The sequence below is a fragment of the Myripristis murdjan genome, chromosome 1 (assembly GCF_902150065.1).
Source record: "Myripristis murdjan chromosome 1, fMyrMur1.1, whole genome shotgun sequence".
In the NCBI taxonomy this organism is placed as follows: domain Eukaryota; kingdom Metazoa; phylum Chordata; class Actinopteri; order Holocentriformes; family Holocentridae; genus Myripristis; species Myripristis murdjan.
In genome coordinates, this window is record NC_043980.1 from 1,310,682 (window position 1) to 1,381,519 (window position 70,838).

Below are 70,838 nucleotides of genomic sequence, written 5' to 3' on the forward strand. Positions count from 1 at the left end.
ACAACCCTGAGTTAATGTCCTAAAACAACAAGCAGAACACAGGAACAACTGGAGAATAGAAAAAAACAAAACAAAACAAAACAAACAAAAAAAAAACAGAAAAGACATCTGGAGCATAAATAAATGAAGAATAAATAAATGGGATGTTGGGGGCGTGTTGACCAAAGTGACGCTCGTCCCGGCAGCACCGGGCGCGGGAGGCGGTGGAGTGGCGGAGCTTCCAGGAGGAGCAGGAGAAGCTGCAGGAGGAGCAGCGGGCGGTGGAGGCCAAGCAGCAGCAGCACCAGGAGGCCTACAGGAGGGAGCGCGAGCCCCTCGCCCACCTCAGCTGGCGCCAGAGGAAGGCGGCGCTCTACCGAGCCAACCGGCAGAAAGCCGCCGTGAGGCCGAGCGAGAGGCAGGAGAGCCGGCAGCTCGCCCTGCCGCTCATCATCAAAGGTGAGCAGACGGACAGGTCTCAGGTAGACAGACAGACAGGCAGCAGGTCGTCCTGACGCCGCAGGCTCGGCTTACATCACCATCAGCTCAAACTCACATGGAAAAGAGTTCAGACTCTCACAGAACTATTTAAGAAGCCGATTACAGAAACACAGTATATACAGCTGTCCCTCGCTATAACGTGGTTCACCTTTCGTGGCCTCGCAGTTTCGCGGATTTTTTTAGTGCAATTTTGCATGCTTTTTTTTTTTTTTTTTTTTTTTACAGCGCATTGTGTTCTGCGTCCTGATTGGCTAAGGGACTGTAGTCCATTGTCAATCAGTCTCCTCCGTGCCGTGTCTCCTGTACAGTACAGAATGCCTTCATTCTATAATACTGGACTTATTTTTCTACAAAGGTTTGAACTTTGAGAGTTTAAACAAGAGAGAAAAGTGAGAAAATGTTAATGCCTGTCTGAGAAAAGTGTATAAAGTGTGTAGTGAGGGGTTTTACAGCCTTAAAACATCTAGAATAATTGTAAAAAATAAAGCTGACTACTTCGCGGATTTCGCCTATTGCCGGTTATTTTTGGAACGTAACCCCCGCGATAAACGAGGGACCACTGTATTAATATATTTAAAAAGATCTGTATTCATAGTTAAAACAGGATATTAACAATAGAATTTAAAATGGTCTAAATTGTTAGATAAGATGTTAGATATTAGTTATGTACAATAGTTCATACAAACAATGAAAACAATGAAACAGTCTTTATTGTATATATTTTTGCATTTATATTATTTAATTTAATTTTATGTTTCCATTGCTGCTGTAACACAATAAGTTCCCAGTTTGGGATCAATAAAGGACATCTTTCTATCTATCTATCTATCTATCTATCTATCTAACATACAAAATGGACAGTTATGGTTGAAAATAGTTTCAGCAGCTGGAACAAAAAATATTTCTGTTCAGGAAATCGCACATCGCTGAATCTCTGATCCCAGATCCAAGCAGTGTGTATGTGGATTAAAATAAGAGGCACAAATCCAAATCTTTATTGTCCATCAAGCAGAAAATGTCCTTTGGTCTGACGAGTTAAAAGACACAGACGGACAGGAGGACAGGAGACAGTTATCAGAGCCGATATTCACAGTTTATCAATAATCAGTGTTTTCATTTTGATCGGTGCACGAAGCTGCACACTGTCTCGAAATTCACAAACTCTGAAATTTGGTTGAGAAATGAAAAGAAAGGTTGCATTCTTTTATTCTTTTCCAAAATAAAAGAATGCATTTCTTAGCAAAGTATGTTATGATGAGTAATAGTCTGCATTTTTTTTTTTTTTTTGAGTCTGAATAAAACCCGTGCATGTCGTGTAGTAAATAAAGGCGGTGATTTAAATCAAATTCTCTTTTCAAAACTGATTTAGTGAAAGAATGAATCAGGCTCCGGAAATCCCCGCAGCAGGGAGGCTCCGCCTTCAGGCTGCAAATTTTATGCAGCTTTACTGGAGTTTGATAAAGTCTGTGCCTCTCCCTGACTGTGTGTGTGTCCTGACCTCTGACGTCTGACCCCTGACCCCTGACCTCCGGGGCCGCCAGGCGACGTGGACGGCTCGGTCGAGACCATCCTCAACATCCTGGACAGCTACGACGCTCACGAGCAGTGCCAGCTGGAGCTCGTCCACTTCGGCATCGGAGACGTTTCCGAGAACGACGTCAGCCTGGCGGAAACCTTCTCAGGTGAGACGCCGCCTCGCACAAGCTCGGTTCATCTTTCTGTTTATTATCGTTTTTGTTATTGTCGTCGTGTGGTCGCTTAATTTGTACGACGGCATCTCAGGGCCCCTGCAGGGAGGGGAAAAAAAATATGGAGCCAGGGAGGGTTAGGGTTAATGTTCTCTGAGAAAAAACTTGGAGATTGAAGTCATGAATTTACCGGAAAAAAGTCAAATTTGAAAAAACAAAAGTTGAAACTTCCGCGAGTTTTAGACAGTTTTTTCATTTTTGTTTTCTTGGAAATTTCTCAGATTCTTAGAATTTTCTTGTAAATTTTTGACTTTATTGTCTCTATCAGTTTTTTCTCGGCATATAGAAAAAAAAAAAAATCCTGCTACTGTGGCCGTCAATCGCCGTCATAAATTTCAATTTCTGTCCTGTTTCTCTTGGATTTTTTTTACGGTAGCTTGTGTGTTTTGTGTAATGACTGAAGAAAACACTGCCTCCCTGCAGAGTTGAGCTTAATAAAACAGAAAACCAGATGGAGATGTTTTCCCAGTTGAATCAGGGAAACATGGGAGGGAAATGTTCACCTCCTGGGGTTCGGTTGGTTTTAGTTCTGGAAACACCCGGAGGAGTCGTGGAACTCCTCGTCTTCCTCTCGTCCCTCCAGGCTCCATCTACGGCTTCAACGTGTCCGCCAGCAAGGCCCTGCAGCAGCTGGCGTCCAGGAAGAACGTCCCGCTGCGGCTGCACACCGTCATCTACAAGCTGATCGACGAGCTGAAGGCCGAGCTGAGTGCCAAGCTGCCGCCGGCCGTCACCGAGAACATCGTCGGTGAGTCAGCTGACCCGCCGCCGTCCGTCTGTCCGTCCACGTCTCAGCTGCCTCTCTGAAACCTGAGCAAACTGGCTCCATGTCAGAAACCTGCAGGGAAAAGGCAGTGAGCGACAAGAGATGACCTAAAAACTTATAAGAAATTAACAAAAGAAGAAAATGACTCAAATTTAGCTCCAAAGGTAAAGAAAATAAAATAAAAAGAAGACAAAATGACATGAAAATTGGAAAAAAAAAATCAAGGGGAAAAATTCCAGAAAACAATATTTATAATTATTATAATTATATATTTAAAATGATGTTCTTTGGCTAATTCAGCTCATTTTCTTTCATTTTTATTTTCAAGGTTCTTTTTGTTTGCTTCATATCAGGTCATTCCCATTCCAATTGTTTTTTTATTTGTCTAAATCTGATGTCATTTTCTGGTACCTTTTTGCTGACGTCCTGCCTTTTCCCCATGTTGCTGACGCTGATGCTCGGGCTGTAAAGGGTCAAAGGTCAAAGCTGAGCGTGGACGGAGACAGCTGGACTTGGTTTGAAAACCGAGAGCGAGCTCCTTCATGAGTTTTGGTTTTGGTGTGCGCAGGCGAGGCGTCGGTGCTCGCCATGTTCGAGGTGACGGCGGGGAAGAAGAAGGTTCCGGTGGCGGGCTGCAGGGTGCAGAAAGGCCAGCTGGACCGACGGCTCAAGTTCAGGCTGACCCGCGGCCGAGAAACCGTCTGGGAGGGTGAGCTCACCTCACACTGTGATGATGTAATGCTCACCTCACACTGTGATGATGTAATGCTCACCTCACACTGTGATGATGTAATGCTCACCTCACACTGTGATGATGTAACGATGCTAAGATCAGCAGCTTCAACATCTGCTGCTCGGCCTGCAGGCACAGCTGACGCAAGGAGCAGGGCCACAGGTTAGGGTTAGGGTTAGGGTTAAGGTCAGCAGAGATCAGTAGATTAAGGTCAGCAGGGGTCAGCAGATTAAGGTCAGTGGAGGTCAGCAGATTGATGTCAGTAGAGGTCAGTAGAGGTCAGTAGATTGAGGTCAGTAGATGTCAGCAGATTGAGGTCAGTAGATTAAGGTCAGTAGAGGTCGTTAGATTAAGGTCAGCAGAGGTCAGTAGAGGTCAGCAGATTAAAGTCAGTAGAGGTCAGCAGATTGAGGTCAGTAGAGGTCAGCAGATTGAGGTCAGTAGAGGTCAGCAGATTGAGGTCATTAGAGGTCAGTAGATTGAGGTCAGTAGAGTTCAGTAGATTGAGGTCAGTAGAGGTCAGTAGAGGTCAGCAGATTGAGGTCAGTAGAGGTCAGCAGATTGAGGTCAGTAGTGGTCGTGAGCCGTCATTAGAGGCTGTTCCAGGCCATCAGAAGTCAGTAGAGGCCATCATGAGTCATTAGCAGTCAGTTAATTAGGGACTTCAGAGGTCATTAGAGGCTGTTGAAAGGTCGTTAGCAGTCACTACAGCTTGTTAGAGATCATTAGAGCTCACGACACTTCATTAGAGGTCATTAGAGCTCACGACACTTCGTTAGAGCTCATTAGAGCTCTCGACACTTGATTAGAGATCATTAGAGCTCACGACACTTGATTAGAGATCATTAGAGCTCACGACACTTGATTAGAGATCATTAGAGCTCTCGACACTTGATTAGAGCTCATTAGAGCTCACGACACTTCGCCGTCAGAGTTCGATAGGGGTCGTTAGAAGTCGTTAGCTGATGTTGGGGTTCATTACAGTTCATCAGATGTTAAAGGTCATTAGAGGCCAAAAACTTCATTAGAGGTCGTCAGATCTTGTTATAGGTCATTAGAGACCATTATAGGTCGTTAGGGGTCATCAGAGTAGCTGTCGTCAGAGGTCAGAGGTCAGAGGTCATCAGAGTCTCCTGTCCCGTCCTGTCAGGCTCTCTGTCGGCGCTGAGGCACCATAAGGACGACGTGCAGGCGGTGAAGGTCGGGATGGAGTGCGGCCTGTCTGTCGACGCCGCCGTCGACTTCAGGGTCGGTGATGTCATCGTCTGCTACGAGGAGCTGGAGGCTCCGCAAGCCACCGCCTGGGACCCCGGCTTCTAATGCACATTACCCATGATGCTCTGCTGCTGTGAGGCCACAGCCGGATGGGAACGCCGCAGGGTCGTGGGTTCGATTCCCATGAGATCAAAAGTAAAACTGTAATAAGTTAAGACGTCTTTTCCCTGCTGCGTTTTCATATAAATGTCACATCTCATCTTGGTTTGAAACGTCAGGACTCACAGGAGGCGGCAGGTGAGCTCCGCCCCCTCGCAGCGGCAGGTGAGCTCCGCCCCCTCGCAGCGGCAGATTCACACCAGGGATCAGATTCAGGGCATCTCCACACCTGTCTGCCTCCAGCTGAACTGAACTCTGGGTAGTTTGTTCAGGTGTGACACCAGCGGCCTCACCTGAGACCCCAGACCCTGCAGAGTCCGTCTAGAAACCGTTTGAACTGTAAATATGTGAAGAGCAGGTGTGTGTGTGTGTGTGTGTGTGTGTGTGTGTGTGTGTGTGTGTGTGTGTGTGCGCTCTGGTCACATGATGACTGCAGTATCTGCCTGATGGAAATAAAACAACACAATGTGTTTCAGAGTCAGACACTGAATTTACTTGTTTTCTGTTTACCTGGCAACCCTGCTGGCACCAGACACGTGTTCAAGGGCTTTAGGGGCTGGATTCACCTTGATCATCAGCTGGGCCGCCCTGAACGAAAAGCAACGAAAAGCTTTTTTCTTTTCTTTTCTGTTCTTTTTTCTTTCTTTTTTTCACGAAACGTTGTACTAACTGAATAAATACCACACACAGCAACACAAAACTGCTCAATCATGTTGTAACTAGAATATCCGCCGGAAAAAATATTTTTTTCATGGACTGATAGTTATACTTCTGCCGACTTCTCAGTCATTTTTAATCGAACAGTTGCCGTGACAACGACTCACCAACACAGTTGATTTTTATCTACAACCAACTTATATTAACAGTTATATTTAAATACAGGCTACTGCTTTCCAGTGTCAGCCACAACAAACATCTGTCTTTTCATAAACTCACCGGCAGATGTTTTATTTCAGCTGGGGGTGTGTCACTCCAATTTAACGTCAGCTCTGATTAATGTGGCTAAGCAGCAAAAGTAAGGACAGTAAGCAGTCACATTAAGGCTGAACAGAGTTATAGAATCACCTTTTGAGGCTGTTATCAATTTACCTCTGAAATAAAGACCACAGTTTTCACAGATGTGCTGATTTATTAAATGTTCATTTCAATGTACAGATGCAAACAAATTGACAAATTAATTAAATCAATGGCCTAGGAAACTCATAAAGACTAAACAAATTAATAACGATTAATAGGCTAATTAATAACTGATAACATTAACACATTAATAACAAGAACAAAGTTACAGCCGCACATCTTTGTGGAAAATCTGACCGGTACTGTCCGTGGTGCTGAATCTGCCTCAGCAGGTACTGTCTGTGGTGCTGAATCTGCCTCAGCAGGTACTGTCCCTGGTGCTGAATCTGCTGAGGCATTTCATTCTCTTTATTATAGAAATTAAAGCTCCATAAAATTCACGGAGGATCTTGTTCAGCTCTTCTTTCCTTACAGGTGAGAAATCAGCTGTTTGCCCGGTGTTTGTCAGGTAGTCTTGTAGACATTTGACGGCCCAAGACGTTGACCGGGCCGTACCGGCTTCATTTCCTGACCTCTCCAGCTGATCCAGCTCTTCACTCGTCACTCTCGCGTATCTCTCCTTTTTCTCTTCTGTCTTGTCTTCCTCGTTCAGCCGTTTATCCAAACTTAGGTCGCCAAATAAATCAAAATTGAGAAAACGGTCCATCATGCAGGCGAACAAAGTTGACAGCAGCTTTTTTGTATTTTTCATTTGAGCACAGCTAGCCTTGCTGTCATGCTCATTTGAGCACATTCGATTTGATCCATGCCAAGGATCCCACCACACGTTACTGTCCGTCTGTCTGTACACACAGACAGACGGATAAATGGATAGACGGATAGATGTTAAAAACACAGAGGTAGGTGTGGTGAAAACGTAGAAAAACAATAAGAAATGAGATATCCCTCTCAATCTGGCTGAAAAAATGGCTTAAAATTTTTTCGCCGGCGTGAGCACTGCCTCCTCTGGGATCTTTAGGGCCCCCTGTCATTTCTTTCTGGATACGGGTCTGACTGTCTCCCCTGCTTTAATTTGACACTGATCTGGGTTTTAAAGGGTTAAATGAGCTTTAAAAATACTGTGTGTGAGAGCGAGGGGACCATCATCATCATCATCATCACCGACTGAACAAGTTCCATCGGTAAGTCGTCAAACATACAGGTGTGTGTGTGTGTGTGTGAGTTCTGGCATCTCAGTGAAGTGAGTGTATTTGAATGGGATTTTAAACCCTTTGCTGTGAACAATGTTTTCTCTCTGGACTGATATTAATAATATATATTAATAGATCTATATCTATCTGTTTATCTATCTATATAAATATAGATATAGATATGTATATGATTGGAAGCTGTCAGAGCTGCTGTTCACATTCACATTCAACCCATATATAATCATTTGGATCAGAAACTCTAATTTAATTACATATTTTTACTACCACGACTACTACTACTAATAATCTTTATTTCTACAGCAGCTTTAAAAACAGCTGACTGTTTTGACACAGCAGATTCAGCAGAATCAGAAAATAAAATAACAGAAAGACAAAGTCCTTATGGCAACATGAAGGAAAAACCCAGATTTAAAGTTAAAGCAGGAAAATAAAAGATAATAATAATGAAATACTATAACTAGTACTACTACTAATAATAGTAATAGTAACAATGGTAATAAGTAAAAAATAAATAAATAAAAAATAAAAGCAATACTCCAAAAATAAAAGCAATAATGAATATATAAATGAATAAAATAAAAATAGGGTTAATAAAATAAAATGGGTTTTACAAAGCGATAAAAAGGAATTCAGGAATTTTGGAGGGCTGTACTGTACATACAGATTGTGATGATGAAAAATATTTAAAAAGATGGGAAAAGTTTATTGAAGCGGAAGGCTGGTAATGAGATTTGTACAGTAGGGCTTGGGGACTGATTCATTCTAGTAGAGGGGGAAAAAAATTGAAAAAAAAAGGTGGATGTTGGATTATTATAATTTCCTATTGGGCTGTGTGTGTGTGTGTGTGTGTTCGTGTTGGTTTATCCTATGTCCTTTGTTTTGTTGTGTTGTTGTGTATATTTGTTTAAATTAATAATTAAAATTTAAAACAAAGTGATAAAAAGGAAGTCGCTGATCCTGTGAGTCTGGTCTCCTCAGGCGGGACGTCCCAGAGCCGGATCGACTGGATCTCCACTGATCAGCAGCTGGAGGCAGTGACCCTGCTTCACCAGCAGGGGGCAGCTGGAGGCCACAGCTGCACCTGCAGTGACGTCAATATTACACACACACACTGATAACTTATCAAACAATATGGGATCAATACGGAACCAAACCTTATCATTCATGATTAGCTTTTGATTTTGACTCGTTTAGAAATCAATAATCAGTAAATCTTTTTTTCTGATTGTTTTATTCGTCTCAGTGCTCATTTGACCTGGTTGATGTTTGATCCAGCTGTTGTCCTCTGTCTCTGATATTTGACCTTCGTTGGGTTTGTGGTTTGGACATTTTGGGCTTCAGGGGGAAATAAATACACTGATGATGACGACTGAAAGAAATATTTCAAATACAACCAGTTTATGTTTATTTATTTTGATTTATTTGGACCCCGTTAGCTCCCGGGGTCCACACAAATAAACATGACATGACAGGAGTCACCGCTCCGCCGCGGATCAATGAAACTGATCAGAGGCTAAAACAACGACAAACAGGAAAGTGACTGTGTTGAAGCTGCTGCTCCAGTCGGAACAGACATGTTTGTTTGTTTGTTTGTTTGTTTGTTTGTTTGTTTGTGTTTACTGCCACTGTGTCACCGAGCCCACAGGGAACTTTGCAAACCCACTTCAGAATTTTTTATTGGACTGAACTCCAAAACAACCAAACTGCAAGAGCTTCCCGTGCGCTGCTGGTTTCAAAAGAAATACTGAGCCATAATCCAAAAAGCTTCACTGAAATTACAAAAATGAACCAATGATCTGACTCTGCGTTTTGATTTGAATAAATAATGCCAGGAAACAGAATGTGTTGCTGACAGACATAAAGACGGTGACCTGCTGACCTGCTGGCATCAGCTTGTGAACCTCCAGGAAATTATTATAATAAAACCTGAAATCCCACTGAATCCCCCCACCCCCACCCCCACCCCCACCCCGCCCAGCCCTCATGTTGTTGTTAATAAAGTTATTGAATAATGTGTGAGACCCGGCTCCTCCCAGCAGCAGCGACTTCTATCTGGATCCAGATCAGGAGCCACGGGCCAACTGTCACAGTTCGTCACTGAACGCTGAACGGCTGTTGCCGTGGCAACAGGAACCACCCAGAACCCTTCTCTGACCGGACAAAAGCCCCACGCCGGTTCCACCCGGTTCCATTTCTGTGCATCAGACTGACGAGCTGAAGACAAATCAAACAGACTCACAGAGAGAAACAGACAACACGCGTGGGTTTCTGCAATGTTAAACTGGTTGCTGGTTTGAATCCCTGGCGTGACGTGTGTCCCGGCAGGGCAGTCTGCCCTCGAGCAAGGCAGCAGGGAGCGGTTGGGGTCGCCGCTCGGTGACTTCCTGCGGGCGGCTCAGCGGCGCAGGCGCAGGAAGAAGGCGTGGCGGCACTCGCTGCTGTCCACGGGGTAGTACTTATCGTAGAAGTCCAGGATGTACTCCTCCGTCTTGAAGCCAAACTTCTGGTAGAGCAGCATGGCCGGGTTGCTGGCCGACACGTGCAGCGTCACGTCCTTCCCCATGCACGTCTGGGACAAACAAACCTCAGCTCAGACTCAGCACTCAGGAAAACTTAATGAAATGGGTTCAAATAAAATAAATAAATGGGATTTTATTTTGATTTCAGTGGGATAAAACACATGAATGAGTGAATTTGTTATCTCAGGCCGGGCGGGCGGTGGGACTCACCTGGATCAGGTGGTAGATCATGAAGGTGGCGATGCCGGCCCTCCTCCAGTCTGGGTGCACCAGCAGGAAGGAGATGTACGCCTCGTTGTACTTCACATCAGGAACCATGAAGCCGAAGCCCACCACCACTTTCTTATAGAGAACCACCACGCTGAAGTCCGGGTACTGCAGGCACTCAGACAGGTCCACGCCTGCAGACAGACAGGCAGACAGAGAGACAGGCAGACAGACAGACAGAGACAGAGAGAGAGAGGCAGACAGACACACAGACAGACAGACAGAGACAGGCAGACAGACAGACAGAGAGAGAGAGAGAGAGAGAGAGAGAGAGAGAGAGAGACAGGCAGACAGGCAGGCAGACAGAGAGAGAGAGACAGGCATGTTGGTTTTGCTAGAGGCTGGTGGAGACATTGTACTGACTTACATTCATTCTCTGCAGCCTTTCCTGATCAGAGCCAGAAATAAATTATGCCTAACCCTTACCTTAACCTTAACCTAAGCCTTATCCCAACCTTAACCTAAGTCTTATCCTAACCTTAACCTAAGCCTTATCCCAACCTTAACCTAAGTCTTATCCTAACCTTAACCTTAACCTAAGCCTTATCCCAACCTTAACCTAAGTCTTATCCTAACCTTAACCTAAGCCTTATCCCAACCTTAACCTAACCCTTATCCTAACCTTAACCTTAACCTAAGCCTTATCCCAACCTTAACCTAAGTCTTATCCTAACCTTAACCTAAGCCTTATCCCAACCTTAACCTAACCCTTATCCTAACCTTAACCTTAACCTAAGCCTTATCCTAACCTTAACGTAAGCCTTATCCCAACCTTAACCTAACCCTTATCCTAACCTTAACCTTAACTTAAGCCTTGTCCTAAGCTTAACCTTAACCTAACCCTTATCCTAAGCTTAACCTTAACCTAACCCTTATCCCAACCTTAACCTAACCTTAACCTTAACCTAAGCCTTATCCTAACCTTAACCTTAACCTAAGCCTTATCCTAAGCTTAACCTTAACCTAAGCCTTATCCTAACCTTAACCTTAACCTAAGCCTTATCCTAACCTTAACCTAAGCCTTATCCCAACCTTAACCTAACCCTTATCCTAACCTTAACCTTAACTTAAGCCTTATCCTAAGCTTAACCTTAACCTAACCCTTATCCTAAGCTTAACCTTAACCTAACCCTTATCCCAACCTTAACCTAACCTTAACCTTAACCTAAGCCTTATCCTAACCTTAACCTTAACCTAAGCCTTATCCTAAGCTTAACCCTAACCTAACCGTTATCCCAACCTTAACCTAACCTTAACCTAAGCCTTATCCTAACCCTAACCCTTACCTTAACCTAACCCTTATCCCAACCTTAACCTAGGCCTTATCCTAACCTTAACCTAAGCCTTATCCTAACCTTAACCTAACCTTTATCCCAACCTTAACCTAAGCCTTATCCTGACCTTAACCTAACCTTAACCTTAACCTAAGCCTTATGCTAATATTAACCTTAACCTAAGCCTTATCCTAACCTTATCCTTAACCTAAGCCTTATCCAAACCTTAACCTAAGCCTAATTCTAATCTTAACCTTAACCTAAGCCTTATCCTAACCTTAACGTAAGCCTTATCCCAACCTTAACCTAACCCTTATCCTAACCTTAACCTTAACTTAAGCCTTATCCTAAGCTTAACCTTAACCTAACCCTTATCCTAAGCTTAACCTTAACCTAACCCTTATCCCAACCTTAACCTTAACCTAAGCCTTATCCTAACCTTAACCTTAACCTAAGCCTTATCCTAAGCTTAACCTTAACCTAAGCCTTATCCTAACCTTAACCTTAACCTAAGCCTTATCCTAACCTTAACCTAAGCCTTATCCCAACCTTAACCTAAGCCTTATCCTGACCTTAACCTAACCTTAACCTTAACCTAAGCCTTATGCTAATATTAACCTTAACCTAAGCCTTATCCTAACCTTATCCTTAACCTAAGCCTTATCCAAACCTTAACCTAAGCCTAATTCTAATCTTAACCCTAACCTTGACCAATAATCAGTTTTTTGTTTTGTGAGGACCACCCAAAATGTCCCCACACGAACAGTGGCTTCTCTACAGTTGGTAGTAAAACACGCACGCACGCACGCACGCACGCACGCACGCACGCACACACACACACACAGCTCAGTGTTTGGAGTAGGAATCGACCAATCTTGATTTTTCAGAGCCGACACTGGTTATTAGTGATCCAGAACGCTGCTAACTGCTACTTCAGGCCGAGATTCATTTGCCAGAGATGCCAACACAAGCCTTGTTTTGAATTAAAAGATGATTAAATAGCACATTACATTACCAAAAAGACAGCAAAAAAATTAAAAGATACTAATTATGCTACAAGAAAGTTACCACAAAATTTAAAAAAATGGAAAATTATCCAAAAATAATCAAATTTAAAAAAAAAAAAAGAAAATTACAGTTCTAATGGTTAAAGTAATATATTTAAAAGTCTGATCAGTGACTTCACAAACATTTAAATCCAGTAAAACTAAAATGAAAACTGGGGCCCATGTTCATTTCAGGTTTCAATACTGCAGCTTCAAAAAATTGACAGTTCACTAACACAAACCCTGCTTTGAATTAACAAATGTATCTGGGGCAAAAAAAAAAAATGAACGTTGGCAAAAATAAATCCATTAAATCCGTAAAAGATAATTATATTTCGAGTTATTGAAGTGACATATTTCACAAGCATATAAATGACCATATTGATTACTGAAAAAATCCGATCATCGGCCCTGATGACTGGTCGATCCCCCATCTGGAGCAGCACCTGGGGCGGTGTGTGAGGCGGTGTATGGAGAGGTGTGTGAGGTGGTGTGTGAGGCGGTGTGTGAGGCAGTGTATGGAGAGGTGTGTGAGGTGGTGTGTGAGGCGGTGTGTGAGGTGGTGTGTGAGGCGGTGTGTGAGGCGGTGTATGGAGAGGTGTGTGAGGTGGTGTGTGAGGCGGTGTGTGAGGCGGTGTATGGAGAGGTGTGTGAGGTGGTGTGTGAGGCGGTGTGTGAGGTGGTGTGTGAGGCGGTGTGTGAGATGGTGTATGGAGCGGTGTGTGAGGCAGTGTGTGAGGCAGTGTGTGAGGCGGTGTGTGGGGCGGTGTATGGAGAGGTGTGTGAGGTGGTGTGTGAGGCGGTGTGTGAGGCGGTGTGTGAGATGGTGTATGGAGCGGTGTGTGAGGCAGTGTGTGAGGCAGTGTGTGAGGCGGTGTGTGGGGCGGTGTGTGGGGCGGTGTATGGAGAGGTGTGTGAGGTGGTGTGTGAGGCGGTGTGTGAGGCGGTGTGTGAGGCGGTGTATGGAGAGGTGTGTGAGGTGGTGTGTGAGGCGGTGTGTGAGGTGGTGTGTGAGGCGGTGTATGGAGAGGTGTGTGAGGTGGTGTGTGAGGCGGTGTGTGAGGCGGTGTATGGAGAGGTGTGTGAGGTGGTGTGTGAGGTGGTGTGTGAGGCGGTGTGTGAGGTGGTGTGTGAGGCGGTGTATGGAGAGGTGTGTGAGGTGGTGTGTGAGGCGGTGTGTGAGGCGGTGTATGGAGAGGTGTGTGAGGCGGTGTGTGAGATGGTGTATGGAGCGGTGTGTGAGGCAGTGTGTGAGGCAGTGTGTGAGGCGGTGTGTGGGGCGGTGTGTGGGGCGGTGTATGGAGAGGTGTGTGAGGTGGTGTGTGAGGCGGTGTGTGAGGCGGTGTGTGAGATGGTGTATGGAGCGGTGTGTGAGGCAGTGTGTGAGGCAGTGTGTGAGGCGGTGTGTGGGGCGGTGTGTGGGGCGGTGTATGGAGAGGTGTGTGAGGTGGTGTGTGAGGCGGTGTGTGAGGCGGTGTGTGAGGCGGTGTATGGAGAGGTGTGTGAGGTGGTGTGTGAGGCGGTGTGTGAGGTGGTGTGTGAGGCGGTGTATGGAGAGGTGTGTGAGGTGGTGTGTGAGGCGGTGTGTGAGGCGGTGTATGGAGAGGTGTGTGAGGTGGTGTGTGAGGTGGTGTGTGAGGCGGTGTGTGAGGTGGTGTGTGAGGCGGTGTATGGAGAGGTGTGTGAGGTGGTGTGTGAGGCGGTGTGTGAGGCGGTGTATGGAGAGGTGTGTGAGGCGGTGTGTGGGGCGGTGTATGGAGAGGTGTGTGAGGCGGTGTGTGGGGCGGTGTGTGGGGCGGTGTATGGAGAGGTGTGTGAGGTGGTGTGTGGGGCGGTGTGTGGGGCGGTGTATGGGGCGGTGTGTGGGGCGGTGTATGGAGAGGTGTGTGAGGCGGTGTGTGAGGTGGTGTATGGAGAGGTGTGTGAGGTGGTGTGTGAGGTGGTGTGTGTGTGGAGAGGTGTGTGAGGAGGTGTGTGAGGTGGTGTGTGAGGTGGTGTGTGGGGCGGCATCGGCGGCGTTACCTGGCCAGAAGCTGTCGTGGCACATGGCGTTGACAGAGGGGATGTGATTGGGCCGTACGTAGCAGTAGTCGATGGGGGCGTCGGCCTCAGGCGTCCAGCCGGGCTCGTTCCTGTGAGGATACGCTCGAATCTCTGCCAGGAGGCGGAGCTTCAGAGGACGGCTCTCATAGTCCCGCCTGACAACACAACACAGTACTCAGAGTACTACTCACAGTACTACAAGAGACACGACTAATGATACTACAGTGAGTGCTGCTACTTCTGATTCTAGTACTGCAGTACCACTGATACTCCTGCTGGACTAACAGCCAGGTACTGGAGTCCTCTGAGGACCGCCTGGACTATCATCATTTTTTAAATTATTTTCTCTTCTTTCGTTCTTGTTTCTCAGGTTAAAGTATCTGGATCTCCAAAGCTGGGGTAGTCGGGCTGCTGTAGGAGCAAAGAGGTCAGACACACCTGAGGCCTGTACCTGCAGCTGGTTTGGGCTTAGTGAGGTCACTTCAGGTTAACCCTGCTGGATTTTCTGTACCATGAAGGTGCTTTACTTTTTATCAGCCTACATTGCCATGGTAACATACGCTGAACACCTCACCTGCTCCGGAGCAGGTGAAGTTCAGGATAAGAGCTCAGCAGGTAGAAAAGCCCCACCTACTGACCAATCAGCTCTCTGGGAAAATGGCCTGCCCATTGGCTGAGAACCCAGAGGATCAAGGTTCACAACTTGTGCTCCTTTTTTTCCAAGTTAGGCCGAGGATTTTTTTCCCCTTTCTTCTTCTTCTTTTATAAAATTAATAAATTTTTTAGACTTTTTATTTTAATTCTGTTTGCTTTTCTCACATTTTTTCAAGTTTGAAGAGAAGAAGACGAAGGAATTCTTCTTGTTTTGTTTTTGTTTTTTTACTCATGACTCTACACTGTCCAACCAAAAATTGATCTGGTAGACTGATGTAGTGATTAGAGGCGAAAACGCAGTTATTGCCAGCTACCCGTCGTATTCGTGGTCGGAACGAACGACGACTACGTTCAGCTTTACGTTTATAGCGTTCACTGTTCCCGTTTGGGTCTGTAACCCCGCCCACCAATGACGTGGTGGGTCGCGTCATCGGTTCTTTCTCTGGCTCCTGTTTAGCCCCTGCTCGAAGTTGGTGCTTGCCTGGAACCAGTTTGGAGCCGGTTTGGAACCAGTTTGGCCGGTGCTTGGGCGGTGGGAAAACATAGAACTGGTGCTGAGTCAGGCACCGGCTCTGAACCAGCCCTGAAACCTCTTTGGTGGAAAAGGGGGTATTAAAGTGCCAATGTAAAGTGCTTGTAAACCTATTAGGTTATAATGTAAAGTGCCAATGCAAAACACTAAAGTCATGAAAGTTATTGATATCATCAGATATTTAAAATAGCAGCCATGGAAATTCTGAGCTATGGAGTTACAATGATTTAATACAATGTTAATGAACAAGTAGAAGATGGTTCACTGATAACAGCTCAGTGTAAAAACCAAGTCAGACAGCACCGAGCGTTCGCACCTCTGATTTTGGTTAGTGTTATTTACTGGTTAGTATTTTGGTTAGTGTGACCCCTGCAGTACTGTTGGTGCTGCAGGTCACATGACGTGCACCGGCAGTACCTGATGTAGGGCTTGAGGCAGCGGGAAGTGTACGGGCTCCTGATGCTCTGCTCCAAACTGCCGTCTGCTCCCATCAGACGGTGCCAGAACGACACAGACGACTGCAGGACGTCCCGCCTGCTGCACAGGCCCGTCTGCACACACACACACACACACACACACACACACACACACACACACACACACACACACACACACACACACACAGCAGAAGAGACATGTTTTCACTTTGTTCAGGTCATGTGACCCTGCAGCAGCTTGACCCCACCTGGCCTCTGCTGTTACCTGGAAGCGGTCGAGGATGCGGAGGTCCTGGCTGTTGGTGCAGTATTTTCCCGGGACGGCGCCTCCGCTCGGCCTCACCACCTCCTGGGCGCCGTAGATCCCGCCCACCAAGCTGAGCGTGGCGCTGACGGCGCGGTCGATGTCCAGCAGGGGGAGCCCTCTCTGCCTCTTGGCCTGGCGGACCAGCAGCTTCCTGTGGAGGCGTTTGGCCTGCGGGGTGATGGCCAGCGCCAGCGGGCAGGCGTCCAGCCGCCGCAGCAGCATCCTCTCCTCGTACAGGCTGAGCGGGGCGTAGCGGGGGGCCTGCGAGACGCCGCCGGCTCCGTCCGCCTTCTCGGGATGAGCCGTCCTCCTGCGGTCGGGCCCCAGGGCGCCGCCGCGTCCCCCGGCGGACAGAGACGGACCTTCTTGTCCCAGCGGCTCCTCGAAGTCGTCGTCGCGCTCGCGGCCCTCGTCGTCTTCGCTGTCCAGTTCACGCTTGATGTGCGGCGGAGCGGGGCGGAGCTTCTTTCGGGCAGCGTGGGCGAGCGCGGCGCTGGGAGGAGGAACGTATTCCATCCCCGGGTCGATCATCCCCTCCGCCTCCAGCTCCTCGTCGTCTGTGGAGCCACAGAGGAAGATCAGTCAGAACGTGACAGGACGAAACTAAAAACCTCAAAACAGAAGAACTACAGATCTCACTTTCTGAGACACTTTGACGCTGTGAAATGTCTCGACAAAATTATCATTCTTAACAGGCAGCAGCGCAAAAACGTATTAGATCAACATCTTAAATATTCAAGTGAAGCAGCATCTGCTCTCAGGTGAGAAGAGGTTGTTCTGAGGAGGAGGTGAAGCTGAGCTCACCGTGAAACAGCGCCTGTGGCGGCATGACGTCGGGGATGAGGTCGGCCTCCGACAGCAGGCTGGGCGTGGCCGAGTGCGAGGCCGGCGTGCCGGGGGCGGAGAAGTCCGGCGAGGGAGAGGGCGACGGGCTGGTCAGCGGCGTTCTGTCGGAGGAGCTGAGCGAGGAGAAGTCGATCACCTCTCCTTTCTCCAGGACGAGGTCGGGCCGCCGCCCGCCGCCGCCGCCGCGACCGCCGCCCAGCTTGACGGGCGTGGAGGAGGCGCTGCGGTCCGTGTAGCCGCCCGCCGCCTCTTTCTGAGCCCGCCGGATGTCCTTGGCCTCCTGAGTGCGGGAGCGCTTCTCCTTCAGCTGCATGGCGTTCTCCACGGGGTTCCTCGCTCCTCGCTTCCTCAAACCCTCCACCGTGATGATGGGCTCGACCGACGGCTTCAAGGCTGCAGGAGAGGAACCACGAGGGGTCGGTCTGATGCACTCACAGGAACAGAGCGACGGTACAAGGCGAGCTGTTACGGGTGGAGATGCTGTTTCGTTACCTTTGGTCTTGGCGGTGGACTTGTCGGCTTCGGGCCGCAGGGTTGGCGGTCGGTTCTGGACCAGCTTCCACCAGCCGGGCTCCCCGAACTCCTGCGCTCCCGAGCGGAAGAAGGTGGGGCTGCCGACCGACAGGCATCCGGCCACCGTGCTCCACCAGGTGGACGTCTTCTTCCTGCAGGGGGAGGGGCCTCGTCAGAACGCACTCAGAGAATATATCTGAATGTTCAACATGTACAAACAAAAGTTGTGGCACCGCCATCCTAAAATGTCGGCGGCCCTCCCACAGCGTGAACAGGGGCTGACCTCGTTCCCAGCAGGAAGGTCCAGTGTCGGCCGATGAAGGCGCAGATGTCTTCCTTCCACCTGAAGTAACCCTGGCGACCGGTTCCCTCCAGAGACAGGTTGTACATGGCCAGCATCACCACCTGGAGACAGACGACCACGTCTGAAACAACAACACCTGAACGCAGAGACCGCCACCTGACCCCAGATCAGACTGGGGAGTAAAAGCTTATATACTGGAACTACCAAACTGATACGCCATCTGCCAGGTGAGCCCAGTCCTGTCTATCTGCTGCCAGGTGAGCCCGGTCCTGTCTACCTGCTGCCAGGTGAGCCCGGTCCTGTCTACCTGCTGCCAGGTGAGCCCGGTCCTGTCTACCTGCTGCCAGGTGAGCCTGATCCTGTTTACCTGCTGCCAGGTGAGCCTGATCCTGTCTACCTGCTGTCAGGTGAGCCCGGTCCTGTCTACCTGCTGCCTGATCCTGTCTACCTGCTGCCAGGTGAGCCCAGTCCTGTCTACCTGCTGTCAGGTGAGCCTGATCCTGTCTACCTGCTGCCAGGTGAGCCCGGTCCTGTCTACCTGCTGCCAGGTGAGCCCGGTCCTGTCTACCTGCTGCCAGGTGAGCCCAGTCCTGTCTACCTGCTGCCAGGTGAGCCTGATCCTGTCTACCTGCTGCCAGGTGAGCCCGGTCCTGTCTACCTGCTGCCAGGTGAGCCCGGTCCTGTCTACCTGCTGCCAGGTGAGTCCGGTCCTGTCTACCTGCTGCCAGGTGAGCCTCATCCTCTCGAAGCTCTCCTTGCCGTCCTCAGAACAGTCGTAGCAGATGAACTTGAAGAAGTTGTCTCCTTTCAGGTAGCTGGGCTGCTCACCGTGAAGCTGAGCTGAGGACACACACACACACACACACACACACACACACACACACACACACAGATTCATTAAAGTATCCTGTGTGTGAAAATGACCCAGTTTGTCATGAAGTTGGAAGAAGCTGAACTTTCTGTGGATCACAGGTAAACTGACCACTGACTGCAGGGCTGTGACTGTCAGCTCATACACTGATGTTTATTTTCCATTCATTAATGAATTATTATTATTATTATTGTTGTTGTTATGTTATTAGTATAAGTTTGAAAGTTTGAGCCCGAAGTGATTCTTCAAATGTCTCCTTCAGTCTGACCAGTAGACAAAAACAAACAAACAAAAACAAAAAAAAATAAACACACACAAATGGGAGAGTCTTCTCGCTGAAGATGGCATCAGACTGTGGTTGGTGTTTGGGTTCAACAGATGAATGATTTTTCAGGACCAACACTGATCATGTTCATTTGTAGTAAATTGGAATATTACAGAGTCAAACTTTATAGCGCACCAACACAAATTCTGCTTTGAATTAAAATGTTTAATGTCAATCAAATGACCATACAGATTATTGAAAAATACTGAATATTGCTTCCGATTATCAAACGTGACGAGGCGGCTTGCACACCCCCCGACACCTGACACACAGGTGTGGGCTTGTCCATCAGCTATGGAAGGTGAGGCACGCCCTCTTCTGGTCAGCAGGTCAAAACAGGGTCATCACATCAGTGCAACAGCCTATGCATTATCGCCCTCTTGTGGTTAAAGATAGAAATGAATTGCCCACAGACTGAAAGTCAATAATTAGATAGAATAATAATATTTTTATTATTTGACAGTTTAATGAAGGGTTGGAGCAGCAGTGTGGGATCCCGGTCGGGGGCAGGGATCCACACTGAAGCGAGGGCTGCTGCGTCTCTCACCGGCGGGGATCCACTTGTGGCAGCGCTCGCAGTAGAAGGCCATGTCGTCGCAGGCCCAGCCGCCCTCCGCCTCCTCGCCCACGTCGCTGGTCAGCGAGTCTCCGCTCTGGTCGTGGGACAGATCCACCGAGCCCTGGTCCTCCGACTCCACGATCAGCAGCGTCTCGCCCTCCACCTCGCCCTCCTCCAGGCCCTCCGACGCCGACGTGCACGCCGCCTCGTCCTCCGCCGCGCACAGCTGCTCGCCGCTGCTGTCCATGGCGGCTCCGCTCACCTGGACAGGTAAGCGCTCGGGGTCACGACACAGTGACAAATTATGTGCGTGTGGCTTCACTTCGCCAACAATAACAGCAAAAATATTAACGACAGAAATATTCATACTTGGTCCTTTACAAGCGGCGTCACGTTTTATCAAATTAACACCAGCCCCTAAACAGAAACCGCTTTACACCCAACATTCAAAGAAATACTCGATACTTGATATCCTCATTTTTCTAATAATGTATTTGATGATTTTTTTTCTAGTTTTTGCAGAGCAGAAGCAAACAGACGCAGGTCCTGAACACAGGCCAGCTGCTTCTGATGACTGAACGAACAACAGCCCGGCCTGCTGCAAGTTTTATGGGGTGTAAAAAAGATTATGTACAATTAAATTAACTGAAACACAAAAAAGTAAAATACAAAACATGAAAAAGAAAACGAGACCAGAAACTGAAATAAAAAAGGTTGGATGTCACTTTAAATATTTTTTATAACTTATCAATATTTTCTACAGTAGGAGACCTTCAGGGAAAATGAGTATTTTACTTGTTTCAGCGGCGCTGAATGAGCAGCTCCTCCCTCAGCTCCTCTGCTCCTCCTGCCTCCTCTCCTGCTCCCTCTGGGCCTCCAGCTGCCTGGTCAGGCTCCTCTGCTCCTCCAGCAGCCTCAGGTTCTCCTGCTTCCTGTGCAGACGCTCCAGGTCCCGCACCACGCCCTCGTGGAGCCGCTGGAACAGCAAAACAACACAGGGGGCGTCACTCCTTACACGGCACACGTGACTCCTCAGACGGGACAACAACAACAACAAGAGGAGGAGGAGGAGGAGTGCTAATTAGTTTGATCTGTGAAGGCACCGTCACTCCAGGCTGCACTTTGCTGACATAGCTGATCTGTTGTTGCACATATGTATATACATTTGTACATACAACTGTCATGCTCTTCTGCATAATTCATATTTCTTGTATACTGTATTTTTTTTTCCTACTATTATTATTGTAGGGCAGCAAAGTAAGAATTTCACTGGGCAGGGAACTTGTTTCCTCTGTGCACATGACAATAAAATACTTTGACTTTGACTTAACAAGCAGCTCCACGTTTTTCAGGGCGAAGAACTCAAACTGAGCTGGGCTCCGTCCTGGTCGGCAGCACCGACGACAAATAAACTTATATCTACTTACGTATAAAACATATTTATTCATCCAGATGACTGGAGTGGTTGGCCAAATAAATACAAACTGAAACGCCTGGGGGTGAAATTCACCGACCGATTCACATGTGCATTTTTGGAGTGCCTGAACACTGGGGGGGTGGACTTGTCCACGCCCCCAGTGTATATGGACGTCTGGTCCCTGCAGCATCCAAGTGGCAGCAGCTGCATTTCACTAATAACCAGCTGCTGGATTCAAAACGTCTTTATAACCTGCGGGCCAAACGCACCTATCCACTGTGGGTGAATCCTGATGAAAATACTTCCACCTCAGTTATTTTTGCTGTTAACTTCAATGTAACGCCAGATAATCTGAATGACGGGATGTATTTTTTTTAATCTGCACATTTTCACACGTTAATAATCTGCGGGGCGGACGGGAGGTTCGGGAGCCGCGGGATGTCAGCCATCAGTCGGACACCAACGCAGGGCTACCAGTGTTAAACCAGTGTTAATCTCTGGGATTAAATTACTGTCGCCAAAAACTGAAACCCAGTAAACCTCACATGTATCTCCTCTGACTGTTTCACTTGTTTTTATTTTTCCACGTTTTGTCGCGGCGGAGCGATGACAGCTGCGTTTCATATTCACGGCTGAGACACAATGAAATGCAGCCTGACAGTAAAAACTAACCTACAGGAAACGGACTTCAGTGTTTTAGTGAAAAATGTTTCTGAAAACAGAAGGAAAACCGCGCGGGAAGGACTTTCATCTCGTCGCAAAGCTTAAGACCTTTATTGTGGAAAAACACACGCCGGAAGTTGTTTGTTGCAAAAGCGTCCCGAGCCTTTAACCTTTAGCTTCAGCACACAGCCAATGAGTGTGTGTGTGTGTGTGTGTGTGAGAGAGAGTGTGTGTGTGTTCTGCAGATGGACACCAGAGAGATTCGCTGTTTGTTCTGATAAAGACACATTTCGTTCACTTTCTGACCTGCCGCTAGCCTGTTAGCCCGTTAGCCGGTTAGCCCGCTAGCCTGTTAGCCCGTTAGCCTCACCCGCACGCCCCGCACGCCGGGGCCGTGCGGTCACGCAGCGGGTCACGGGGTCGCTCGCTCCGTACCTGTCGGTCCCAGGTCTGTTTGAGGTGCACACCGGCCACCGTGCTCAGAGTCAGAGCCACAGAAACTCCCAGAACCACCTTAGAGGCTGTGGACATCACTGTTAGCCACGCCGCTAGCTGCTGCTCCAGCTAGCCTAGCACACACACACACACACAGGGAGGCGGCCTCTTCTTCTTCTGCCGCTGCTGCTTCGTCTTCTTCTACTGCGGTGTTATCCAGTCTATCGGTGCACTACCGCCACCTTCAGCCCGGAGTGTTGAACGGGGATAACAGTTTAGTGCTAAATTAAACCGTTTTGTGCAGAATTACAGTAACTTTACTAACTTAGCATGTTTTATGAACAACTGAACACGTGAAGCTGCCTTTCGCCAACTATCAGGCGACGATCAACAAACACTTTGATATCGCAGAGAGGCTGAGACGAGGGAGTTTGACCTGCTTGACTCGCTGGCTGTCAATAAAGCCATGATCCGATGCTGCATCTCAAACCTTTATTGATAAAAACTGTGAACCAAACAATATTTAAAATCACTGGCAATGCGGTCAGCAAAATGTGAGCTTCCCCCGCTCCCCCCCTCTCTCCAGCTCATTCAAAAAAAAAAAAAAAAAAAACCCGCTCTCAAACAGCTGATTTCACTACTGAGGTGAGTCCGTCCCTGCGTTCCAAATCGCATACTTATACTTTTTACTTTTAGTATGTACTGCAGCTGCCCTTACAAAGTATGTAGTTTAGTATTGGGACATACTAATTATTTTTTTCCCTACTAAATAGTATGGTAGTATGGGTATTGGAACGCAGGGCGTGACTCCCACGCCATGTGACTTGTGCTCCCCATTCATAAAGTGACTATCAATAATAAACCTGGCACCAACACCAACTAGCCTCTTATATCCGTTCTCTCTCTGCTACTAGAATTTGAGCCACCGGTCCTGCTAAATAATGGCGAATTTGGCGAACTTTTTTCCCCTCTCCTTTTTTTTTTTTTTTTTTTTCGGGCTGTCGCGCCTAAAGTTCAGCTAATTAGTAGGGTTAGGGTTAGGGCCTCGAGCTGGCCTAGTCGGGCCCGGTTAGGGTAGGGTCTTAATTTTCAGGCCCGCTGAGAACTCTATCTGTAGATACCTCCAGAACAGCGATGTCCCCCCTATGAAATATTTTTTTCAGTTCCCTCTAACCAGAGCAGAGCGTTTTTGGTTGGAAAAAGTGGTAAAACAGCACTGTGCCATCAGTGTCTGGTTTATTAAACTTTGTAACTGAAAAACATCTTCCATTTTTAAACATTTGAAAAGAAAATGATTTTAAACATTTAAAATCTTAAAGACCCCCTAAAGAGGCATTTTAAAAATTGTAAAAATGCTCTGCTATGACTATATTTTGATTAAAACTGCTTACCCATGAAAAAGTTGTTTTAAAAAACTGTCAGAGGCTAAAAACACGACTACTATTTCTCCCTCATTTGAAAAGAAAATGATTTTAAACATTTAAAATCTTAATAATTCATCTCTAAATTCATGGCAAATCTTAGTCATAGTCATAGTCATATTTATTAACTCTTCGCCACAATTGTGGTATGGAGTACAAACAAGACAAAATAGCCTACAAAATGAATGATGAACAGTCAGAATGAGTCATCACAGGTGGAAATAAACAGATAAAACAGAAAAAAACAAGCCTGCACTCAATCTTTTAAAGAGTAGCAAAACATTATTCAAGAAAGCACCCAATTTACATATTGTTCTTAAAATATCAGTCTTCAGTAAAGCTATACATTTGAACATAGATGTGCGGTTTAAAAGATATTTAGGCAAGTACTTATTTCTGTTCTCAGACATGGTTAAATTTTTACATTCAAACAAAACATGATATTCATCTCCCAGGTGGCCGTCATTACACAGATTACAAAACCTTTCATTCCTTTCCAGACCCTTGTATCTACCTGTTATTTTAGGAAGTCTATTATTAGAAGTTCGAAAATTACTTCTTATTTTCACAGAGTAAATATTTTTCAAACTTAGAAACCTCTTTAAATTCACAATATAAAACACATGAGGACATATTCTGTTGCTCATTTCTGCACAAACTGATCCTTTAACCTCTGCTCAACTGCCATCTTCAGCATTTAATGTTATCACATCTCTGGTCTGACCAAACATAAGAAAAACCGCATTCATCTAATATTTGCTTAACAAAGGAAATCCACGGTGATACATATAATTCATTAATGTATAAATTAAACAGACAGTTGTACATCACCCTGCTGATCTTTGTTTCCTTTTAGGGCTAGAGATTGAGATAGAGATTCAAACTAATGTTTTAAAATGGTGACCAGACAGGCGCAAAAACATTTCAAACTTCAACAATATTCACAAAAGCAACAAGTTGTGCGTTTCCACTGCCATCTGTGGATTCATCCAGCTGGAGTGAAAAAGAGTCGCCAAGGTTCCCCACAACTTGCTCGACAATGTCTGTTCCCATTTCATCTGTTCTGCTGCAAACAGTCATTTGACAAAGGTGCACTTTTTAATTTCTCTGCTGTGTTTTTGTCCAGCTTGGTCTGGGCCAGTCCAGCAGCAGCTGGAAGGAGCAGCTCTTCAGTGATGGTTGATGGTTTTTTGGTTTCAGCTACGAGCAAAGACGCCGCATAAGAGGCCTGGAGGCTGTGGCTGACGTCAGGGAGGCTTTTGTTGTGATGTTCTGTGCTTTTGTTGTGCCTGTGCTTCTAAAAAGACATTTTTCATTTCTTTTGGTCAGACATAAGTTAAGGGATGTCATTTACCTTGACAGTTTCAGAGGTAACTGTCAGCAGGAGAAACTGGCAGCCACGTCACATCGCTCCCCTGTGGAAAAAGTCTTTCCCAGTCAGTTTTAGTCTGTTACCACAGCTGATGTCAACCACATGATGCAATATCTTTGTAGGATTTATGCACATATTTACACATGATGCACAATTGTTTTTTTTTTGTTTTGTTTTGTTTTTTTTAACAAATGCTAAAGCACATGTTTTTATATTTCTTATAATTGAATTCTTCTCTTGAGAAGTTGAGCAACAGCATCTGACCCAGTTTCCCCTCAGTGATCAATAAAGTATTTCTGATTCTGATTGTACCTGATGATTTTTTCTGCTCATAAATAGTTCAATAAGTTTATAAAAATGTCTTTGCAGTGAACTGTCATGTCAGCAGCTGTCTCTGATCAGCAGTGTGAAGACGTGACTCTCACTCCTCAGATCTGACACAGAGACACTGAGGAAGCAGGCCAAACCCTAAAGCCCGGGTACAGAGGCTCAGTGAAGGTGCTGCTGAAGGTGTGGAGGTGGATCAGTGTGTCAGAGGAGACGCTGTAGAAGGACAGAGAGCCAGCAGGCCAGTCCAGATACACTGCCACTCTGTGAGAGGAGGGGGAGACAGGGATGACTGTGTCTCTGTTATTGTGTCTGGCAGTGAAACCACTATCAGAGCAGATCAGAGTCCAGGAGTTTTTATTACATCCAAAAACACAGTCATAACTGTCTCCTCTCCTGCTGATTCCTCTGTAAGTCACTGCTATATAAACCCTTCCTATCCACTCGACCTCCCAGTAGCAGCGACCAGTCAGACCATCTCTACACAGGATCTGTTCCCAGTAGTCAAATCTCTCTGGGTGATCAGGATATGGCTGCTCCTCTCTCCCCTCTGTCACCTTCCTGTTGTCCTCAGACAGGACGAGGTGTCTGTTTGCTGTGTTTGTGTCCAGTTTGAGTTCACAGGAATCTGATGGAGAGAACAAGACACAACAGACCTGCTGTGGTTAAACTGCCCTGCCTTGCTAAAATACTGGAATCTTTTGTAAATGAGCAGCTCAAATCATTCCTCTCTGAAAATTCTGTGTTGAGCCCAAATCAATCTGGCTTTAGAGCCCAACATAGTACCATCACTGCTACTACCATGGTTTTAAATGATATTATTTCTGATGTTGATAACAAGAAATACTGTGCGGCACTTTTTGTTGATCTTACAAAAGCGTTTGACACTGTTGATCATGCTCTGCTGCTTCAGAAATTATATGATATTGGTTTTGATTTGAATGCCTGTAATTGGTTTTGTGATTATTTGTCTCATAGACAACAATCTGTAATCCTGGGTAAAAATCGCTCTAAATTCCTGCCACTGGCAAAAGGGGTTCCTCAAGGTTCCATTCTGGGTCCAATTTTGTTTTCAATTTTTATTAATAATGTTACAACCTCTATAACAGGCTGTAATGCTCATCTCTATGCAGATGATACAGTACTATACTGTTCTGCCGATACTGCTCAGTCTGCTGTTGAAACCCTTCAAATGGCTTTTAATGCACTTCAAGATGCTCTCTTCAGCTTGAAATTACTACTGAATCCAAACAAGACTAAATTTATGCTTTTCTCTCGTAGTGATGTTGATATCAACATACCACTGTGTATTACGACCCTGGATGGTCATAACATTGAGAGGGTCTCAGAGTATAAATATCTTGGTATTTGGCTGGACCAAAAACTTAATTTTAAGTTTCATATTGCCATGCTTGTTACCAAGCTGCGTCAGAAAATAGGGTATTTTTATAGAAATAGAGACAGCTTTCCTATGTCCTGCAGGAAGCGGGTAATTGAGGCAGTCTTCCTGTCAGTCCTGGATTACGGTGATGTTATTTATCGCCATGCATCTGCTTCCACCCTAAAATCATTAGATGCTGTTTATCACTCGGCCTTAAGATTTATTACTGGTGACAGTTATTTTGTCCATCATTGTGTTTTGTATGATAAACTTGGCTGGACTTCCTTGTCTGTCAGACGGAACAGGCATTGTCTTGTTTTCATTTATAAAGCCCTCATTGGAAGGCTTCCTCATTATCTGAGCTCTCTATTGAGATGGTCCAATAGGAATTACTCCACACGCTCTTCCAATTTTTTGTTGCTCCAAGTACCGCGTCCACGTACTGAACTTGGAAAAACTGCCTTTAGCTTCTGTGCAGCTCACAGCTGGTACATTTTGCAACATGACCTGCAACTTAAAACATTTGTACACCTCGACCAGTTCAAATCCTTGATTGATGATTATTTTACTCATAGTTGTAACTGCTTTTAATTTTGTCCCTGTTTTATTCTGTTTTATTTCCCTGTTTTATTCTGTTTTAATCCCTGTTTTATTCTGTTTTAATCCCTGTTTTATTCTGTTTTATTCCCTGTTTTATTCTGTTTTAATCCCTGTTTTATTCTATTTTTTGCTATTTTTATTGTAATTCTGTATTGTTTTTATGGTTGTTGTACATTCGGCATCATTGCAAATGAGGGCTTGCCCTCAATGATTCTCCGAATCCAAATAAAGGTTGAATGAATGAATGAATGAAAAATTATCTGCTGATTTATTAACAGTTTGATTATTGATTTGTTAACTCATTGATGAAGACACATGGTGTCAGCTGTCCTCTTCATTCACAGCAGGATCTGAATGAATGGACGTCACAAACTGCTGTGGAAATTCACTTCACATCTGGAAGAGCCATTTATACACAAACTAAACTACATTTACACTTTATGGCGTTGAAGAGATGTGGAGATTTCTCTATTAGAATTATTTTCAAGTTATATTCACTTGGTGTAAACTACATACACAAAATGCTTCATGCATAATCTTCATTATAAAAAAGAAAAAACCTATTGCAGTGCATCAGTTTTTTATTGTGTAATTACATGAAGTTTGTCTCATTTCTAGCACATTGAACTGTTTTGAGAGAAATTTGTAAAAATCTAATGGAGAAACTGTGATGATGTTTGCAGTGGAGCATCAGATCTGTTTGTGTTTGGTTCAGCAGGTAAAAGCAGCTGAGAACAAACAGCAGAAACTGCAGCTGCACCATCTAAACAGCTGAAGGTTTTGTGTTGATGAATCAAACTAAATCCACACTTACACTTCCTCACACCTGGTTTCAACCACTGCTCTCCACCATGGTCCACCCTGGAGGAAGAAACAGAGTCAGAGCAGCAGATTCTCTTTGAGGATGGAAACATGGGCAGTAAATAACCTTCCCTATGAAGGATTTAGCAGACCACGTCACTCATATCCACCATTTAACTTGAAACAGTACTCCTCAGCCCCATGGGCGTTTCTTGGACCTCAGAACCTCTCTCTCAATCTCTTGCTCTTCATCTTCTGGTCACTCACCATCTTGCCACTTTCCTTCTTTCTTTCACTTGTCACTTTCCCTCTTTCACTTGCTGCTTTCCCTCTTTCACTCTTGTATTTGTATTAGGCCTAGTAGTCTCAAAATTGATTAAATCCAGAAATATTACACTAAGTCATCAAAAAGGAATGTATGAAAATACACTGGAAACCTTATAGATCACTGTTGTAGTGATAATCCACAAAGCTAATGTCTGAGCTAACTTAATTACCCAGCTGGCATTTTAACATTTATTCAACACTGAATCAACATCATAACTCATGGGTGAATCAATGTTGAATTTGGTTTTGATTTTGCGAAGCGAATCAACGTTGATATTGTGATGTTGTTTCAACATGAGTGAACTTATGTTGAAGGCCCAAAAGTGAGTTAATATAGAAAATTCCCCGTGGAAATTTTGAGAGTTCCTCGGGAGCCATTGCCGGGGGGTGCGTGTCTGACCTCTGTCTGAATCACTAAAAAGTAAGAAGAAGAAACTCTGAATGTGCTTGCCACCCTTGCGACCCTGTGGTAACCCAGCAGCCCTATGCTGTTTGAAGGTTGTGTAGTGTTGTCGCTCTTGTCCAGGTGGGGAGTTGAACCCTGGTCTCCTGCATGGCAGGCAGAGACACTATCCACTGTGCCACTGGTGCTTGTGTGGGCAGAGCCAGAAATGAGGCTCAAGTGTGTGAGCACTCAGCATGAGTGACAGTGCTGCTTGGCAGAAAAACGTCTAAAAGTAGTGGTCAAACAAATGTTTTTTTTCTCAATGACAGTAAGTCCGAGCAGAAAATAAAATGTACCATGAGAAAGGTAAGGCTTTGGGCTATTAAACTGTGGCAAAATTTATTTATTTATTATTTATTTATTTTAATTATTTATTTTCCAACTCCCCAAAATGCCCGAGATTCGGCGAGTTAAAAAAAGTGTGTGTTTCTCCCTCTCTCCCCAGCTTGTGGGTTCCAGGTATAATGGGAGTCTATAGGGGAGCTGGCACTCCTGCCTCGTTAAGTGTCACTGTCTAAAAAGTATACGTTGCTTTGCTTTTCTAGTTACATTTTTCAAAGCAGAACTATTTTTCCTACTACTTTCCGACTACTTTCCTCTTTCTTTCTTCTTTATATTCATTGCAGCCTGTTAGTAAATGTTTGACAGTTTCTGGTGTAATGCAGTCAGGTCCAGTGGGGTGTTTTCCTATAATATGCAGAGTCTGGTCAAGTCCTGTGTGGCCTATTTTTAAGTGGATCTCGTCCCTTGGGCCCCTGCACTGTATCAGTAATATTCCAATATTTTTGCCAAATTTTGTGTATTTGATCCTTTATAAGATTTACGACTTCTGCCTTAAGTCTATTGTCTCTATCATTTTCTATACTTCCTGCTTATGAAGTCTCATGTGATCTCGAGATTACCTCTTTGTATTCGAATACACCACATGCAGGACACAAACTCATCTGTGTCTATTTTTAATATATAAAATGTATATTTTTGAATTTTTTAATTGAAGAACATTATGAACAAATACAAAAAATGCTAGTAAAATAAGAAGAACCATCATAATGATAATTTCAAAATAGAACATGGAAGAGGACAATAGGTTGAGTCAACATACAGATCTTGTTAAAATTTCAATGTTGATTTATTGATAGGTTGTCAACGTTTCCGCAATTATTTAGCTTTACATATTATTTCAACATTGTTTCAATGTTGAAACAACAACTGACATGTTTTCAATTATATTTCAATGTTGAACATCGGTTGAATGCCAGCTGGTTAGGCTAACATTATGCGCTAGCTGTAATAATCTGCTTAAAAGTAATAATTAAGCAATAAGCCCCGAGAAGCCGTGGGGTACAGTGATTTTACAATGGCTGAAGGGCATTCTAAAGCACGACGCGCAGCGTTTTTTAACTGTAATAATACAACTTGTAGGTCATACAGACATTGGCATTACTTATTTACCTGTTTCATGTGACGCCTCAGCGCTTGATGTTTGAGCCAGGTCTTCTTTCTTTTTCTTTCTTTTCTGGAAGAATCATCGTATGTCCATTTTTATAAAACGGGTGCTTCCCATCCTTAAATGTGATTGGCTGAGCCGCGTTCCATGACGTTGTAAAAGCCCGTCTACGATATGTATATATATATATATACATACCCTATATTAGACATTCTCTGGTGTAACCCACTGGCAGACCACAGCACAGAATATCCCTGCGCCAGTGTAAACGGACATAGCGTTGCCTAGCAACCAACTACTCTGCACTCCACTTCCTCGTTAGGTCACATTTGTTTCAAGACTTTTGTAAACAAACTGTCAGACTTTGTGGTGAATTTTGATTTGCTGGGTGGCCTGAGCCTGGATGAGTGGTTGGAGGAGCTGCTTGGTGTCTGTTAAAAGACGCTGAATTCACCACCAGCAACAATGTTTTCGCCGGTGTGGTAAAGAAACTCCACCGAGAAGGACGTGACAAATCTTCCCACCACCAAGCCATAACAGAGGCAGACTGCCAGAAGATGAAGCACTTTCAGGCACGAAGTTGAACACACCTTGGGGGCTTGTCTGTAAAGTCTGGTTTGACGTGATATAATATTCTTACTCCACAGTGAACTGCAGACAGGAGGAAAAATTATCCAGGGCTAAAGAAAAAACATACGGGGCTAGAGCCCTGCATGCCCAGGCCAGGCAACGCCACTGCTCAGGCCTCTATAAGACATTGTGTGTGTCTCTCCATACCTGAGAGCCTCCAGTCTCCAGGTTGGATCCTCCAGTCCAGCAGAGAGCAGCTTCACTCCTGAGTCTCCTGGATGATTGTAGCTCAGGTCCAGCTCTCTCAGATGGGAGGGGTTGGAGCTCAGAGCTGAGGCCAGAGAAGCACAGCCTTCCTGTGTGAGCAGACAGTCTGACAGCCTGCACACCATCACAAACACAATCAGTCCACCACATCATCTGCTTTGTGTTTTCACAAAAACCTACACAGCTTAGGAATGTGTTCAGTGACATGAAGCTGCATGGGAATCAGGACTGAACTGGTCATGTGTTGAGCAGGTTGAGGAATCCTGACCTGAGAGCCTCCAGTCTGCAGTGTGGACTCTCCAGTCCAGCAGAGAGACGCTTCACTCCTGAATCCTGCAGATCGTTGTGACTCAGGTCCAGCTCTCTCAGACTAGAGGACTGGGAGCTGAGAACTGAGGCCAGAGCTGCACAGCTTCTCTCTGACAGATCACAGCCACGCAGCCTGAGGAAAGATATATGGACATAGAAATATTACTCTCTAGTATCTAATGTGGTTCATTTATGAGCTCTGACAGTCAGGGCTCTAGTTTCCCAGTGCAGTGCAGGGTGGCGCAGAGAGGCGAACCCCCCCACAGAGCTAGTTTTGAGCAGTGCAACTCGAGGCGTGCTCAGTTTGGTAGTTTGGCAGACCGAGGTGCGCTGGGATGGGAGTGGCATTGCAGCAGCGGGAGGTGTCGACAGATTCAGCTGTGTGTAGCCGGTGTAGTAGAAGTTTGGCTGACCGGCACACAGTGCACACACGTCATCAAAACCTCACAGGCAGGTTTCCGGAATGTCAGGCACATTAACAATGCAATAAATATCCACAAAAACCACTATTCAATGCTACTATCTCAATCAGCACATACATTTATCTCCATATCGACTGTCCCGTCACATCTGATATCAAATCAAAGGAGATTGGCACCGTTTGGCAGCGTAATGGAAACCCAACCTGATCACCTGTCAGTCAAACATTGTGTCCAGTATGGTGATGTCTGTTTTCCAGTCATGGTGTCTGGCACTGCTCGTGTTAACTACACAGTTCTTCTTCCATATATATGAATATTACACACATATCGAAAATGTAAAATGCATCAGCTCCTTTCCAGACACTGGGCGTTTAGAACAGCGAATGTAAAAGCTTTCATGAACTGGATTTTGTTTTAATCTCTAGTGTGTTGTTGCATCAGGAAGTGATGGAGTCGAAAGTTGCAAAACAAACATGTTTTTATATGAATATGGCGAGGATTGTCCTTTGAGGTAAAAACATTCATTAAAAATGGGGGCTTCAGAGTTAAATTTATATTTGCTTGTAAAAATCAATAACTTTAACAGACGGTGACAGAGCTGGAAAAAGAGAGATGCGAGGCAGGTAGGTAATGGAGAGACAGGGGAATGAGGAAGACGAATGTAAGGATAGATGGATGGATGGATGGATGGGTGGTTAGATGGATGGCAGGTACTGTAGCTCCAGCAACATTCCAGCAGCCAAAACTGGCCTCATTGTCCTGAGTGTGTGCTGCTGCTGCTCTCTTCCTCCATGTCAATTGTGTAAACATTCATTACACCTTCGCGCAGCGCATTTTAAAGGTGAGGACAGGGGCTCATTTGATTGGTTTAAAGTGAATCATCTCTGTCAAACCCACTCCACGCCATCTCTCCTCCCTTACGCCGGTAGGAGGAATGGTGGAGTACTTGCGCCAGCACGCACAGTGTGCCAAACTTGCAAAATCCACCTGGCCACACCCAGTTGGCGAAGCACAGGTCTCGCCCGGTGCCCGGTGACGGTCTGCAAAACTAGAGCCCTCAGTGTTTAAATATTCTAGATGGATAGATAGAAAGATAGATAGATATACTTTATTGATCCCAACCAGGGAAATTCTGGTGATCCAGCAGCAACAGTAGAAACATACGTTTCTACTGTTGCTACACGTTCAAGGAATTCCATTCCAGTGGGAATGAAAAGAAAATTGGCTTATAAATCCTGATGTTTAACTCACAAGATCAACCTTTAAATATTCAACAACACTGACCTGAGAGCCTCCAGTCTGCAGTGTGGACTCTCCAGTCCAGCAGAGAGACGCTTCACTCCTGAATCCTGCAGATCGTTGTTACTCAGGTCCAGCTCTCTCAGACTAGAGGACTGGGAGCTGAGAACTGAGGCCAGAGCTGCACAGCTTCTCTCTGACAGATTACAGCCACTCAGCCTGAGGAGGAATCAAAGATGAAGAAAACAGCTGTAATTTTTCTCTCTCTTGAGTAGAAAGCATCATGTTAAACACATGATGCTTTCTACTCAAGAGAGAGAAAAATTGTCCAGTTTTCTATGAACCTACACAGATTTCCTGGAGGCTTTGACCACTGGCAGCAGCCTCAGAAGAGCCTCCTCTGAAGCAGAGTATTTCTTCAGGTCAAACACCTCCAGATCTTCTTGAGATGACAGTAAGATGAAGACCAGAGCTGACCACTGAGTAGGGGACAGTTCCTCTGTGGAGAGACGTCCTGATCTCAGGTACTGTTGGATCTCCTCCACTAGAGAACGGTCATTGAGCTCATTCAGACAGTGGAACAGGTTAATGCTTCTCTCTGGAGAGGGATTCTCCCTGATCTTCTCCTTGATGAACTCAACTGTTTTCTGATTGGTCTGTGAGCCAATTCCTGTCTGTGTCATCAGGCCTCGTAGGAGAGTCTGATTGGTCGGCAGTGAAAGACCCAGGAGGAAGCGCAGGAACAAGTCCAGGTGTCCATTTGGACTCTGTAAGGCCTTGTCCACAGCACAATGGAGGAGGAGTTTTAGTTCAGATTTCTTGTTGAACAGTACAGACCAGCAGGAGGCTGATTGTTGGAACAGCAGATTGACTCCAGAGTTGATGAATGTCAGAAAGACATAAAGAGCAGCCAGAAACTCCTGAACGCTCAGATGGACGAAGCAGAAAACCTTGTCCTGGTGCAGCCCACGCTCCTCTTTAAAGATCTGTGTGAACACTCCTGAGTACACTGAGGCTGCTCTGATATCAATGCCACACTCTGCCAGGTCTGCTTCATAGAAGATCAGGTTGCCTTTCTCCAGCTGCTCAAAAGCCAGTTTTCCCAGAGACAGGATCATCTTCCTGGTCTTTCTCGTCCAGACTGGATCTGCCTCAGCTCTCCCATGATACTTGAGGTTCTGCACTTTGGACTGAACCAGCAGGAAGTGGATGTACATCTCAGTCAGGGTCTTGGGCAGGTCTCCTCCCTCACTGGTTTTCCACACGTCCTCCAGAACTGTAGCAGTGATCCAGCAGAAGACCGGGATGTGGCACATGATGTGGAGGCTTCGTGACGTCTTGATGTGGGAGATGATTCTGCTGGCCTGCTGCTCGTCTCTGAATCTCTTCCTGAAGTATTCCTCCTTCTGTGGGCCAGTGAAGCCTCTCACCTCCGTCACCATGCCAACACACTCAGGAGGGATCTGATTGGCTGCTGCGGGTCGTGTGGTTATCCAGAGGCGAGCAGAGGGAAGCAGGTTCCCCTTGATGAGGTTTGTCAGCAGAACGTCCACTGAGGTGGACTCTGTAACATCAGTCAGGATCTGGTTGTTGTTGAAGTCCAGAGGAAGTCGACACTCATCCAGACCGTCAAAGATCAACACAACCTGGAACTGCTCAAACCTGCTGATTCCTGCTTCTTTGGTCTCAGTGAAGAAGTGATGAACAAGTTCCACCAAGCTGAACTTTTTCCCTCTCAGCAGATTCAGCTCTCTGAAAGTGAATGGAAATGTGAAGTGGACATGCTGGTTGGCTTTGTGCTCAGCCCAGTCCAGAGTGAACTTCTGTGTTAAGACTGTTTTCCCAATGCCAGCCACTCCCTTTGTCATCACTGTTCTGATTGGTCCATCTCTTCCAGGTAAAGGTTTAAAGATGTCCTCACATGTGATTGGTGTTTCTGGTGTGTCTGGTTTCCTGGATGCTGTTTCAATCTGTCTGACCTCATGTTCCTCATTGAGCTCTCCACTCCCTCCCTCTGTGATGTACAGCTCTGTGTAGATCTGATTCAGAAGTGTTGGGTTTCCTGCTTTAGCAATCCCCTCAAACACACACTCACACTTCTTCTTCAGCTTAGATCTGAGTTCACGTTGGCACGCTGCAGCCTCAGTTTCTGAATGAACAAACAACAAAAACATCAGTAAGTGAATGTCACATTAATGAGAGAAATGTGAATATTTGCTGGTAAATGTATCTGAGTTGTGGCTGCATGGCATCGATTTAGCTCGTAGCTGCTGGTGGAAAAACCAGTCCTGACTGTCTGCAGCCAAATGTGAAAGGCAACATTTTACATGTCAACTTTGTGTTCAGCATTTTACACAAATATGAACAAATCAACACTTTAACCAGGTTCTCCATGAGGATTGTGCTCATTTCCCTTCCAATCTGGGATTGCTGAGCTCTTGTTTTAGAAATGTCTGTATTTCCAGCAGAGGTTACAAATGCAAACATTCAGTTTTCCCATCTTTCCTCCTCTCCATCCTGTTAAAGGAGTTAAAAGCCTCTTACTGCTCCTCACACGCTCAGCCAGCTCCTCCTGCTTCATTCTCCTCAGGAGGTGCAGTGTGATCTGCAGAAAAGCCTCCCTGCTGCTCCTCCTCTGCTCTTCCTCCTCACCGTCCAACACCTCCTCATCCTCCCTCTGCCTCTCTGAGCATTCTGGGTAATCTGGACTCAGAGACCTCTGCAGGTTTTTCAGCTCCTTCTTCACAAAGGTGTTGATGTTCTCCTCCAGCAGCTGCAACAGAAAAATCAAAGAATTCAAGTTCCATTTTCAAATTTGGACCCAAAACACAAAATCAGATCCAGGTTGAAGAGCCTGAAAGTCCAAAGTGCAGCATGGAGACAATTATGAGCTGAGCTGCTGCTCAGTTTGGACCTTGTTGTTCATTATACAACAGTTAGTGCCAGTGGAGCAATCTGATTGGATAAGAGGCGTTCCATGAGAGCTGATGTTCAGTAGAACAGCACTCGCTCTGGTGTCATATCGCTGCATTTACACACCAGAAATATGGAGGCCAGGTGTGTTTGATGCTCCTGGGCAGACTGACCACTGGGAACCTCTGAGCTCTGCTGCTGGACTCTGAGGAGGACACACACACACACACACACACACACACACACGTGATTAAAGGCGTTGTGCTCTGTCAGGATGAATCCTGGCAGAAACACAAAATGAACTCCATGTTAGAAGCTGCTCTGATTATTGGATGTGATGTTTTGAAAGAGGAAACTCAGTCAACAGAGTCTGAGGGCCCGAACCGATTCTGGATCATTAAATAATTACCCATCATCAGCAGAGGGCTGTGTGTCTTTGAATTCATAAAATTGCTCCATAGACCAGTCGCTCTTGAAGGACTCCCAGCTGGGCCAAGGGGAGTCTGGTCTCTCCTGCTGGATCCTGATAGAAACATCATGAACACAGTGAAGGGATCTGTGTCTCTATGAACAACACTGTTTTACTTTCTTAGCAACACTAACATACTCAGATAATAATGACTTACGTATTCTCAGAAGCATCTCTATCTTTAAAGTGAATAGATTTATCCATAGACCGGTCACTCTTCATGGACACACAGCTGGGCTCAGGTCCAGATCCAGGTCCAGGTCCAGGTCTCTTAGAGGCAGGGAGCCCCTCCTCTCTCTCCTCACACACATCCATAGCCGAGCCGACACCTTGACACAAACACAGCGGCTGATTGATGACAACAAGCTTTCCATGACAGGATGTGTGCTGTCTTCCTGTCAGCACCATGTCACATATACAGAGTGGACGTAACACTCAGAGCAGCCGCCCTTTACATCAAACCCACTGAGCAGCTTCATCTACAGAGGACTTTGAATCCTCTGGGACTCTTCACACATGGACTGGAAACTACTGACGTTTACAAAGCTCTCATTTCAGCCTCTCAGCAACATTCACTGCATTTTTGCTTTTTATTTTCTGAAGAGAATTTGGAGATAAATTTAAATGTGTATTTATAATAGGTATAAGAATGTTTATTTGTTTTACTCATTTTTTTCTGATTTTCCTATAATAATTCTGTTACTATTCTTCTTTTTTGTTTGTCTTTTTTTTTTTTTTTTAAAGAAAAGTTAATTTACTCATGTGTCAAAGGGCCAGTATTGAATGCTCGCTGATAGCAATGTAAGAAAAAATAAAAATAAAAGTAAAACAGGTGAAATAATTGATAAACATGGTGAGTCAACAGTAGAAAAAGGAAACTTCAGTCAAGCCTCTACAAGCTCTCAAACTGGCTCTGCAACATATTTGATCCATGAGGTGTGTTCAGATTACAATCTACCTGACACTGACTTTACCATTAAAAACAAGAGTCAAGTAAAACATTTTAGACAAAGTTTGTCTTCAGTGTTAGACATCAGTGCTGAAAATAATAGTACAATAATTAATTAGATCAGTAAAACATATAAATCCCATGTTGACAGACCCTCCCACCATCTTGTGCTCCCAGTCTGCTCTGCAGTCTTCCAGCTGTGAGACACAAACATCTGTACTGATCCCTGGTCGGGTCTTTACCTGCTGAATCACATCCACATCAAATCCAAGAGACTTTCCAGCTTCATGTGGAGAGGAAACCCAGAGAGAGAAGACGCCGCTGCTTCTCCTGTTGCTCCGAGGCTGCAGTCACTTCCTCATGACTTCAGTGTCACAGTGTGGAAACGTCAGAGCCACATCCCAGCATTTTTCTGTGGCCCGCCACACAATACTTGAAAAACAGGTACATATTTCTGAGCCATAGACGTATAATATACTGTATCTATGCTGAGCTTTTTTTTTAGACTAACCCTAACGTGGCATATGCTATCTCACGTTACATTTCAAGCATCAAAATGTCTCTGTCAAAGCCCAAAAAAGACAAAAAAGAAAAGAAAAGAAAAAACCACCCCTTTTTCATCCCAAGACCGGTAACTGTGACAAGGGCAACTGTAAGCCCTGATGACAAAGGTGACAACGCCACTCTAGGACTTTCACCTAGAGAATACCCCCTTTCACAATTTACCCCCTTTCTTATAGTACAAAGAAAAAAGGGAAGCAGAGACGTGAGTTTCCAGTTTTGACCTTGATTTTATTTATGTACCAGTCTACTTTTAGATTTCAAGAATTCACAAGACTAAACCTATTTAAAAATATACAATTTATTATCAAAAATATATGTATATATTTATACTGTGCTAAAAAGGTAAAGCTACAGGTAAAGGAGTACCAGTACAGGAAGGGGGGAATTAACAAGGAGCCTACAGGAGTGGGGAGTGAGGGAGAGGACGAGTCACCACCACCACCAGGTACGGGAGAGGGAAGGAGATCACACACTCACTGCAAAACAAAAGAACACAAGAATTAAAATACACAACACTCAAACATGCAAATAAGACCCAAAAAAAGGGAGACAGAGACCCTCCACCCAGTGACCCACTACCTGCAAGCATACAACAACCCACCTGTACTGACACTAACAAAACCCCACAAAGTTGTTTTTTTTTTATAAAACAAAAACAACAACAAAACCAATAAATTGACAGAAGCAAATACCAAAAATTAATCCACAATAAACACAATAACCATACACAAAATTCTGTGAAGGTGCAAAAACAGCAGTGGCCAGCGCTCCTATAAAAACAGCAACAACTAAATCATGGCCGGCATCCTTTCCCTGTTCCAATAAACACAACTGTAATGGTTAAAATATCAAATGTAAAAGTATTAAACAAAACATAACAAAAATAACTTAAACATACCTGGGGCCTGCAAGCTTTATGACCAAACCATTTATCCAAGGGGGGATCTGGCACACACCTATGCTTTCAAGCAGCTCCCATTCCTGCAACCACCTGCATAGATGATGCACGCATTAAGGCAAGCCCCCAACAACACAATCACACAAGCCACACAAATGTGTACCTCAGTTGGAATCTGTGTCCCTCAAGTGTGGAGTCAGTGAGGCAAACCCTGCTGCTGGCTGCTCACAGCCACCTTTGAGAGCTCGGAGTGATTGGGCTCACCTGCAGACAATCAGTGATTGCAGGGTGTGGCTAAACTAGAGACTGGGCATGAGAATCTACTCATCACATAACGATGAGGTGATTGAGGTTTGAATAGAATTGGTATTTCAGTACAAGGGAATTTAGTTAAGATATGTGTGCAAATAGATAGATTATCTATTAAAACTGTTAGCCAGGTGCCTATAGAAAATGATGACATAGGCCTATATTTGCATCTGGTCCATGCTACTTTGATCAGTGGGTGCAACTGTAATGAGCATGTCTGTCTCAAACATTCATTACGTTTGGGCTGCATTTTCTTTGCAGGCCAGAAATTAGGCCCCATTTTGCGATGCCAGTTAAAAATCTTATGGACATTTTCCATGGTTCTGGTGTTCTTGGCCTTTTGAGTTTCATGAACATTTTTAGGTAATGGCCTTTCCAACCACATTCATTACATTTTATTAGTCTTGCTGGACAAAATAGATAATTAGCATCATGGTCTAATGAACCGCAACGTAAGCAATGCATGATAATTTTATGTGTTAGCCGGGTCTTAAACCCTGATGCTACTCTTCTCCTTCCTGCCCTTCCGCTCTTTCTGCTGCTGTAACTGGATGGTCTTCTTCTGTGGATAGTTTGGCAACCCCATTACTAGGAGAACCTAGCGCTGTCAACCATGGTGACCTCCTAAGTCTCTGCGGGGAGGAGTCTCCGTCCCCTTCGGTATCTTGTTCCATTTCCTGCAGAGTGACCTCGTTGTCCCCAGATTGGGCCTGTTCTGGTTCTGGTGGGGTGGCATCGTCATCCCCTTCCTGCTTGTTAGCTGGAGCTGCCAGAGTTTTCCCTGGATCTTCTGCTTTGCAGCAATGATGGTACCAAAAAGTTTTACCTTCAACTTTGAGTGCAGTGGGGTAGCTAAGACAACCTTGTACGGTCTTTCCCGCCTGGGTTCCAGACTTTTTCTCTTGAAGACACGGATGTACTCAAGGTCGCCTGGCTTGATTGTCTGCTTTTCCCCTGAGATTTCAGCGTCCCGTTCCTCTGTGGTTCCTTTCACCTGTGAAAATATTTCTTTATGGATATGGGTCAGATGTTGGAGGTAGCTTTGCAGATCACCTTCCAATTGCTGAAGCGCTGGGCCCTCGTAGGGACCTCTGAGATAAGGCACAGGCATGGGCCGACCCGTGAGCATTTCATGCGGTGTTACATGCGTAAGCCTGTTAATACTCATTCTCATAGACATCAGAGCCAATGGCAAAGCTTGCACCCAGTTCAACTTCCTTCCTTCCACTATATCTGCTATTATTTTGGCTAGCTTTTCTTTCAAGGTCTTGTTAGCTCTTTCAACTTGTCCTTGTGACTGTGGATGATACACACAACCAAACTTCTGCTTGATTCCAAGCATTTTCAGCGTCGCTTGGAACATTGCTGCAACAAAATGTGGTCCATTATCAGAGCTGAGGGTGTCTGGGATGCCAAATCTCGGGAAGACTTCCCTACACAAAAACTTAGCTATTCAGCTAGCATCTGGACTGCTTGTAGGGGATGCTTCTATCCACCTACTGAACTGGCAAACAACCACCAAGACATACCTCAGTTTTCCAATTCTTTGAGTCATGTCTATGTAGTCAATCATTAGATGTCTGAATGGTCCATCCGGCGGAGGAATGTACGCAATGAGGGCTGAAAAGGCTTTCCTGGTGTTGTACTCAGCACACACATCACACTCATGCAACACTGTGGCGACCACCACACTGTTTGCAAACGCCTTATAACCTCCCCCCTTGCACAATGGTCTCGACCATGCGCATTCTGAATTGCAAAGCGCAACAATGCAATGGGTAGAACAAAATGTCCTTGGTTACCCCGCCAAAGACCCTGCTGTGGGCCATCCAGAGTGTTTTTGATCGCACCCCTTTTGATCCAAACTGATTGTTCTTCTGGTGAGGCCCTGGCCTGGGCTTGAATTAATGATGTCATGGACATTAAGGGAGCCAAATCAGCTTCAACTAAGATAGGACACATGACGGACTGTTGCAGTGCCGTCGTTGTATCTGCCTCATTAGCCTGATGGGGCTGTTGCACTGCCACCTTTTTTGCTGCTTCGTCTGCCAAATTGTTACCTTGTGTGATGAGAGAGGTGTCTTTTTGATGAGCACGACACCTCAGGACAGCCACTGCTGATGGCAACTGAAGAGCTCTCAGCAGATTAGAGATGATTTCACCGTGCTTGATTTGAGTGCCATCTGACCTGCGGAACCCTCTCTGTTTCCATATGTTACCAAAGAAATGGCACACACCAAATGCATAGTCTGAGTTAGTGTAAACATTCAGTTTCTTACCTGCTGCCAACTGACATGCTGCTGTTAACGCCTTCAACTCTGCTACCTGGGCTGAACAGGGCTGGGTCACACAGAATGTCTGAACAGTGGTGAATGAACCATCAGGGTTCAGCTGCACAATGCCATATCCTGCATGCATATGTCACAAGGTTGTACTGATTTAGCAAAATCCCCTGGCCACACCACACAGACACAAGAAGCAGAGATGAAACTATGTATACAATAATTTATTAACAAGGTAGATTGGGCAATTAAAAAGTTGAAGAATAAAAAAAAATATAGCACAGCTGCTGGCTTAAGGCAAAACAATAAAACACTGGCATAAGTGTCCAAGTTAACAGTCTCTCCTCTAAACAGTCTATGAGTAATATTCTGGCGACGTCCTGGTGTCAGTCCTCCGGCTGGCTGACCGCATGCGTGGCATAGCTCCGTCCGGGCAGTCTGGCAGTCCCACAGTCGAATGCGTGGCGTGGCTCCGTCGGGGCGGTCCACAGTCCAAATCCTGTTCTGCGGCATTGCTCCGTTGAATCACGGGCAATGCACTATTGGATTGTTGTCTTAAAGTTTTTGGCTCTGCATCAGTTTATTTATTTATTTATTAATTCATGCATTTAAGTATTTATTTATTTATTTATTTTGGGGCGTGCTAGCACTAATATTGCTTTAGCAGTAATTCCTAGTTTTAAATTTATTTACTTTGATGAGGGTTATACTAATCTCTCTGATCCTTTCTCGTCTGTAATTTTGTCAACCAGCCATGATTTTGCGTTTTTTTTTTTGCGCCATGAGTTTTCAAAATTCGCTCTCCTCGTGCTCCTACCTTCTTCTTCTGCTGCTGCTGCTGCTTCGTCTTCTTCTACTGCGGTGTTATCCAGTCTATTGGTGCACTACCGCCACCTTCAGCTCTGAGTGCTGATCCGTCAGTACAGCGACCCTGTAGATACCTCCAGAGCAGCGATGTCCCCCCTATGAAATATGTTTTCAGTTCCCTCTAACCAGAGCAGAGCGTTTTTGGTTGGAAAAAGTGGTAAAACACAGCACTGTGCCATCAGTGTCTGGTTTATTAAACTTTGGTACTGAAAAACACTTTCAGTTTTCAAACATTTGAAAAGAAAATGATTTTAAACATTTAAAATCTTAATCATTCATCTCTAAATTCATGGCAAATCTTAGTCATAGTCATTGTCATATTTATTAACTCTTCACCACAATTGTGGTATGGAGTACAAACAAGACAAAATAGCCTACAAAATGAATGATGAACAGTCAGAATGAGTCATCACAGGTGGAAATAAACAGATAAAACAGAAAAAAACAAGCCTGCACTCAATCTTTTAAAGAGTGGCAAAACATTATTCAAGAAAGCACCCAATTTACATATTGTTCTTAAAATATCAGTCTTCAGTAAAGCTATACATTTGAACATAGATGGGCGGTTTAAAAAATACTTAGGCAAGTACTTATTTCTGTTCTTAGACATGGTTAAAATGTTTACATTCAAACAAAACATGATATTCATCTCCCAGGTGGCCGTCATTACACAGATTACAAAACCTTTCATTCCTTTCCAGACCCTTGTATCTACCTGTTATTTTAGGAAGCCTATTATTAGAAGTTTGAAAATTACAGATGGCCTGGCTATACTTTTTATTTTCACAGAGTAAATATTTTTCAAACTTAGAAACCTCTTTAAATTCACAATATAAATCACATGAGGACATATTCTGTTGTTCATTTCTACACAAACTGATCCTTTAACCTCTGCTCAACTGCCATCTTCAGCCATTTAATGTTATCACATCTCTGGTCTGACCAAACATAAGAAAAACCGCATTCATCTAATATTTGCTTAACAAAGGAAATCCACGGTGATACATATAATTCATTAATATATAAATTAAACAGACAGTTGTACATCACCCTGTTGATCTTTGTTTCCTTCTCCATCACTAAAACATAGAGATTCAAACTAATGTAGTGAAAATGGTGACCAGACAGGCCCCAAAAACATTTCAAACTTCAACAATATTCAGGTAAAATAAACAAGTTGTGCGTTTCCACTGACATCTGTGGATTGATCCAGCTGGAGTGAAAAAGAGTCGCCAAGGTTCCCCACAACTTGCGCGACAATGTCTGTTCCCATTTCATCTGTTCTGCTGCAAACAGTCATTTGACAAAGGTGCACTTTTTAATTTCTCTGCTGTGTTTTTGTCCAGCTTGGTCTGGGCCAGTACAGCAGCAGCTGGGAGGAGCAGCTCTTCAGTGATGGTTGATGGTTTTTTGGCTTCAGCTACGAGCAAAGACACCACATAAGAGGCCTGGAGGCAGGGCTCCAGCGTGCGACCTAATTTTTTAAAGGTGCGAGTTAAAATTTAATTAGGTCGCGTCGGTGCTACTTGCAGGAGGACGAGTGAAAAAAAAAAATCATTTTTTTTTCTCTCATCACTCCCGTGACTATGTTAGTGCAGTAATGGTTGTGGTTGATAATAAAAATATTAGGCTACTTTCTGGCTCATTCCTGCGACTCCTATCTCTCGTCTCTCTCACTCCCTGTCTCCGCCTGTCTGTCTTAATGCGTGACGTGCACAGACGTACGCGCGCGTAAACGCAGCGCGCTCACTGAATGATCACCGACGATCCCGCTAAAAAAAACTAAACAAAAAAGATGAAGCGGTCTATCGTTGATTATTTTAAGAAAAAGAATGTGTCAGGAGGCTGTTGATGCTGGAGGGTCTGAAAATAGGGAAGAGACAAGTGAATTTTGGACTTAGAAACTGAATTGAAAAGGCAAAGAAACTTTCCAGCTGTGAAGAGGTGCCACTCCGCTCTATTTTCACTGGCTAACAGCAGCACACTGGCTTAGCTTGTCTATTCAGAGAAGAGGTATCACTTCAGCTTATTTTTCGATCTATGTTATCACATGCATACTACTGCTCATTCATTGGTAGCTGAAATGTTAGGTCTGTTTGATAAGCAATTTACATTGTTAAAACAAATAATAATTTAACATATTGTTACAGTAAAAAGTACTCTGTCAACCCTCAGGTGAAATAATTATGTCATTTTTGTTCAATCATTAATAACATATCATTTCGTGGTTTTATAGAAGTATCGGATCGGGACTCGGTATCGGCAGATACTCAAAATCAAATGACTCGGACTCGGGGGAAAAAAACGTGATCGGGACATCCCTACTTTCATTTTTATGTTTTGTTTATATGAAGAAGATGATCTATTTTGTACTGCTGCTGCAGAGAAACGTAAAGTTCAAATTAAAATATTTTGCAGACAAGTTTGGGTCATTATTAATCTTTAAATTTCATCAACATGATAAGGTCATGCATTAATAACATGCTATACAAAGAAAAATATGGTGCTACCTAATTTCTTTTGGTGCTACTAAATGAAAAGCTAGGTGGCACCAGTGCTACCTGTGAAGAAGTTAGTCTGGAGCCCTGCCTGGAGGCTTTGGCTGACGTCGGGGAGGCTTCTGTTGTGATGTTCTGTGCTTTTGTTGTGCCTGTGCTGCTTCTAAAAAGACGTTTTTCATTTCTTTTGGTCAGACATAAGTTAAGGGATGTTATTTACCTTGACAGTTTCAGAGGTAACTGTCAGCAGGAGAAACTGTCAGCAGTTTCCACATCACATCGCTCCTATGTGGAAAAACAAGAAAAGTCTTTCCCAGTCAGGTTTAGTCTGTTAACACAGCTGATGTCAACCACATGATGCATGTATGTCTTTACTGCTGCAATATTTTGGAGGATTAATGCACACATTTACATATGATGCACAATCTTTTTTTTTTTTTTTTTTTAACAAATGCTAAGGCACATGTTTTTAAATTTCTTATAATTGAATTCTTCTCTTTAGAAGTTGAGCAACTGCAACTGACCCAGTTTCCCCTCAGTGATCAATAAAGTATTTCTGATTCTGATTCTGATTGTTCCTGAGGGTTTTTTTCTGCTTGTAAATTGTTCAATAAGTTAATAAAAATGTCTTTGCAGTGAACTGTCATGTCAGCAGCTGTCTCTGATCAGCAGTGTGAAGATGCGACTCTCACTCCTCAGATCTCACACAGAGACACTGAGGAACCATATGAAACCCAAAAGCCCGGGTACAGAGGCTGAGTGAAGGTGCTGCTGAAGGTGTGGAGGTGGATCAGTGTGTCAGAGGAGACGCTGTAGAAGGACAGAGAGCCAGCAGGCCAGTGCAGATACACTGCCACTCTGTGAGAGGAGGGGACGGGGATGACTGTTGTTCTTTTATTGTGACAGGCAGTGAAACTTCCATCAGTGCAGATCAGACACCAGGAGTTTTCATTACATCCAAGCGCACAGTCATCACTGTCTCCTCTCCTTCTGATTCCTCTGTAAGTCACTGCTATATAGACCCATCCTTCCCACTCGACCTCCCAGTAGCAGCAACCAGTCAGACCATCACTACACAGGATCTGTTCCCAGTAGTCAAACCTCTCTGGGTGATCAGGATATGGCTGCTTCTGTTCCACTGCTGTCACCTTCCTGTTGTCCTCAGACAGGACGAGGCGTCTGTTTGCTGTGTTTGTGTCCAGTTTGAGTTCACAGGAATCTGATGGAGAGAACAAGACACAACAGACCTGCTGTGGTTATTATCTGCTGATTTATTCACAGTTTGATTATTGATTTGTTAACTCATTGATGAAGACACGTTGGGCTCTAGTTTCGCAGACCAGGCGAGGCGGGGGCGTAGCGCAGATGCACTTCGCCAACTGGGTGTGGCCAGGCGGATTTTCAAAGTTTGGCACGCCGTTCTCGGTGGCGCAAGTACTCCGCCGTCCCTCCTACCGGCGGAGGGGAGGAGAGAAGGCGTGGAGTGGGTTTGACACAGCCGATTCACATGTAACCAATCAAATGAGTCCCTGTCCTCGCCTTTAAAATGAGCTGCGTGAAGGCGTAATGAAAGTTTACACAGCTGACATGGAGGTCTATTGCCGCAGGCGGAGCGGAGCTCAGGAGACCGGCGTGGAGCGGAGACCGGCGAGCAGTGCGGACACGTCACCAAAACCTCACAGGCAGGCTTCCGGAATGTCAGGCACATGAACAATGCAATAAATATCGACAAAAAACACTGTTCAATGCTACGATCACAATCAGCACATACATATATCTCCATATCAACTGTCCCGTCACAGCTGATGTCAGATCAAAGGAGATTGGTACCGTTTGTGCTGATTGTGAGGTTTTGGTGATGTGCGCCTGTCAGCCAAACTTACACTGCGCCAGCCCCGCTCCGCCTTGCGCAGAAAGTAGACGTGGTTTCAGATGGCGAGCTTTTGGCGCACCTCGGCGAAGCCTTTTGGCACGAAACTGTCACTGCACCAAGCCGAATCTGTCGGCACCTCCCCCCGCTGCGCCACCACTCCCATCTCGGTGCACCTCGGTCTGTGAAACTTGCAAACCGTCCGCCTCTCGCTCTGTGCGGGGTTCGCCTCACTGCGCCACCCTGCGCTGCGCCGGGAAACTAGAGCCCGTTTTGTCAGCCGTCCTCTTCGTTCACAACAGGATCTGAATGAATGGACGTCACAAACTGCTGTGGAAATTCACTTCACATCTGGAAGAGCCATTTACACACTAAACTACATTTGCACTTCATGTGTGGCGTTATAGAGATGTGAAGATGTCTCTGTTATAATTATTTTCAAGTTATGTTCACTTGGTATAACCTTCATACACAAAATGTTTCATGCATAATCTAACAAAAACAAAACAAAACAAAAGAAAAAAAAATACAAAAAAAGTTATTGCAGTGCATCAGTTTTTTATTGTATAATTACATGAAATTTGACTCATTTCTAGCACCTTGAACTGTTTTGAGAGAAATGTGTAAAATGCTAATGGAGAAACTGTGATCATGTTTGCAGTGGAGCATCAGATCTGTTTGTGTTTGGTTCAGCAGGTAAAAGCAGCTGAGAACAAAGAGCAGAAACTGCAGCTGCACCATCTAAACAGCTGAAGGTTTTGTGTTGATGAATCAAACTAAATCCACACTTACACTTCCTCACACCTGGTTTCAACCACTGCTGTCCACCATGGTCCACCCTGGAGGAAGAAACAGAGTCAGAGCAGCAGATTCTCTTTGAGGATGGAAACATGGGCAGTAAATAACCTTCCCTATGAAGGATTTAGCAGACCACATCACTCATATCCACCATTCAACATGAAACACTACTCCTCAGGCCTCTAGAAGACATTGTGTGTGTCTCTCCATACCTGAGAGCCTCCAGTCTCCAGGTTGGATCCTCCAGTCCAGCTGAGAGCAGCTTCACTCCTGAGTCTCCTGGATGATTGTAGCTCAGGTCCAGCTCTCTCAGATGGGAGGGGTTGGAGCTCAGAGCTGAGGCCAGAGAAGCACAGCCTTCCTGTGTGAGCAGACAGCCTGACAGCCTGCACACCATCACAAACACAATCAGTCCACCACATCATCTGCTTTGTGTTTTCACAAAAACCTACACAGCTTAGGAATGTGTTCAGTGACATGAAGCTGCATGGAAATCAGGACTGAACTGGTCATGTATTGAGCAGGTTGAGGAATCCTGACCTGAGAGCCTCCAGTCTGCAGTGTGGACTCTCCAGTCCAGCAGAGAGACGCTTCACTCCTGAATCCTGCAGATCATTGTCACTCAGGTCCAGCTCTCTCAGACTAGAGGACTGGGAGCTGAGAACTGAGGCCAGAGCTGCACAGCTTCTCTCTGACAGATTACAGCCACTAAGCCTGAGGAGGAATTAGTGAAGAACAAGGTAAATTTGAAAATAAAAGCTTTTTTTCTTGTGTAATAAAATTCACCTATAGTTCACTAAAGTATTGAATATATCTAATTCTAAATGAACCTACACAGATTTCTTGGAGGCTTTGACCACTGGCAGCAGCCTCAGAAGAGCCTCCTCTGAAGCAGAGTATTTCTTCAGGTCAAACACCTCCAGATGTTCTTCTGATGACAGTAAGACGAAGACCAGAGCTGACCACTGAGCAGGGGACAGTTTGTCTGTGGAGAGACGTCCTGATCTCAGGTACTGTTGGATCTCCTCCACTAGAGAATGGTCATTCAGCTCATTCAGACAGTGGAACAGGTTGATGCTTCTCTCTGGAGAGGGATTCTCCCTGATCTTCTCCTTGATGTACTGGACTGTTTCCTGATTGGTCTGTGAGCCACTTCCTGTCTGTGTTATCAGGCCTTGTAGGAGAATCTGATTGGTCGGCAGTGAAAGACCCAGGAAGAAGCGCAGGAACAAGTCCAGGTGTCCATTTGGACTCTGTAAGGCCTTGTCCACAGCACTCTGGAGGAGGAGTTTTAGTTCTGATTTCTTGTTGAACAGTGCAGACCACCTGGAGGCTGATTGTTGGAACAGCAGATTGACTCCAGACTTGATGAAGGCCAGAAAGACATAAAGAGCAGCCAGAAACTCCTGAAGGCTCAGATGGACGAAGCAGAAAACCTTGTCCTGGTACAGCCCACACTCCTCTTTAAAGATCTGTGTGAACACTCCTGAGTACACTGAGGCTGCTCTGATATCAATGCCACACTCTGCCAGGTCTGCTTCATAGAAGATCAGGTTGCCTTTCTCCAGCTGCTCAAAAGCCAGTTTTCCCAGAGACAGGATCATCTCCCTGGTCTCTGGAGTCCAGTGTGGATCTGTCCCAGCTCTCCCATGATACTTGATGTTCTGCACTTTGGACTGAACCAGCAGGAAGTGGATGTACATCTCAGTCAGGGTCTTGGGCAGGTCTCCTCCCTCACTGGTTTTCAACACGTCCTCCAGAACTGTAGCAGTGATCCAGCAGAAGACTGGGATGTGGCACATGATGTGGAGGCTTCGGGACGTCTTGATGTGGGAGATGATTCTGCTGGCCTGCTCCTCATCTCTGAATCTCTTCCTGAAGTATTCCTCCTTCTGTGGGTCAGTGAAGCCTCTCACCTCTGTCACCATGCCAACGCACTCAGGAGGGATCTGATTGGCTGCTGCGGGTCGTGTGGTTATCCAGAGGCGAGCAGAGGGAAGCAGGTTCCCCTTGATGAGGTTTGTCAGCAGAACGTCCACTGAGGTGGACTCTGTAACATCAGTCAGGATCTGGTTGTTGTTGAAGTCCAGAGGAAGTCGACACTCATCCAGACCGTCAAAGATCAACACAACCTGGAACTGCTCAAACCTGCTGATTCCTGCTTCTTTGGTCTCAGTGAAGAAGTGATGAACAAGTTCCACCAAGCTCAACTTTTTCCCTCTCAGCAGATTCAGCTCTCTGAAAGTGAATGGAAATGTGAAGTGGACATGCTGGTTGGCTTTGTGTTCAGCCCAGTCCAGAGTGAACTTCTGTGTTAAGACTGTTTTCCCAATGCCAGCCACTCCCTTTGTCATCACTGTTCTGATTGGTCGATCTCTTCCAGGTAAAGGTTTAAAGATGTCCTCACATGTGATTGGTGTTTCTGGTGTGTCTGGTTTCCTGGCTACTGTTTCAATCCATCTGACCTCATGTTCCTCATTGAGCTCTCCACTCCCTCCCTCTGTGATGTACAGCTCTGTGTAGATCTGATTCAGAAGTGTTGGGTTTCCTGCTTTAGCAATCCCCTCAAACACACACTCACACTTCTTCTTCAGCTTAGATCTCAGTTCACGTTGGCACGCTGCAGCCGCAGTTTCTGGATGAACAAACAACAAAAACATCAGTAAGTGAATGTCACAGAGTTGTTCCACCTGAACTTTACTCCACTTCTAAAAACAATACAAGATGACTTAAACCGATGGATGACACTACCACTCTCAATTATAGGACGCATAGCCACAATCAAGATGATGATATTACCAAAAATTAACTAATTATTCACAATGATCCCAATCCAACCTACAGCAAAATGGTTTAACACACTTGACTCACTAACAACAACGTTCTATTGGAAAAATGAAAAACCCAGAATCAAACTTGCCACATTGCAGCAATCCAAACGTCAAGGAGGCTTAGAAGCACCAAATTTTCATCACTACTACTTGGCAAATCAGATACAACACCTCATTAAATGGATCCATGCAACCCATCACCACCACCCATGGATTGACATAGAACAAACAGAATGCCAAGACATATCAATTACAGACCTATCATTTATCAGTGACATAATCAAACACTGCTTCAATAACATTGCAATCACCACAACTCTGACAGCTTGGTGGAAAATCAATAAAATAAAAAACACCACATTTTCACCCACCACCCAAACACCCATATGGAACAACCCAGACCTCACTGCAAAGAAATTCCCTCTAATGAACACCAAATGGAAAGAAAAAGGAATCACACACCACATTTTTGACCGTAATATTCTATTATCATTCCAACAATTCATTGACAAATATGGCATTGAGAAACAACAATTTTTACAATATATCCAATTAAAAAACACAATTGAGACAAAAATAGACATCTCAAACACCCACCTGGAACAACCGCCACTACTGGACAGTATCAACAAAACCTCAAAATCAAACAAACCACTCTCAAAACTGTACAAACTTATATCCTCCAATGACGATACACATCATATTCCAATAAACAAATGGGAAAAAGACCCCAACATCAACACCGATCACCAATTTTGGAATAACATCTGCAATAACATCTTTAGTATGTCCAGGAACACCAACATTACACTAATACAATACACGGTTATCCACAGAACACACATTACACAGCATAAAATGCATTTAATGGGATTAACTGGTTCAAACATATGCACTCATTGCACACTCAACACAACAGATGACTATCTCCATGCACTCTGGCTCTGCCCACTAATTCAGCATTTATGGAAAGAAGTAACCACCACACTATCCCAATTCATTGGCTGCAACATCCCACTATCTCCCTCCATATGTATACTCGGCAATCTAGATTCACTTAATACACAGTCAAAACAAATCATAACACCCCTGCTTGTAGCCCTAACTGTCGCCAAGAAAACAATATTACTAAACTGGAAAAGCAGAAAAAAGGTCAATATTTCACAATAGCTTGATCTATTAACACAACACATATCAATTGAAAGACAGTCAGCTCTACAAAATCACCAAATCGAACTATTCAATAACATATACTCAACAATTCTCAGCTCAATTCCACTGTTGCCGGTGAGTTGATGCCACACAGGCATGTAGCCGAGGACCGAGGAGGAGGGCAGGAGGAGAAGGGAAGGAAAAAAAAAATGGGGATTTTAAATGTACATGATTGTGGGCATATTGACAGGAAGAACCAGTAACACCAAACAAAACCCATCCTGTAATCCACCTGAAATTCTTTTCTTTTTGTTTGTTTGTTTATTTATTTATTTGTTTTGTTTGTTTTTGTTGTGTTTTGTTTTACCTGTTCCCTGCTCACATGGTTGGTTCATGTTTTTGTTCTTTGTTGTTACTGCCACTGTCGCTATTGCTGTCGCTACTGTATAGATAGATAGATAGGTATACTTTATTGATCCCAAACTGGGAAATTCACAAATGTATGTAGGTTTGTTGTTGTAGTTGTCGTTATTAGTTGCATGTATGCACTAAAGGGTGAATAAAAAAAAAGAAAAAAAAAGTGAATGTCACATTAATGAGAGAAATGTGAATATTTGCTGGTAAATGTATCTGAGTTGTGGCTGCATGGCATCCATTTAGCTCATAGCTGCTGGTGGAAAAACCAGTCCTGACTGTCTGCAGCCAAATGTGAAAGGCAACATTTTACATGTCAACTTTGTGTTCAGCATTTTACACAAATATGAACAAATCAACACTTTAACCAGGTTCTCCATGAGGATTGTGCTCATTTCCCTTCCAATCTGGGATTGCTGAGCTCTTGTTTTAGAAATGTCTGTATTTCCAGCAGAGGTTACAAATGCAAACATTCAGTTTTCCCATCATTCCTCCTTTCCATCCTGTTAAAGGAGTTAAAAGCCTCTTACTGCTCCTCAGACGCTCAGCCAGCTCCTCCTGCTTCATTCTCCTCAGGAGGTGCAGTGTGATCTGCAGAAAAGCCTCCCTGCTGCTCCTCCTCTGCTCTTCCTCCTCAGCGTCCAACACCTCCTCATCCTCCCTCTGCCTCTCTGAGCATTCTGGGTAATCTGGACTCAGAGAGCTCTGCAGGTTTTTCAGCTCCTCCTTCACAAAGGTGTTGATGTTCTCCTCCAGCAGCTGCAACAGAAAAATCAAAGAATTCAAGTTCCATTTTCAAATTTGGACCCAAAACACAAAATCAGATCCAGGTTGAAGAGCCTGAAAGTCCAAAGTGCAGCATGGAGACGATTATGAGCTGAGCTGCTGCTCAGTTTGGACCTTGTTGTTCATTACACAACAGTTAGTGCCAGTGGAGCAATCTGATTGGACAAGAGGCGTTCCATGAGAGCTGATGTTCAGTAGAACAGCACTCGCTCTGGTGTCATATCAACACATCCTCACTCCCAATGCGTCAACAGCCTGACGAATGGTCAGGGTCCCTTAGCGTCACATACTGACTCATTAGGTACCCCTTTCTCGTCAGTTTTCGACGAGTTGGGGAACCTGACAGATTTACATAGGACTCCCACAACGTGTCATGGGAAGCATTTGGGGCGTCAACTAACTCTTTGTTGTCATGGTAACGTGACGTTTTCTGCGCCATATAACGTGGTAATAGAGTCTGCCCAACATGATCTCACAGAAAGCCATGAAATGAGCACCACCTCTTAATAACACATTGTGGAACCTGATTTAATCACAGATTTCTATGGTTTTAATTCCGTGTGGTCACCACACAAACAGTGCCCACTGAAAGTCAACAAGGATCCGTGCTGGACACACCGATTCTCGAAATTTAATCGATACTGATACTGAAAAATAGCTCGGATTATGAGCCCAAATCCCAAAAACTTTGAATAAGACTGCAAAATTAGTGATCACAAATTCATATAATAGACAAAACATGTTAGAACTACAAAAGCTATGGTGCAGGACACCTCTGTGTGTTGCAACTCTGCAAAGTTTGTAGTTCTGGTAGCCCTCTTCCGGGTTAGGGTAAAACTTTTGAAATTAGGGTTCGAAAACATACATACAGTAGTTTTTCAACAGCAAAAGTATAACCTTAACATGTAGCCTATGTTTATATCACGAGTAAAGATGTGTTAGCCTATGAAAAATAAAAATAAAATAAAAAAATGAATCTTTAGTGCTATTTTTGATGTGTTTCCATGGTTTTTCCACCCACTGTGTTTCGCTGACTGAATGGGTGGTGTTCAGTGGCTTAACATATCAGCATGTTATAATCTTTTAAGAAGATTTGACAACTTTCATGTACTTTATTGATTAAGATTGTCAAATCAGACACGTCTCTGATTAGGATTATGGGTAATGTAGTGCTTCTCCGTGATATGACATCGCAAATAAAACGTGTTTTCTTAAAATAAACTTGATATTATACAGGACTTGTGGACTCGGCAGAAGCACACGCCATCGTTACACAACCTCATAGCTCGTGGTAAGTTACGTTATGGCTCATAATCCGAACCATTTTTCAGAATATCGATTAAATTTGCACTTCCAGGATCTATGAACCACCACCCACAGCGTGACGTCTTTGAAGCCAAGAATCAGTGTGTGTTGGTCATATCGCTGCATTTACACACCAGAAATATGGAGGCCAGGTGTGTTTGATGCTCCTGGGCAGACTGACCACTGGGAACCTCTGAGCTCTGCTGCTGGACTCTGAGGAGGACACACACACACACACACACACACACACACACGTGATTAAAGGTGTTGTGCTCTGTCAGGATAAATCCTGGAAGAAACACAAAATGAACTCCATGTTAGAAGCTGCTCTGATTATTGGATGTGATGTTTTGAAAGAGGAAACTCAGTCAACAGAGTCTGAACTGATTCTGGATCTTTAAATAATTACCCATCATCAGCAGAGGGCTGTGTGTCTTTGAAGTTATAAAGTCGACCCATAGATCGGTCGCTCTTGAAGGACACACAGCTGGGTCCAGGGGAGTCTGGTCTCTCCTGCTGGATCCTGATAGAAACATCATGAACACAGTGAAGGGATCTGTGTCTCTATGAACAACACTGTTTTACTTTCTTAGGAACACTAACATACTCAGATAATAATGATTTACGTATTCTCAGAAGTATCTCTATCTTTAAATTGAATAGGTTTATCCATAGACCGGTCACTCTTCATGGACACACAGCTGGGCTCAGGTCCAGGTCCAGGTCCAGGTCCAGGTCCAGGTCCAGGTCCAGGTCCAGGTCCAGGTCTCTTAGAGGCAGGGAGCCCCTCCTCTCTCTCCTCACACACATCCATAGCCGAGCCCACACCTTGACACAAACACAGCGGCTGATTGATGACAACAAGCTTTCCATGACAGGATGTGTGCTGTCTTCCTGTCAGCACCATGTCACATATACAGAGTGGACGTAACACTCAGAGCAGCCGCCCTTTACATCAAACCCACTGAGCAGCTTCATCTACAGAGGACTCTGAATCCTCTGGCACACCCTCTCTTGGTGGATAAATTGCAGAAAAATGAACTTTGATCTGTTCCTGATTACAATCTACCTGACGCAGACTTTGGCCCCCAGTAAAACACACAGGTAAAACATTTTAGACAAAGCTGATTTTGTCCCCAGTCAACATTAAATATTATGACATAATGAAGATTAAGATCTGGAATCATGGAAATCCCATTTTGAAAGCCTTTCCACATCTCCTGGTCCCAGTCTGCTCTCAGTCCTCCAGTTCTGAAACACAATGAAGGAGCCAGTTCACCAAACATCTGTACTGATCCCTGGTCGGGTCTTTACCTGCTGAATCACATCCACATCAAATCCAAGAGACTTTCCAGCTTCATGTGGAGAGGAAACCCAGAGAGAGAAGATGCCGCTGCTTCTCCTGTTGCTCCGAGGCTGCAGTCACTTCCTCATGACTTCAGTGTCACAGTGTGGAAACGTCAGAGCCACATCCCAGCTGAGAGCGTAGAAGCTGTAGATTTGTAGATTTATTTATTTTTTAAAAGAAAGAAATGGGACAGTACATGTTAATGCACATATAAATGTAAACATGTGAGATTGTAGCCATGTGGCTAATTTCCATCTCTAGTCTAGGCAGGTTGGTGTTGTACAACGTTCATTCACAATAACAACAAAACAAAACAAAACAAAACAAAACAGAACAAGACAAACAACATAGTTGATCATAAACATACAGGCCAACGCTCAGGGGACCATGCGCATTTCACCACAGCTTAAACACTAAATTAAACACTAAAATTATATGTCGAGGGGCTGGTTAAAGTGCAAAGTGCTAAAGTGTAAAGTGCATTATTGTATTGCAAATTTCCCAAGAAATATAAAGTGCTATTTTGATTGCCTAATACTCAATTGCATATTACAATAATCTAATACCAAAGATGGTAATTTGTGATACCTAGAGTACCTAGTTATATAGAAGTATAAAGTGCTTGTTGCGTTGCACATTGCCCTAGTGCCTAATTACTGAAAATTGCACATTACCCGATTACATATTGCAATAGATGATTATATACCAACAATGGTAATTTTATGATACAGAGAGTACCCAATTATGCGAGAATATAAAGTGCGTGTTGCATTGCACATTGCCCTAGTACCTAAAAAAAATAAATGGAGATGTAGCCTAATAAATAGAAAAAAAAATGTTAATGAGGAAGAGGAAAGTAACAATAATGTATGTGCTCAATAGAAATTGCGGATGGAACCCTTGACAAATTAGTTACATTGAACAAATACACAGGTTTATGCATGGTTATGGCAACAGTGTTGTTCTTCCAGTAGCCGAGCTGTTTGGTAAAAGAGGTCAGAGTCGGGAGTTCACGTATCGTGCTTGGAGACATGAAGGGGCTGCTCAGGATGAAGGACTTGTCCTGAGCTGCAGGGAGAGCGGCCAGTCCAGTGGAGTCCAGCTGCTTCACAGCAGCAACATGGACAATCTCAACTTTCAGCACAGAGGGAGCAGCACGGCCCGTTCAAAGCAGCACCAGGCTCTGCTTTCAGTCTCACATTCTGTTCATGGAGCGTGAGCGCCACCGGGTGGACAGGAATGGAAGTTCTCTCAATCCTTTTCATCCACCCAGAGAATATCAAAGTGAACAGCAGGCTTCTGAACTTTTAGAAATGGCTTTGAAATCCACAGTTTGGAGGAGTTCTCATTCCAGAGCTTCTTGTCCTCCATGCCAACACTGTAAACAGCTGAGAAATATTTCTCATGAATCACCGTCCATTTGAATCTGAACAAGCCAGCTGCTAAATCTGCTGCCCTCTCCCCATTTCCTTGTTAATAACAGACTGGAAAACTTCTCTGTCTCTGCCTTAAATATAATTGGTTGTTGTGAATATTTCCATATGGAAGAAGAAATCAGATCAGCCTCTTTACGTTCAAATTTGCATTGTTCACTTTTTCTATTTGACAGAGTTTAAAGTTTTTCCGGAGTCAAATTTCTTGTATGTGAACGCATAGCCTTCTTGTCCAATAAAGCTGATTCTGATTCTGAAAACAGAGACACAGATCAGGGGCCTCAGTTATGAAACATTGTGTATGATCCATTCTAAAAGTGTACACACGCCTAAAAGCAATTTCCCTTTATAAATCACAGTCCATCTGAAAGTTTGCCGACAAGGTTCCGTCTCATCCTCCGCCCACTACACGCCCACATTCAACCATAAATGGTCAATGCAAAGCATCTCATGAAAAAAAAAACGGGATTTTACAGATACGGAAATCGAGGTGCCTGTGGGTGAGGTGGAGAGGAGAAAGTCTGTCTTATTTGGCAGCCACAGTCTGGCGTTACAAATAAGAGGAAGTGCTGCGAGTGGCAACACGTTGTTACCGCTGTTTTTTTTGTTGTTTTTTTAAAGGTCGGATTGGAAGATGGAGGCTAAAAGACTTACGGTGTCAGCAACAGGTGGGGCCAAGGGCACACCCGAACTTACACCTTTAGAGAGAAGAATGGCCTCTATACTGGGAGAAGCCAGCGTGTGGGGCATTGTGCCAGAGAAGGAGGGGGACACAGATTTGGCTGAGACCACAGACGAGCCAGGTGAAGTACTGTTTCATTTTTATTACATGAACTAATCATTTTAGACGTAAAAGCACAGTGGGCTAATGTGTTGTGTCTTGGTGTCCTCAGGTCCTCATCCTGAGTCGGCAGGTGGCGAGGGGGGGTCCCAGTGAGGAGAGTCCAGGCGAGGGGGCCATAGGCGTCGAGGATCCGGCTGTCCCCAGCACCGGTGCGCCCTGAGCGCATGGTGCGGTTGCCAGTGGCCGGGTGCTGACCGACACTGTTCTGCAAAATCAGAGGAAGACGATTAGTGAGATGAGTGCCATAGCTGACGAACTTAAAGAAATTAGAACAGTTATGACTAATATGTGTGAAGTTATGTCTGAGACAGCAAATACATTAAAAGAACTTGTTAAAAACTGCGCCTGCCTGCAGTCTGTTCCCTATACGTCTGTGTGTCAGGATGAAGGAGTCATGTGTGGAGCCAGGCCATCGTGACACTAAATTTGTCAGGTGCATGTTGGGGTCACATATGACTTGTGCATTAATAGAATGCACATGTTTTCTATTAACATACACATATTCATCACGTGGAGTCCTTATAGCAATATGAGTGCAGTTGATTGCGCCGATTACATTTGGAAAAGCGGACATTGCTGCAAATTGCCTTTTATTGTTGGCCTGTTCTCCCACAGTGAAGGGAAATCTGATGTATCGACTGGTCACATTAACAATGCCATCCAAGACGGTAGGCATTATTGCGCTTAGAGCTGCGATATCCCAGACCTATGGATAATGTCACAGAATTATATTATTCCCAAAAGTGGCTTCCGGCAGAGAGTTGAACATTATATTGCTGATAATATTAAACACATACCTGTCGGCCAACTCGCGCTGGTAAGAGCCGGTTGGCAGAAACCCCAGAGTTGTTAACACCTGTACCTAAACAGGGACAGCGTGGTTCCGCAGGGTCGGCCTCTCTAATACTGGACCCAGTTCAGCACACAGATCCAAGAGCATTGCTCTAGAGAATCATGGGCCAGGAAATCTTCATGGTCTCTGAAAACTCGTTCCCTCCTGATCCTCCCGTTTGCATAACGTTCCAGCAGTGCCAAGGCATCCATCGCGCAGCATTACGCACGAGTGTCACCACGGTATTCATGTTTACAGCCATTAGACTGATTGCCTCACAACTTGTCACAATTTACGTTTCAATCTGCGATATCCACCACCCTGGCGTGATTTGAAGACGGAAGTGTGAAATGAAAACGCGCACGTGTGCAAGTTTAGAAATGGATATTTTGCTGATTCTATTATTCATTACTGTTATTTATTTTTCAAATGCTGCAAATCCTGTGTTGTTGACAGATACAGGTGAATCTGTTGATTGACGTGACTGTTGAGTAAACCCTGTTGAGATGCAGCAGGTGAATGTGAACCGCTCTGTCATACATGATACAGGCCATGTTGGCGTGATCACTGTTTTTTTATTAAGCATTATTACACGAGACGGTCAAGCACACCCTCAAATGTAATAATGCGATTATACAACTATTACCAACAAAATAAAATGTATAATCAAAATGTATCCATACTGTGGGCATTTCGCTCTCAAAATATCAAAGTTTTTTGCTGGTATTCTCTCTGTTTCAGTGGAAATCCATGAGATCTGACGGTAACTAGTCCTTGTCAGCAAACTTGGGCTTATCATGTTTTCTAGACATCGTGATTTCCCAAAACTGAATAAATAGAAAACATAGCAACACAAAACTGATTTGATAACTCAATCATGTTGGAACTAGAATATCCACTGGGGAAAAAAAAATCATGGACTGATAGTTATACTTCTGCCGACTTCTCTGTCATTTTTAATCTAACAGTTGCCGTGACAACGACTCAGCAGCACAGCTGATCTTTATCTACAACCAACTTATATTAACAGTTATATTTAAATACAGGCTACTGCTTTCCAGTGTCGGCGCCACAACAAACATCTGTCTTTTCATAAACTCACCGGCAGATGTTTTATTTCAGCCGGGGGTGTGTCACTCCAATTTAACGTCAGCTCCGATTAATGTTTATTTATTTTATTTATTTATTTATTTATTTAGAGAGGACAGTGCACATTAATTAACATTGCTGTAAATGCGCCGGTGTTAGCCAGAGGCTAGTTTACAACCGCAGTCCTCCGGCATGATGTTAAAGAACCATTAAAATATACAAAAAACGAGACACACGGGTCATAATACATAAAAACAGGGACACAGGAGACATAAAATTTGGAGTAAGAATACAACACATCCATGTGGGAAACAGAGACCGGCAGACAATTACACTAAAAGAGAGACAATCAGTTATACAATAAAATAAAACTGGCCAAGATGAACTGTCAGGGATGGATAAATGAGATGGAGATGCAGCAATGCAAAGACCAGAGCAGGTTTTCTTGTTGGAGTTGTGCTAAGGTGGATTAAGAAACACAACGAAACCAAGAAACACAATAAAAACCAAAGATATAAAGTGCTACAGTGCTCATGGAAAGTGCTGCAGTGCTCATTAAAGTTGTTGAGGTTAAGGGTTAGCTGTCAAAGGTGGGTAAGTGGGATGGAGATGCAACAATGCAGGGACCAGAACACGATTTCTTGTTGGGAGTTGTGCTAAACATGAATTGAGAAGAGGTAACAGTTGTAAAGTGCTGCAGTGCTAAAATGAATTGAGAGGAGGTAGTACATTTGTAAAGTGCTGTAGTGCTCCTTATAGTTTACCCATGTCACTGCGCATGTCTGTGAGGGAACATGTGCAGCGACATGAGGAGACATGTACATTCAGTTAACAATGATGACAATGATGTGGCTAAGCAGCAAAAGTAAGGACAGTAAGCAGTAACATTAAGGCTGAACAGAGTTATAGAATCACTTATCAATTTACCTGTGAAATAAAGACGCCAGTTTTCACAGATTTGTTGATTTATTAAATGTTCATTTCAATGTAAAGATGCAAACACATCGACAAATTAATTGAATCAATGGCCTAGGAAACTCGTTAAGACAATTAATAACGATTAATAGGCTAATTAATAACTGAAAATATTAAAACATTAATAACAAGAACAAAGTTAAAGCCTCACATCTCCGTGGAAAATCTGACAGGTAGCCTACTGTCCATGGTGCTGAATCTGCCTCAGCAGGTACTGTCCATGGTGCTGAATCTGTCTCAGCAGGTACTGTCCGTGGTGCTGAATCTTCCTCAGCAGGTACTGTCCGTGGTGCTGAATCTGCCTCAGGAGGCACTGTCCGTGGTGCTGAATCCGCCTCAGCAGATACTGTCCGTGGTGCTGAACCCGCCTCAGCAGGTACTGTCCGTGGTGCTGAATCCGCCTCAGTAGGTACTGTCCGTGGTGCTGAATCTTCTGAGGCATTTCATTAGTGCAGCCAATGCATCCCAGCACTGACCCCAGACACTAATGGAAGTCTATAGCAATGACCCCAAACACCCTAGCAACCCCATAGCAGCCACCCTAACTACCCTAGCAACCACCTAGCAACGCCCTAGCAACCGCCCAAAACACCATAGCAACTGCCTAGCAACACCCTAGCAACCACCCAGAACACCATAGCAACCGCCTAGCAACGCCCTAGCAACCACCCAGAACACCATAACAACTGCCTAGCAACGCCCTAGCAACCATCAGGAACACAATAGAAACAACCTATCAAGGCCCTAGCAACCATCCAGAACACCATAGCAACCGCCTAGCAACGCCCTAGGAACCATCAAGAACACTATAGGAACCGCCTAGCAACAGCATAGCAACCATCAGGAAAAGCATAGCATCTGCCTTGCAGCACCTTAGCAGCCACACAGTATACCATACCATTCAGCCAGAGGTCTGACGCGCACCCCCGGCAGCAGCCCCCCGGCAACGGACCCCAAGGAACCTGCTATTACAACTCTCAAAATTTCCGCGCGGGAAATTTTCTAGTTCTCTTTATTATAGAAATTAAAGCTCCATAAAATTCACGGAGGATCTTGTTTAGCTCTTCTTTCCTTACAGGTGAGAAATCAGCTGTTTGCCTGGTGTTTGTCAGGTAGTCTTGTAGACATTTGACAGCCCAAGACGTTGACCGGGCCGTACCGGCTTCATTTCCTGATAGTGATTGGAATTCCGGCTCTTTCGGCTCCCAAACGGCTCCCCAGATTATTTGTTATATTATATGATATTATATGATATTATATTATTATTTTATTACCAAATTAAGTGCTAAAATGAATGACCAGTGTTCATAATATCAAAAATCTAAATGTTTATTATTTATTGAAAAGGGTGCTATAAAATAAATTATAAAATATCAAAACAAAGAACCACCTCAATAAAACTATATACAGTAAAAGAAGACAACATCAAGAAAACATCACAACAAAATAAAAATAAAAATGTACAATACAAAAAGAAATAGCAGCATCCTGGTAAAAGCACTTAAGCTAAGATTGGCATTCAAAAACACCAAGTGCCTCAGCTTTGATGGATTGATCCTGTTCCTCCTTTCATTATAATCTGCCCTGTTTTGGAGAAGATTCTCTCCGAGGGGACAGACGTTGCAACAATGCACAGTCTACGTGCCATCACATGTGTAAGGCGTGGGTAGATTGCACACTTTGACTCCCACCAGCTCAGTGGGTCTGCATCTCTCTGGAGAAGGGGCTCCTCGAGATATGATCTCACTTCCAGGTGTGCATCTGCAGAAGGATTCCGTCTTTGTTCACCACTTGCTCGCTCTTCAAAGAACCTCCAAACAGCTGATGTCTGTTGTGGTTCCTCTGGCTCGTGCTGTGCTGCCTCTTCTCCCTCTTGGCCCCCGGGCAGTGGAGTTGTGTGGCTTGATCTTGCTGCTGCTGCAGCAATTCTCTGCAGAGCTTCATCAATTGCTCTGTTGTCACTGAATGCCAGCTTTTTAAATCTTGGGTCCAGAATGGTAGTTTCCGACAGAACAGTGTTATATTCCATTCTGTGGAATTTCCGTTCCATTGATGCACAGAGAGCATCCACCAACTCCTTTACCTTTCCCAAAGTTAAACTGGTCTGGTGCTCAGCTGTCACTCTCTGCAGACCCTTGCACACTATCAGCATTTTTGAGGCTGTAACATAACTGAAAAAGAGTAAACAATAAGTGTTAAAATTACGCTTTGTTTTATTTAGCAATATATATTATTATTATCTATCCAGTCATGTCTAATATGCTTTTTATACTAATAATGCAACAACTACAACAACAACTAATAAACATGACAAGTGAATAATATTAAGAGTAATAACATGATAACATTTGTATACTGTACCTTTCTGCACTAATCTCCACAGTGACCTGCTCAAATGGCTCCAGAACAGTGCATGCCTCCTGCAGTACCTCCCATTCCTCTTGGCTCAGAGGATCAACCTGTGCATTAATTACAGCCAGGGCGGAAATGACTGCCTCCTTGGAGTCCAGAATCCTCTTGAACATGTGGAAGGTGGAGTTCCACCTCGTTACACAATCCTGTTTCAACTTCAGCTCAGGCATGCCCATCTGTCTTTGGGTAGATCTGAGCTTCTCAGTGGCTGTTGTGCTCCTGTGGAAGAATTCCACTATGGCCTTCACTTTATCCACAGTGGGCTTCATCACCTTCAGAGCATCCCTCACAAACAAATTTATTGTGTGTGCAAGACAGGGGTGGTGGGTCCATTTCAGGGTTTTAGTTATGTTAGCTGCATTGTCACTAACACAGCACACAACCTTATTCTCTACATTCCACTCTTTTGCCACTCTGAGCAGCTCCTCTGCTAAATTCTCAGACGTGTGTTTGTCACTGAACTCAAAACAATCCAGCAGACAGGACACCATTTTGTACTTTTCAACAAAGTGGCATGTAACTGACATGTAGGATGTGGTGGTTCGGGATGTCCAGCAGTCAGTTGTGAGACAAACAGCAGTGTTTTTTTTTTTACCCTTTCCAGGAGTGACTCGCGTTCTCTGCAATACAGTTCTGGAATTATTTTTTGTGAAAGTGTTTTCCTGCTTGGGAGTGAATATGTTGGATTGAGAGCATGGGTGTAGCTTCTGAATCCTTTGTCTTCTACAATAGAAAATGGCTGAAAATCTCTCGCAATCATTTTTGCCAGTTCCTCGTCCACACTGTTTCGTTTTGCTGGGGTCATAGTCTTTTGCAGAAACTGGCTCATAGACCTCTGGACTGTAGGTCTAGGTGGTTGTGGTGATGTGGGTGAGGCTAGAGCAGCAACAGTTGCAGTAGAAGTACTAGCACCTTCATTAATAGCAGGTTCCATTGCTTGTCTTTTTTCTTCTATTTTGACTGTGGGATGAACAGTCCTCATGTGTCTGTGCAAATTATTTGTGGATCCTGCTCTGTAAGATATTTTGACTTTGCACAGCCTACACTCGGCCTTTGAACTGTCCACTGCATTGAAATGGTTCCACACTTTGCTTCTTTTTCTGTCAGCCATCTCTCACCTTTGAAATTGGCAGCTTGCCGTCTCTTTTTTCTGCCTGAAGCGCTGTGCAAATCTCTCGCTCTCTCGCTCCCTCCTCTCTCCTCTCTTGCTCTGTCACTGTGCTGCGTGTGCCCCTCCCCTCCCCCCATTGCGCTCAGTGTGCTGTGTGCCGCGTGCACCGTGCGTGTACCCCCTCCCATCTCCCTTTCTCCTGCTCACTCACCCTGCGTTCCAATACCCATACTATCATACTATTTAGTAGGGAAAAAAGAATTAGTATGTCCCAATACATACTAAACTACATACTTTGTAAGGGCAGCTGCAGTACATACTAAAAGTAAAAAGTATAAGTATGCGATTTGGAACGCAGGGAATGTCACACTCGTCCCCCTCGTGCTGAGCGCAGACAGACGGCACCCCGCATCTTGACCAATCACGTGCGGCTTTCGCAGAAAAAAAAAAAAAAAAAAAAAAAAAAAAAAACAATCGGCTCCTGGGAAAAAAACCCGGCTCCCAATCATGAGCCGGCTCCCGTCGTTCATTTCAAAGAGCCGGCTCTTTGAACCGGTTCGTTCGCGACCGACCCATCACTAAAGCAAACCACATTGGGCAGAAAAAGAAGACAAAGCACGCTGAACAGAAAGTATTTACAGATAAAACAAAACTTAACTTAATCTTAAGTTAGTTTTAAGGTCCTTCTGAGTGAAATCCGTTCCAAACGGGGTTGAGAGGAGAAACTAGTCGAAGTTGTCTCGGGATTTCATGATACTCCGGTGAGTGCCTGTAAAGCCAATGCTAAGCTAGCTAGCATAGCCGAGTCAATGCATTCTATTCAGTAGGATGAGAAATTCATGTAAATAAGATGTGATATTTTCTGTGTGTGTTATAAAATGATGTCTCATTGATGGTTGATGTTATTCAAAAAAAACCAACTGGAGTAATGTTGGAATTCAAGAAAATTAGAATTTGAGTTAAAAGTCATAAGAACTACAGACCAGAAGATGATGATTGAGAGATGATGGCCATGTTGCTGTGTGGTAAATTGATATTGTTCAGAAGGTCAGCAACTCATGGTCAGTTTCCTGAAGGCATCCCATTCATAGATCACATGCACAGTCCCTGTCTGTTACTCTGCGCACTAAGAGCATGCGAACACGCATGGATCGCACATGAACAGACACCGTCAGGACGCTCTGAACCAATCAGACACCAGATTGGCTGTGTGAACTGTCTGCCGCGAGCCGATGAAAAAAGTTTTCATTCACCGCAGCAGCTTCTGGATTTAATTCATTCATCTCTGTCGTTCGGACTGTCTTTCACTTACCGCGGCAGTTTTCTGGACTTTTCTTGCTTCATTTGTTGAATTACTCCTTCCTGTGCGTCCATGAGAATGTGAGTAATAATTTATTGTTCTGTTATTCTTAATTCGACTGTGTATGTTGTTATTTGGCAATTAACATACCGTTGTAGATTATAGTGCTGTATCGTGTCATGCACGTCGGTTAACTGTTGCCTATTCCTTTATTGTCAGTCTAATAATTATATGATTCCTGACGACATTGTTTATGTTGGCAAGTGATGCACCGCTGTGGCATCAGTTATCATTATTCATGTTATAGTAGCATGGTGAGAGCGCCGATGCGTCCATTAAGGGACCGTCGCGCATTTCTTGATTCGCCCTCTACACATTATACCAGTGTAATATATATATATGCACCTCACGGAGCTGAGACATTATTTGCTGATAGTCCCTTACTGTTACGAGGATTGTGGTCTCTTTATTTGTTCATTTGTGTTTTTTTTGTGACTGCATAGTATTATTATTGCATTGTGTATCTCATGCCTTCTGGTAATGTTTATTTCCATTGCATATAATTAATGGCTGTGCATTTCTGTTTATTCTTATTGTAGAAACCACACACACGTATACACATAAGTCAGAGTACTTCAGCTTCCAATAATAAATGAGTGGCATCTCAATGAGATTGTGTGTGACTTGGATTCATTAAGCCATCATCATACCTGTTCTTACCGGACAACCTGTGGAGAGTGTAGAGACAATCACAGAATCAGCACCTAAAGATTTATTCATTCAGTCATTAAGAGGTCACAAGTTTGGTACTCAGTAAACCAACGCCTTTTTACATGGTCCTTCGAGCCGGATCTACAGTTTCCACAGTATAACAATGGCATTCCCTGATAATACTCGCCCTCGCCGTGATGTTCGTCGACCTCGCTATCTCGATGATTTTTTGGTGAGCCTTCCAAGACGAGAATTACCTCAGTCACACACACTCCATGACCACTCCACCGTGGGATATAGTGAGCATCATGCTGCACCTAAAGTCATTCCAGACAGAGAGACATCCCAGAACCTCGTTCCAGAAGTGGTCTTGTCAGCACTGCAGGAAATGAGGGAGGACAACAACCAGCTTAGGCGAGAGATGCAAACCCTCATCAGCGTTCTCACGCCACAATCATCAGCTGCTCCTCAACCTCTCACTTCAAGCTCTGCAGCTTCTTCACAAAGGCACCAATTTCAGCCTGAGGACAGTGGCGCCTCCTTCACAAAGGCTCCTGCTCCAGATTATGCATCCACTCCACTGCAACATTTCAGACAGCCCCTAAGCCAACCAGAGGATAACCTGCAATACGTGCCATGGCCTGAGCAATCTCCCCCACTGTATCCTTATCAATCTGATGAGCCATTCCCTCCGCCACCGCCACCAGTGTCAGACCCACTTCCTGTTGGTGCAGCAGGTCCTAACTCAGTCCAGTGGATGCCAGCTCAACAGTATCCTCAACCTCCTTTTGTTACTGAGCTAAATGAGCATCTCAGGAGCATGAACATTAATCCTGATCATAACAGCAGTGCACCTTTGGACAAGGTGCTCACACCAGAATATGCAGATCCGTACAGTCCCCACCGCAGACCACCTGCAGGCTCAAAGGAATGGAAAGGTTACAGTCATTCATTTCATCAGGAGACAACATATCGTGGACCGAAGCCTCATATTCCATTCTTTACTGATGACGACCCACGTCAGTTTGCCCGCTTGAAGGTAGCGCTCGACTTACCTGATGACGCTACTGAACGCTTCAAATACCAAATCCTCGTCGACCATCTCAAACTGGAAGACACCCTTCTTGTTGCTGACTCCTACAGTAATAGCAGGGACCCCTACAGCAAGACTATGGCCTCTCTGACAGAGCTGTACGGCCAGCCTCACAAATTAGCTATGCAGCGCATCACTGAGGTCCTGGCTGAACCTGCAATCAAGAGCGGTGACGGCAGGGGATTCCGCCTGTTCGCCCTGAAGGTGAGGGCCCTAGTTGGGATGCTAGACCAGCTGGGGAAGGAAGGGAGAACAGAGCTGGAGTGTGGGTCACACATCTCACGCCTGCTGTCAAAGCTGCCACACGACCTGAGAGCACAATTCAAGCGCTACATCAATCCCATTCTCACACCCATCCCAACTTTGCTGGATTTTTCTGAGTGGCTTGAGTACGAAGTCCGTATTCAAGATGATACCATACCGACCTCTCACCCACGGTCAACTCAAGAGGGACGATCAGACCACCTGAGAGGCCTCAAGGCTAAGCAGAAGCCAGTATCACACTCCACCACTGTCCTGCTGGGATGTGACCCCCCAGCAAAGGAATCAGAGCCTCCTACACAAGTACGGTCACAGACCAATCAGCCAGAGAAGCCGAAGAAATATTGCCCCTTCTGTGACAATACTCAACACTACTTCAATCAGTGCTCAGAATTCAAGAAATTCACAAGGGAGCAGAAAGTGGCTTGGATCAAAACAGGTAAGCGATGCTGGAGATGTGGAAGAGATCACCGAGCATCACAGTGCTACCTCAAGGCCAAATGTCAGCAGTGTAATCAGACTCACCTGGAAGTACTGCATGATGTTAATTCATCAGCAGTCGTTAGACCAGAGAAACCAGCCCCAGAACCTGCTCAGCCAGTGACGTACTACCTAGATCCCACAAGGAGAAGTAGCTTTGTGCTGCTGAAGATGGTTAAGGTGTTCCTCTACAAAGGCAAGAGGAAGATTGAGACATATGCCATCCTAGATGACGGGTCTGAGCGCACAATCCTCCTCCACAGTGCTGCTCAAGAGTTAGGACTCCAAGGACAGAGTGAGGGCCTAGCACTCAGAACCATTAGGCAGGATACCAGGACCGTGCCAGGAATGTCGGTCTCCTTCTCTGTGTCCTCTGCCATTCAACCCCAGAAACGCTTCCGGATCCACAGAGCGTTTACAGCAGTAGAGCTCGGTCTCTCCAAACACTCACATCCAGTCGAAGCCCTACAGAAGACTTACCGTCACCTCAGAGGTCTGCCCCTCCACTCATTCAGTCAGGCACAACCACTGCTGCTCATTGGTTCAGACTATCCTCATCTTCTCACTCCAGTCGAACCTGTGCATCTGGGGCCTCCAGGTGGACCAGCAGCACTCAAGACACGACTTGGTTGGACACTTCAAGGCCCTGCTAAAGTCCTTATACACCAGTCTTCCACCCCTCAGTGTCTGCTCATCAACACTCAGACTCCATCCGCAGAACTCTTCAGTTATGTGAATAAACTCTGGCAGATGGACGTCCTCCCATACCGGAATGAGAAGCTCATCACCCGGTCGAAGCAGGACATGGCAGCGGTCAGGATGCTGGAAGAGAAGACTATTAGAGTGGACGTGGATGGTGTTCAAAGATATGCTACTCCTCTGTTATGGAAAGAAGAAGTCCCCTCTCTCCATTCACCTAAGGAGTCGGTGCTGGGCCACCTGCGTGGGACCGAAAAACGCCTTTCCAAGGACCCTGTCAGAGCAGATACCTACAACCAGGAAATTAAGAAGCTGCTGGATGCTGGTTATGTAACCAAACTCACTCCTGCTGAAGTACAAGCCGCTGTCAACTCCTGGTACATACCACATCACATGGTCAATCATAATGGCAAGGACCGGATTGTGTTTAATTGCTCCTTCAACCATCAAGGTGCCAGCTTGAATGAGCACCTACTTCCAGGGCCCACATTAGGATCCACTCTACTTGGTGTGCTGCTCCGCTTCAGAGAGTATCCCATTGCAGTGAGCAGCGACATAAAGGGGATGTTTCACCAAGTGCGCCTTTTGCCTGATGACAAGCGCTTCCTCCGATTCCTGTGGAGAGACAAGGATCGCAGCACATCACCAGATGTTTATGAGTGGCAGGTGCTGCCGTTTGGAACGACATGCAGTCCGTGCTGTGCCACATTTGCTCTCCAAAGACATGTTCTGGATCATAGTAGCCCGAGTGAAGATACCCGCCACACTGTTGAGAACTGTTTTTATGTAGATAACCTCCTTCAGAGCTTCACTTCTGTATCAGAGGCCAAGCAACTCGTCAACAAGTTGCAGCAGCTCCTCCTCTCAGGTGGGTTTGAACTGCGCCAGTGGGCTACTAACGTTCCAGACATCATCAGTCACATGCCTCCAGGATCACGAGCAGAGAGCAGTGAACTGTGGCTATCATTAGATGGAGCTGATCCACCAGAGCGGACCCTGGGACTGCTGTGGCACTGTACGTCAGACACCATCACTTACCAGCTCCGCCACACTGAGCATCCCACGCCAACTATGCGTAACATCTACCGTGTCCTAGCCAGACAATATGACCCTCTTGGCCTGCTCATTCCCTACACCACTCGCGCTAAAATGTTAGTGCAGCGTCTCTGGAGTAAGAGAAGAGATTGGGATGACCCACAGCCGCATTTCTTGATTCGCCCTCTACACATTATACCAGTGTAATATATATATATATGCACCTCACTGAGCTGAGACATTATTTGCTGATAGTCCCTTACTGTTACGAGGATTGTGGTCTCTTTATTTGTTCATTTGTGTTTTTTTTTTGTGACTGCATAGTATTATTATTGCATTGTGTATCTCATGCCTTCTGGTAATGTTTATTTCCATTGCATATAATTAATGGCTGTGCATTTCTGTTTATTCTTATTGTAGAAACCACACACACGTATACACATAAGTCAGAGTACTTCAGCTTCCAATAATAAATGAGTGGCATCTCAATGAGATTGTGTGTGACTTGGATTCATTAAGCCATCATCATACCTGTTCTTACCGGACAACCTGTGGAGAGTGTAGAGACAATCACAGAATCAGCACCTAAAGATTTATTCATTCAGTCATTAAGAGGTCACAAGTTTGGTACTCAGTAAACCAACGCCTTTTTACAATCATATTATATTACATGTGCAGCAACTATAATGGTTAAATTTATTACTGTACAGTAAATTTAGGCTAGTTATTTAGTGATAAAATGCCAGATCTGGTGATGGTGATGTTGATTTTGATTTAAAAATAATTTTGCCCTGCTTATGCAGGTTGGTTTTTTTTATTTCACACCTGATGAGAAAGAAAGAAAAAGAGACTGATGAGAAGTCATCGCAAGACATTCAGCGGATTAGCAGAGGACGTGAAGAGCAGAGGACATCCAGCGGGCGTGCAGAGGAGTGTCTCAACAGTCAAGAGGATCGATTCACTCCGGATTTCTTCACCTCATCGTACAGATAAGCACTGAGATCTCACCAAAATACACTTTAAAGGAAAAAACACACTACC

General features: G+C 44.8%; 5 protein-coding genes across 6 annotated transcripts in view; 1 reads left to right on the forward strand and 4 right to left on the reverse strand.

Moving 5' to 3' along the window:
* The window catches only part of mtif2 (mitochondrial translational initiation factor 2), a 16,001-nt gene extending 10,417 nt beyond the window's left edge, over positions 1 to 5,584 (forward strand). For both annotated transcript variants that reach the window (XM_030048748.1, XM_030048794.1), the window contains exons 10-14: positions 186 to 438; positions 2,022 to 2,162; positions 2,812 to 2,976; positions 3,563 to 3,703; positions 4,878 to 5,584. In XM_030048748.1, the coding sequence (XP_029904608.1) occupies positions 186 to 438; positions 2,022 to 2,162; positions 2,812 to 2,976; positions 3,563 to 3,703; positions 4,878 to 5,047 (870 nt within the window). In that variant the 3' untranslated portion in view covers positions 5,048 to 5,584. The remainder of the gene's footprint in view (positions 1 to 185; positions 439 to 2,021; positions 2,163 to 2,811; positions 2,977 to 3,562; positions 3,704 to 4,877) is intronic.
* A 3,730-nt stretch (positions 5,585 to 9,314) lies between these two features.
* Positions 9,315 to 20,677, reverse strand: kat14 (lysine acetyltransferase 14). The gene is made up of 11 exons (XM_030046350.1): positions 20,622 to 20,677; positions 19,815 to 20,088; positions 18,790 to 18,911; positions 18,051 to 18,172; positions 17,747 to 17,919; positions 17,213 to 17,647; positions 16,367 to 16,965; positions 16,082 to 16,215; positions 14,458 to 14,633; positions 10,059 to 10,249; positions 9,315 to 9,898 (listed from the first exon to the last, which is right to left on the reverse strand). The coding sequence occupies exons 2-11, from the start codon at positions 20,071 to 20,073 to the stop codon at positions 9,725 to 9,727; spliced, it is 2,385 nt and encodes a 794-aa protein (XP_029902210.1). The 5' UTR covers positions 20,074 to 20,088; positions 20,622 to 20,677; the 3' UTR covers positions 9,315 to 9,724.
* pet117 (PET117 cytochrome c oxidase chaperone) lies at positions 20,626 to 36,427 on the reverse strand. Its single transcript, XM_030052653.1, has 3 exons — positions 36,412 to 36,427; positions 22,342 to 22,497; positions 20,626 to 20,802 (listed from the first exon to the last, which is right to left on the reverse strand). The coding sequence occupies exons 2-3, from the start codon at positions 22,435 to 22,437 to the stop codon at positions 20,656 to 20,658; spliced, it is 243 nt and encodes an 80-aa protein (XP_029908513.1). The 5' UTR covers positions 22,438 to 22,497; positions 36,412 to 36,427; the 3' UTR covers positions 20,626 to 20,655.
* On the reverse strand, positions 24,440 to 36,580 carry LOC115356974 (protein NLRC3-like). Its single transcript, XM_030048295.1, has 9 exons — positions 36,548 to 36,580; positions 36,309 to 36,374; positions 35,814 to 36,042; positions 33,618 to 35,418; positions 33,315 to 33,488; positions 31,568 to 31,741; positions 28,257 to 28,303; positions 25,602 to 26,089; positions 24,440 to 24,481 (listed from the first exon to the last, which is right to left on the reverse strand). The coding sequence occupies exons 1-9, from the start codon at positions 36,578 to 36,580 to the stop codon at positions 24,440 to 24,442; spliced, it is 3,054 nt and encodes a 1,017-aa protein (XP_029904155.1).
* Positions 36,581 to 45,725: 9,145 nt separating this feature from the next.
* Positions 45,726 to 54,136, reverse strand: LOC115356985 (protein NLRC3-like; the record flags this gene model as incomplete). Its single annotated transcript, XM_030048304.1, has 7 exons — positions 54,104 to 54,136; positions 52,614 to 52,833; positions 48,521 to 50,321; positions 48,227 to 48,400; positions 47,899 to 48,072; positions 47,681 to 47,727; positions 45,726 to 46,237 (listed from the first exon to the last, which is right to left on the reverse strand). Coding segments are annotated over exons 1-7 (2,961 nt in total), but the record flags the coding sequence as incomplete, so codon positions are not given.
* Positions 54,137 to 70,838: the final 16,702 nt, after the last annotated feature.

Bases quoted from the DNA above. Each gene is read 5' to 3' on its own strand.
- kat14 (XM_030046350.1), bottom strand. From the start codon at position 20,073: ATGGACAGCAGCGGCGAGCAGCTGTGCGCGGCGGAGGACGAGGCGGCG. The intron at 18,173-18,789 runs GTAGACAGGACC...GTCTGTCTCCAG, and splicing joins TGAGGCTCACCTGGCAGCAG to GTGGTGATGCTGGCCATGTA. The intron at 14,634-16,081 runs GTACTGCCGGTG...TTGTGTTGTCAG, and splicing joins TGCCTCAAGCCCTACATCAG to GCGGGACTATGAGAGCCGTC.
- LOC115356974 (XM_030048295.1), bottom strand. From the start codon at position 36,580: ATGATCCAGAATCGGTTCGGGCCCTCAGACTCT. The intron at 35,419-35,813 runs GTAAGAGGCTTT...TTGTTCATTCAG, and splicing joins GGCTGAGCGTGTGAGGAGCA to AAACTGAGGCTGCAGCGTGC. The intron at 26,090-28,256 runs GTAAGTGTGGAT...TCTCTCCATCAG, and splicing joins GAAACCAGGTGTGAGGAAGT to ATTCCTGTGAACTCAAACTG.
- pet117 (XM_030052653.1), bottom strand. From the start codon at position 22,437: ATGTCCACAGCCTCTAAGGTGGTTCTGGGAGTTTCTGTGGCTCTGACT. The intron at 20,803-22,341 runs GTACGGAGCGAG...TTGCTGTTCCAG, and splicing joins AACAGACCTGGGACCGACAG to CGGCTCCACGAGGGCGTGGT.